This window comes from Selaginella moellendorffii, unplaced genomic scaffold (genome assembly GCF_000143415.4).
Source record: "Selaginella moellendorffii unplaced genomic scaffold, v1.0 SELMOscaffold_30, whole genome shotgun sequence".
In the NCBI taxonomy this organism is placed as follows: Eukaryota; Viridiplantae; Streptophyta; class Lycopodiopsida; order Selaginellales; family Selaginellaceae; genus Selaginella; species Selaginella moellendorffii.
Window position 1 is genome coordinate 328,350 of NW_003314291.1, and position 65,087 is coordinate 393,436.

At 40.0% G+C, this 65,087-nt stretch overlaps 3 protein-coding genes and 3 pseudogenes across 3 annotated transcripts; 4 read left to right on the forward strand and 2 right to left on the reverse strand.

The window, feature by feature from the left end:
• LOC112348510 overlaps nt 1-371 on the forward strand; it is a 999-nt pseudogene extending 628 nt beyond the window's left edge.
• Nucleotides 372-518: 147 nt separating this feature from the next.
• On the reverse strand, nt 519-1,109 carry LOC9648809 (protein D2). The gene has a single exon (XM_024681169.1). The coding sequence runs from the start codon at nt 1,107-1,109 to the stop codon at nt 519-521; it is 591 nt and encodes a 196-aa protein (XP_024536937.1).
• Nucleotides 1,110-24,218: 23,109 nt separating this feature from the next.
• Nucleotides 24,219-24,809, forward strand: LOC9646540 (protein D2). Its single transcript, XM_002976191.1, has one exon. The coding sequence runs from the start codon at nt 24,219-24,221 to the stop codon at nt 24,807-24,809; it is 591 nt and encodes a 196-aa protein (XP_002976237.1).
• Nucleotides 24,810-24,983: 174 nt separating this feature from the next.
• Nucleotides 24,984-34,250, reverse strand: LOC9646541 (annotated as a pseudogene).
• Nucleotides 34,251-46,194: 11,944 nt separating this feature from the next.
• Nucleotides 46,195-47,231, forward strand: LOC112348550. Its single transcript, XM_024681311.1, has 4 exons — nt 46,195-46,231; nt 46,324-46,562; nt 46,633-46,977; nt 47,032-47,231. The coding sequence occupies exons 2-3, from the start codon at nt 46,358-46,360 to the stop codon at nt 46,944-46,946; spliced, it is 519 nt and encodes a 172-aa protein (XP_024537079.1). The 5' UTR covers nt 46,195-46,231; nt 46,324-46,357; the 3' UTR covers nt 46,947-46,977; nt 47,032-47,231.
• LOC9646542 lies at nt 47,147-50,752 on the forward strand (annotated as a pseudogene).
• The last annotated feature ends 14,335 nt before the right edge of the window (nt 50,753-65,087 follow it).

Consider the following 65,087-nt stretch of genomic DNA (forward strand, 5'->3'; position numbering starts at 1 on the left):
GCTTTGTTGTTCTTGCGAATGACGTCTGTGACGGGATTTAAAAACACAGCTTCCAGCGTCCCATTCGTCATGGACTTTGCATGCTTAGCTATGCCGTGAGAGGTATAATTCGGTGCGGCTGCGACGGTGATCCGATGAGAATTGCAACGATCAGCTCCAGGTTCCTGCACCACATCTATCCGGGGAAATGCTCGTAACATTGAACAAGGCAAGAGCTCGCAGTAAGCACTCGCAATCGTTTCTCTTGCTAGATCATCCTTGTAACGTTTGCTTCTTCTTTCAGGATCTCCTTCAAGTGTAAAGTTAAGGAGAGAGGCGAATTCGTCCTATCTGGGACAGTGTTCTTGACCATACACCACTCTAAACTGTAATCGTATCTCTTTTCTCTATTTTCGTTTTCTTAATTCAAAGAGCATTACATCTATAATCTCGCCACCTTTATAATCTTGTTCTAACAATAGTTGAATCTCTTTTCTCTAGTTTCGAACAACACGCAATGATTCAAAGAAGCCACCTTTTTAACACTGGAACATTCTCGTTCTAAAGTTTAGGGTGAGCTGCGCGACAAAGGAAGTCGTTGCTACTGGGCTGCCAAGGTTGTAAGCGCTTGCGACCGCTTCCCAGTCCTTGACGAATCTATCCGCGAGAGGCGTATTGATCTGCCCTTGCTGCTTATACAGTATAAACTCGTACTTGTGCTGCATGAAATCGTGGGGTGCAGGCCTCATATACTCCTCCAAAATGGTGCCAGCGTCAACCTTTGATCCAGGGATGTTGGCGATCCAATAGTGGACGTACGTGAATTGATCTGCCAATGTAAACATCGACTGCGAAGCTCGCCTATCTATCATCACGATGGAGTAAAGCTGTGCAGGATCAACATCTCCGGGGACCATAACGTTGGGATGAATCGCGGTTTGCGGGCAGGTCAAAAGGGTTCCATCGGCGAAGGTATCCTTTCCTGTGTAAGAAACAGCTATAGAGATCGATTTCTCCACTGCTAGAGATCTTGGCGATGGAGATCGTGGTGGAGTAGACGCTAACAATCGCGAAGAAGTAGCTCCTGCAAAGAATATAGCCAAGAAAGCAACTACCACAAGCTTCCTCATTGATCCTTTGTTGTGTTGTGATCGCTTTGATACCTAGATTTATATAGTGATTTACCTTTTAACATAGGGTTTATGTATTCCTTTTTGGCACCTTTTCGATTTTATTTTCATTACTAGGGTTTGGGACCGCTCAGGATTTTGTTTGATTTGGATTATGTTGCATTTCTAGAGTAAGGCTGTGGTGTCATCACAGAACCTTGAAGGCAAGATTTAGTTTGATTGCTTCTTCTCAAGTGCTTGACATTGCCAAGGTTTGGGAGGCTATAGCATCATCACAGTACCACTAAGTGGAGAAAAATCTCAAAACACACTCACCGACCAGCTCTATATGGAGTGCGACATAAGTCAATTCCTTTCATGTTGATGTCTTGCTTAAGCAATCTCTCTGGGTTGAGCTTTTCAAGCTTAGACCAGATGGATAGATCTTGGGACCACATGTTTACTATGGCTATGCAGGGATGTGGTGAGCAGCCAAGCTTACATCATGAATTGCCAACCGAGGCCAGGAGAGCAACGATGCATCTGGAGAGTTTCCTTCACAACAGCTTGGAGGTACACCATTTTCAAACTTGGCAACTTTAGACTTTCCAACTATACCAGTAATCTCATTGCACAACCTTCTTTTTGATTTCAGGATGGATGGCAAGCTCCACTCCATTCAGTGAAGAGCACAACGGTGTCAGGCCTTGGAAAATCATCTCCTATGAAGTCACAGCATCAGAAACATTATGTACGTCATTAGAGCAGGAACTGCATACTACTGAGATGATGTTTATGCATTTTAAAGTGAAAATACATGTTAAGAATAACTAATTAGAATGAAAAGTGGTATAGTGAAAAGGTGGCTTCTTTTTATGTTATGTGTAAAAAAAAAATCATTAGCATTTCACCAGAAATTTTTGTCATTCTTCCTAAAATTTTGCCATAAAAGTTTTCCATAAAAGTTTTTTTTGAAAAAATCCTCTGTCCAGGCTGGCAGTGTTACTTGAGGCTGTAAATATCACCAGCAAGCCTATTATTGAAAAGAACTGTAAATGTGGGAAGAACCTATGTGATGACTTCTAGCTGTCAATAGAAGAAGAAAAACAAAACACTTAGTAGTACTTACTATGAACTTTATGTTCTTCCACAGTTTCCATGAAGGAGTTATGCATCTATTTACCTGCAAAGTGAAAGAAATCATTTCAAAGCAACTGAAAAAAAGATTAACATTGGGATCTTTGATGAAAACTATTGCAGTTGCCAACTCTAATCCAAGCCTACTCCATATGCAAAAGCATGAATCAAGTCATGTAATTATCACTGAAAATACCAGCTTTTCTAAATTGAAGCTTCCTCTTACCTCCACAAAACACATTCAAATATAAGGGGTTCCAAATGTATAGTAGGGATAGTGGTTGGAATGCATGTCCGACCACCTGAGATATTAATTTGGCTCTCACTGGGCTATGTTGCTCCTTGTTCTACGTTCGGCTTGGGTTTAAACCCAAGCTCCATGCTACTCTAGTTGATGGAGTACCCTCCTCCTTGCATTAGGCCACCAGCATGCAAAATTGTGCCAAACTCCATCTGACACTATTTTGTGTGCAAGTGTTGGATATGGGGAGTTAGTGCTTGTGGGATTGTACTTGACCCTCGTTTCGTAGCGCAACAGGCTTGGAGTTTAGCTCCAAATTCAGGTGTGCTACATTTGGTATCAGAGAAATTGTTTCAGTGATTCCTATCCAACTTTTGTCGGATTTTCTGACTCATGTTGCATATGGAGAGACTCTTCTAGGAGATCCAAAGCGACTTATGTAGGATTAATTGGATTGCACCATTTGGTAAGAACGTTATATGCATGTTCAGTTACTAATAGAGGCATGCATACAACTAGTGGGATGGTGAAAAGGAATTGTGCTGATGATGCTGAAACTTCTAAACGGGTGAATCGAGAGGAGGAAACTCTTGCTAGAGATGTTATGGAAGAGGCTGAGGTTAAGTCAGAAAAGGAAGAGCCAGATTCTGCAGCATTGCAGCATATGGCTCAGGAAATCAAGATTGAGAATTTGCAAAGGGAAGTTTGCAAATTGAAAAAGAAGAACAAGAAGAGGAAGAAAGAAGTTGAGGTAGTTAAACCAACTAAACCTAAGAAACCGGACTCCTCTTCAAGTTTTGAGGACGATGAAGTTCTACAACCGCCCCCGATTGCACGAGTTTCAAAGTTTAAGCCTCCGAAACCACCCAACTTCAGAGGCATGTGGGACTAGCAAGTTTTGGAAGATTGGGTCTACGATATAGAAAACTATTTCATAGCGGCAGACACAGATGATCATACAAAAGTTGCGTATGTGCAATCCTTCCTCACCGATCATGCCAAAACTTGGTGGCACTAGGTGTGTGTTGAAAAAGAGCAGACTAAAAGTTGGACCAAGATGTGGTCTTGTATCCGTAAAGAATACTTGCCGAATAATCTTGGTTTGAGACTTCGGCAGTTAAAGCAGCAAGGGGACCTCATGCATTACGTTAATGTGTTTTCTCAGAAGCACATTATAATTGCAAATATGAGTGATGAAGATGCTTGAAGTTATTTCCTAAAGGGTTTAAGTTCACTTTCTCACAATGAGGTTTTGAAGTTTAAGCCAAATATGTATCTAGAGTGTAAGGACGCAGCACAGTAAGTTGCATTTAGTCACTCGCTCATAGAACAATATCAACCATATGCTGGTACCTCGGATAAGAATAAAAATTCTGGGAATAAACAAAGTGATTGGAAACAGAGGGTGGAAGGCAAGTTCCACCTTGGAGGCTCACAAGCAACAGTTAACAAAGGTGGTGGTGGTTGGAGGCCACTAGCAACTTCTTCTAGTCTTATGCCCTCTGTTCCTCCTCCTGGTGGGTACAAGCAGCAACAACCTACAAAACCTGCTCCTAGCGGAACGGGTAGTGTGGGTCATTGTTTCCATTGTGGAGAGTCAGGACATACGTCCTCGGAATGTCCCAACTAGCATAAGACAGGGTCTCTTGTTAATGTCATGAGGGAAGACGGTGGTGGTGAAGTTGAAGGGGTTGACGAGTTGGTCAATGCAGATTATAAGGAAGAGGAGGTGAGTTACTTTCGTCAAGTTTTTCTTGCAGTCAATGCAAACATTGATCTGTTCATATATCTGGTAGGCTTTGTCCGCAAACACCAAATCCAAGTGATGATTGACACAGGAGCTATGCACAATGTGATATCCGAAGACTTAGTTAAGTTGTTAGGATTGAATGCTAAGTAGATGTCGCCTATGCACTTCTAGTTTGCAGAAGGTGGGCAAGTAGCCAAAAAATTTTTGAGTGATGTTCTAATAAAAATATCCAAGTGGAAAGAAAGAGTGGACTTAGTAGTGTTGAAGATATTAGATTTTTAGATGGTGTTTGGTAGGGATTTCTTCAACAAATATGTTAAAGGGATTTATAGTGCTGGACAAAGTCATATCACGTTGAAGTCAAAAGGATGTCCTAATGTGTCCTTCCAATTGCAAAAGCACTCCTCAAAGGATTGGGATGCCAAGTTCATGATTGTGAGAGCCGCTCAAAAAGCAACTAAGAAGGGATTTCGGACCTTTTGGGTTCAAGTGATGGAAGTTGAGGGAGTTGGTGACTCAATTCGAATTGGTGATGGGGTTGATCCTGTACCAAAGAAGATATTAGAGTTGTTGGCAAGAAATCAGGATATCTTTCTGAAAGATTTGCCACCAGAGCTACCTCCTAGCCATGAGGTTGATCATCGGATTGAGGTCATTCCGGGTTCTACACCACCTACAAAGGCTCCATATCGTCTGAACATCAAGGAGATGGTTGAACTCAAGAAACAACTCACAGAGATTTTTGACAAAAGTCATATCCGACCAAACAAGTCACCTTATAGAGCGTCAGTACTTTTGGTTATGAAAAAAAATGGAACTATGAAGATGTGTATCAACTATTGGGCACTCAATAAGATCACAGTTAAAAACAGTTATCCTTTACCTTGCATTGATGACATTTTTTATCAACTCTTAAAGGCCAAGTATTTTATGCGACTTGATTTGCGATCCGGGTATCATCAGATACAGGTGGCAGATCAGAATGTGGAGAAGACAGCCTTTAAGACTTGGTACGGATCTTATGAGTTCCTTGTCATGCCATTTGGGTTATGCAATGCTCAGGCAATGTTCAGCACTATGATGGATAGAATATTCAAGGATTACTTGGACACATTTGTTGTCCTATATATCGACAATGTTCTAGTCTTTAATGAAACGTTGGAGGATCATTTGAAACACTTAGAGCTGGTGTTTCAAAAGTTGCGCGAACACAAATTGTATGCTAAGGAAAGTAAATACACTTTTGGACAATTGTGCGTAAACTTTCTTGGACATATAGTTGGTGGTGGCGTAATTGAGGTGGATCCAAAGAAGGTGGAAGTGGTGAAGTCCTAGGAAGTCCCGACCACTATATTAGATGTTCGTTCCTTTCTCAGTTTGGCGGGATACTATCGCAAGTTTGTCCGCAATTTTGCAACAATAGCTCTTCTGTTGACTGAGTTAATGAAGAGTAGTATACCATTTCATTTGACACCAACTTATCAATGTGGTTTTGTACGATTGAAGGAGATCTTGACTATAGTTCCTATTCTTAGGATCCTAGATCTTGATAAACCCTTCAAAGTGCATTGTGATGCATCTGGCTATGCTATTGGTGCTGTGTTGCAACAAGATTGTGACAAAGCAGTTGGTGTTATGCTAAGGTGACATGGTTGCGTTTTATTCCAAGAAATTGGATGAAACTTAACGAAGATGGCCAACACATGAGAAAGAGATGTTTGCTATAGTGTCGGCCTTGGAACATTGGCGACACTACTTGGGTAGACATACCAAGGTTTATATAGATAGTAACACACTAAGTTACTTTGCTACACAGCCTAAGCTTACGCCGAAGCAAGCTCATTAGCAAGAGAAGTTTGCTAGATATGATATTGAAATCATATATAAACCTAGTAAAGACAATATTGTTCTTGATGCATTGAGTCATCAAACTTAGTTCTGGGCAATATCGGCAATTAGTTCGGACTGGTTGGAGGATGTTTGGGTTTTGTATGGAAGTGATCTATTGGCGAAGGCAATCTTGCACCGTACGGAGTTGTTGAAGCAGAACCCTGGTAGCGAAGTGGCAAAAGTTGCTAATCGAACCAATGTGAAACTTCACTTCTTAGTTCGGGATGGGCTTATATTCTATAAGCAAGAAAGATTGTATCTTCCCTCTAAGGATCTGCAACAGTTGTTTTTGCGGGAACATCATGATGTTCCGGCAGCGGGACATGGTGGAAAGCGAAAGACTCTAGCTTCGTTGAAAAAGGGATTTTTTTAGTCTGGTATAGAAGGTGATGTAGCGGATTATGTCCGTTCCTGCCCTATATGCCAGTAATGTAAGCACAGAACTAAGAAGTAGGCTGGAAAGTTGCAGTGCATTCTAGCATCGGCATGGCCATTTCAAAGTGGGACACTTGATTTCGTCACTTGCTTGACGAAGTTTAAGGGTTATGATACTTTGATGGTGGTTGTGGATCGGTTATCGAAAATTGCACACTTCATTCCAACTGTGGAAACAATGAATGCGAAACAAGTAGCAAAGCACTTTTTCCATGAAGTAGTGTGGGTTCATGTCTTCCCAAAGAGATAATCTCGAATAGAGATTTGAGGTTTATGGGGAAGTTTTGGGGTACACTATTCCAATTGTTTGGTACTAAATTGAAGTGTAATATGGCTTATCATCCTCAAACTAATGGGTAGACCGAATGTGTGAATGCTCAAGTTGAGGATTATCTGCGGTACTATGTTGCAGCAGACCAATGCAACTGGGTTGAGCATTTAGACACAGCGGAAATCTGCTATAACAACATGTTTCACAGCACTATTGGCTGTTCTTCATGGGAGATGCTACAAAGGAATGCTTATGGGGTGCCTCAACAGATTGTTGTACCGGAACCAATGTCCGAAGTGTTGGTCTCGGCTATTGAGACTTATGTGGAGCAACTACGCCAAGGTTGGTCTAGAGCTACTGAGGTGATGGGCAAAGCTCAGGATAGGCCATCAACCTGTATGACCTGGATCTGAAGGCTTAGAAAATGAGTAGACAAGTTCACTAGCGAGCCGTCTGTGCCTATGAATGGATGGAACATCTTGTCCATCTCATTTTGCATGGCAAACGGATTCCCTTTGGACTCAATTTGATCAGGGTCGAGGAATCGGAGGATCATGGGGTTTTTTATCAAAACCAGATCATCCATGTCTGAAGGCAAGTTACACCACAAAGGTGAACATGAGAAGCCCATGGGAATTCCTCATACTTGTCTCCATACTCTATTTCCCAACCAGACATATGTGTTCCGGATGATAAAGTTATTTAGCTCGATGACTTTTGTTGGATCCATTCTGGTTGCCTTTACTAATGAGTGGTGCAGAGGTTTCCATTCGGCCTCGAGATCATTGTTCTTCTTTTGGATTAGAAAAAAGGTCTTTTTGGAGGTGATTTTGATGCGCGAAGGGTAAGTTGACAAGATGTGTCATAGCCGTCATAAGGCTTTGTTCTCCCTCAAGGGGGATGGCCTCGTAGCACTTGGTGATATCTCCCGTATAGATCGTGGTGATCCTGTCTGGGAGATTAATTGCGAACTCCTATGTGGATCCACGTCTTTCCTCCAAAGAATTTTGCCCATGCACAGAAATGATCAGCTATATTCTATACTTGGGTCAGTTTTGGTAGGCTAACTTCGGCACTTCGGTGCAAGGGTCTAATCCATAACTATGGGGATAATTATTATAGACTGATCACATGTCCCTGCCTCTCTCTCGATGACTCATTTTTTTGAAAAGGGGCATGGTCATGTAAACAACTTAATCTGCCAGTTTATAATAGTTATCTAAATCTTCCTTTGCTCAGGGGAAGTTGGGCCTCTGGCCTTCTCCCTATGTCCCTGCGGGCAAGGATGTATCACTCCTTTGTAAGCTGAGTGGTACTTGGAGCAGTAAGGGTGGCTAACTCCATTAGTCATTTCCTTGTTAGCAACGGTCGAAGGGTGTCTAGGTCATAACATCTTTGGACGTAAAGGAGAGGTCGTTCCATAACTCATTTAAGTCGGTGTGTTTCCCATATAGTGTGCTTTTCATTAACTTTCAGAGTTGTTTCCTTAACGGTTTGCTAAACTCGGGTATGCACCGATGAGGACATCGATCTTCCGCAAATGTGACTTTGGGTATCGAAAGATATTTGTCGGCCAGTCCTTACGGATACTCTTTCCTTACTGCCATAACGGTAGGAAGTCGGTATAGTTGGATCCCTTTGGTGGCCCCTGTTGTGCTAGTGGAGTTAACTAGGCATTTTGAGTGTACTTAGAGTGGACAAGCATAAGGACGGAATTCTTATGTGTTATTAACTAAGCATACTTAGCCTGGTAAGAAGTTCCTATCTCGTTATGTCTTGCACTGACTAGTGACAAGAACCTTCGTGTGTTGAGACTAGTTTCTCAATATCGCTAGATGATAGTTTACCATGTCTACCAAACATCATACCCTTTGTATTAGTCTCATTTCAATCCTAAATGCTATTCATGGAAAGTGTCTAGATTCGCTCATTTGACATATCTACGAAATGTAGATATTGGCCCAAACACAATGGTGTTCGTCCTGTGTTCAAATTCACAATCTAAGGACATTCCATATTTAATAAGTTTCAAGTTTGTCCCAGAAACTAACTCTTGGTACTAAAGGAGGTTTAGGGTGAAGGGGGGGGGGGGTGGTTATAGGGGGTTCCAAATGTATAGTAGGAATAGTGGTTAAAATGTATATTTGATCATCTAAAACATTAGTTTGGCTCTTGCTAGGCTGTGTCACTCCTTGTTCTATGTCTGGCTTGGGTTTAAGCCCAAGCTCCATGCTACTCTAATCAGTGGGGTACCTTTTTCCTCGCGTTAAGACATTGGTATGCCAAAATTGTGCCAGACTCTATCTGACACCATTTTGCATGCAAGTGTTGGATACGGGGAGCTAGTGCTTGTGGGATTGTACTGGACTTTCGTTTTATAGCACAACAGATTTGGAGTTTGGCTCTAAATTCATATGCACTACAAATTACTAATGTTGAGTGTGTCATCCTACTATAAATACCTTTGCTTGTGAAGAAAACAACATGAATGGCTTGAAGAAACTCTATCTTTTGGATCAATCAAGGTAATGTATCATTTAAAATTTTATCCTTTATTCTAAAGGTTACTTCTCACAAAAAATAATCTTTATCACTATAGGATGATTCTACATTAGGATGACTATTAAGGTTCAAAGATCGTCCATCACCCCTATGCCATCATAAAATTTGAAATTCTTTTAAATACACTCGGTAAGTTTTGTGTCGTTTTTCTTATAAACTTTTCACTATCTCGTTTCCTTCTTTACAGCTCTTACAAAGAGCGTGGGTCTCCGGCAAGATGCTCGTGTTGATGAAAGAGCTTACTGGCTTATGGGAGCTACAAGTATCTCGGCATCCCTCGCGATACCGTTGGTGTATCCCAGACTATTTTCCATCCACAACATACCAAAGGTACTAGTTATCTCTTTGGTACTCTGATTAAAGCGCATTTTGCACAGCTGGACGAGTCGAGTCTACCACCAACGCTTCCTCTATCAAGCGAGAACCTGGACCCAGAAGGAATCTTTCTTTTGGAGACCGGTGAGGACGCTTTTCTATACGCAGGGAAGGCTGTCTCCTCTGAGCTGCTTCATCAACTCTTTGAAGTGCGGTCTGTGAACGAAGTGATTCCCGGACAGGTACTTCATTCCCTCGCTCGTATGACTCGTAATTTTCTTACTCTTGTTCTCTTTTGCAGTTTTTGTTGCAAGAGTACGATAACGAGCCATCAATTTTGCTGAACAAGATGGTGAACGATATCCGTCGCCAACACTGCTCTTACCTGCGGTATGTTTCGATAAAAGAAAACTCTCACTAGTCTTTCTAATGCGGATGCTTGCTATTCTAGGTTGCATTTGCTGAAGCGGGGAGATCCTTTAGGTGATCAAACACTCTCATTTTTTTCTTTTTCGAGGCACTCTTGCTCATTCGGTTTTGTTACAGAGATGATGTTCCACTCCTTCATGATCGAGGACAAGAGCGGGCTGGGCTCGTCTTATGTGGAGTTCCTTGTCTACGTGCACAGGCAAATCTAGGTAAAAATGCAGTCTGGGAGCTGAGGTCACTAAAAGCGGAAGAAATTCATTCAATAACATTCCTCATTAGACATGAATCTAAAAAAATTCTCAAGCATAGCATTTGCAAGAATTATGTTTTGGCAAACCCAGACGTTGTAAGACATTAATGTTTTTTACTACAATGAAAGGACAAATACCCAAAACGTCTGACTTCGTTCTTGACACGGTCGAAGATCTACATCCGTATCCGCATGGCTTCACATTTTACTTTTCAACGTCGAAAAAGTCAGCGAGTTATCCGGAACTGAACTATAACACGCTCTCCTGCACTATAAATCCTCCCACTCTATACTCAAGCACATCAAAGCTCACACTCAAGCCTCTCCAAGTTTCTCTAGCTTTCTCCAATCTCGTTCACAGGTCTGGGATCACATCAAAGCAAGAGGCGTTCTTAAAAAAGATGGCGAGCAACAAGATGCTGTTAGCGATGCTTGTGGTGGTGCTCCTGGTGGGAGTTGACATTGGAGGAATTGCAAGTGCGAGCGCCCAGGGGCAATGCAAGCCGGGGTGGCACTGGGATGGAAATCACTGCGTCCTTTGCCTGCTTGGCTGGTACTGGTACAACAATTCTTGCCAACGCTGCCCGATCAACTGGTACTGGTATGACAACTCTTGCCACCGCTGCCAGATGGGCTGGCGCTGGACTGGAAGTTTCTGCAACGAGAACTGAAGTTGCCCATCAAGATCCAAGCTCATGTAACATGTCAATGACAATAATCATTGTAGTTGTGCTGTTTCTTGTGATAACCTTTTGGTGAATAAAATGTGTGTGCTTTTCTTTCCATGACATCCCATTCTAAGGCTCGGTTTCCTCACCCAGAATCCGCTTGACGAGAGACTTGCTGCCAGTTTCACTTTTAGTTTCTAGCAACTCGAGCAGCAAGATTATCGAAATACCGAAGTCTTGCGCTGCTGAGTTTCATACTCGAGACAAGAGATGAGAGAGAAATGTGAATCATGCTTCTTAGTTTGGCCACAAGTATGAGTGGACTTTAAGAAATTACGGTTAGTAAAATTTCTTGCAGTTTCTAGCTATTTACTTTTAAAAATATTATCATACTTTTTAATGCATTGTCTTCTGATGATCTCACGGGACTTAAATAGAGACTGTTTCATCTGGATTGACCCCGTCAATCAAGCACAAACACGACATGTCATGCCGGAGACGCAGTAAAAACCGTGTGCATAGCAGTCTTATTCAGCCTCAAATCCTCCATATAAATTGGTCCCACATTGGCAACACCATAACCCAGCAAAGCATTTAATCAAGAGAAAGAAGAGATACAAGAAAAGCAATCAGTTTGCATTTCTATTGACGATACAATGGCGAGCAAGTCCCAGCTGATGCTTCTGGCCATGTTTGTGACAATCCTCCTGGTTGGAGTGGACGTTAAAGCGCAGCAGCCCAGCAGAAATGCAAATCTGGCTGGAACTGGGACGGCCACAAGTGCATCCAGTGCCCCAAAGGCTGGTACTGGTATAGCAACGATTGCCACCAATGTCTCTCCGGTTGGAAGTGGAGTGGAAGCAAATGCGTGAGTTGCCCGAGCAACTGGTACTGGTACAACAACAAGTGCCACCATGCCAATTTGGCTGGAAATGGAGCAAGGACCATTACATCCAAGTTGGAATCCAATATTTGATGGATCGTCACAAAATAATTGTCCCATGTCCATTTGGTTATGAAAGTATATGAAAGATGTGAGAGAGGCTCGAACTCCCGACCTCAGACTGCCCTGCTTTCTTTCTTTCTAACCTTTATTTATCCTGCGTGAATAATTAGCTGCATTCTACGACTAATTTTTACTTCTAGCCAAGATACTCCACGAACACAAAAGGAAGTGTCTATGTCATCTTTTCGACATTGTTTGAGGTAAACTTCAAGAAAAGTTTACGTGAATTTTCTAGTTCACTTGGTTTCCATCCTTCCCCACAGGATTGTGTTGTCTCAAACACGAGGACCAAATCTGGATCAATCAGTACCCAGTCCAAGCCAAGGCCGCATTGTATCACAGCTTCACATTTGACTTTTTAACGTAGATATTGTCAATGAGTAGCCCTGAACTAGCTTGGAGAAACTTGAAGTGTTGGATGGGAGGATTTACAGTTCTAGGCGGTGACCACGTCTTACAGGATTAGCACTCAAAGTTTCTTATCGTTTGCAAGTCGAGACAGAGGCAAGAGGAGAGTTTTAAGAAAATGGCGAGCAACAAGAAGAGCGTGAGGCGGTGCTCCTGGTGGGAGGCATTGCAAATGCAAGCGCCCTGACGTGGGAATGCAAGTCGGGGTGGCACTGGGATACGATTAGGAAGAAGTGCGTCTTTGGTACAACAATTCCTGCCACCGATGCCCGGAGTATTGGTTCTGGTATACCAGTTCTTGCCACCGCTGCTCTGTTGGCACTGGTATGACATCGGTTGCCACCGATGCGAAAATTGGCTGGCGCTGGACTGGAAGGTTCTGTAAGAACTGAATTGCCCATCATTTCCATGCTGAAACTTGTATAATAGCCAATTGTAATAACCTTTTGGTAAATAAACTGTGTCGTCCATTCTACGGTAGCGGAAGTCCCATGTCCTCGGCAGGATCGGACGAGATTTCATCCTGCCTTGCTGCTTAAGTTTCATTTTCTAATATTTCATAAAGTTTTTTCGGAATGTTTAGAAGCTTTTTCTCCACCATATCAATAAGTGCGTTCACTTTTGAAAACATTATCATATTTTTTAATGCATATGAGGCAATTCATATAAAATAGTGATTGATTGCAACGAGATAGATAGATAGATAAACATTTTTATAGTCACCGGGATATTTTTGATAATTTCACAAGGAAACTCGAGGTTGTTTCATCTGGATAAATTCGTACACTTGTTTATTGACCCCGTCAATCAAGCACAAACACGACATATCGTGCCCGAGAAGCAGTAAAAACCGTGTACATAGCAGTGTTGCTTAGACTCAGCCTCAAATCCTCCATCTAAATTGGCACCATAATACAGCAAAGCAAAGAAGGGATACAAGAAAAGAAATTAGTTTACATTTCTAGATTAACAATACAATGGTGAGCAAGTCCCAGCTGATGCTTCTGCCCATGTTTGTGACAATCCTCCTGGTTGGAGTGGACGTCAGTGGGATCACCAACGCAGCAGCCCAGCGGCAATGCAAAATCTGGATGGAACTGGGACGGCCATAAGTGCATCCAGTGTCCCAAAGGCTGGTATTGGTATAGCAGCAATTGCCACCGATGCCTCTCCAGATGGAAGTGGAGTGGAAGCAAATGCGTGAGTTGCCCGAGAAACTGGTACTGGTACAACAACAAGTGCCACCAATGCCAGTTTTGCTGGAAATGGAGCAAAGGACCACTGCATCAAGAACTGACCAAATTGGAGGCACAAAATGAATTGTGATTTTAAATCTGATTTAAATAAAATCGCAAACTTATTGGGAGAAACATGGGCTCGAACTCTCTACCTCAGGTAGAATCAAAGGGCTAATGGAGCATCGGTTAAAAAAAGAGGAAGTTATGGTGTGCAATTTATAAATTGTGTGTGGACGATCATACGCAAAAACTGACATGTTGTCTTCCAATTCGTCTATAATTTTATGGCCATAATATGCCCTTCAGATGGCCATGGCATGTTTCCATTATCACTCCATACATTCATTGGCATAACTTTGACTTGTTAACTTAGGGTTGGTAGCATCCCTGCCCAAGACGGGATTCAACTGGCATGGTAGATGCTAGGAGGCCTACATACATCAGTCTATTTCCTGTTTGTAGATCATTTGTTTTTTTCAGTTGCAATGTCGAAACTGTTTGGCCTAAAGTATTTCCCAATGGCGTGTGTGGAACCACCTGATGTATGTAGGCTTTTCCTTATCTAATTGGAGAAGTAAGTCTAGTGGAGGATGAAGAACATAGTGTTGCATATGATGGCACTGATGTTTCTGATGAATCAAGTGTTGAGAGTGAGACCATTAAGGATAGAGATGTTTTTGAGGTAAGTTAAATTATCCATTGTCATACTAATTGTGTAAGGCTTTGGAAGTCTAATTAATTTTGTTATTTGGATGCAACTTAAAATTCTCTAAACCAAAACTACTAGTTACCTTGCAACTTACTTTGGAAGATCAATGCTGTACAAGTACATGAGGCTTATTGATCCCAATTGGAGGCATGTATATAACATGATGCTATTGTTATGATCCGGCGCAAAAAGACAAAAATCTCATTGCCCTAGACTATGCTACGCCACCTCTTGAGGTTCCTCACCACCCAACCACCCCCGAGCTACCTCAAAAGCTCCACTGCGCCGCCGCTCCACTGTGAGCCCTAGGGTAGGTTAAGTCCCTTACCCTAACATGCCTTAATATACCCTTGAGCCTCCCTTTGACCGACGTTGACCACGTAGTCAAAGCTGGCGCCTAACAGCTATCAAGAGAGGTATTGAATCTTGTCCAAGCTAATATTTCTATGAATCGTGCTGGCACAAACTGAGGGATTATCAACTCTCGCTCGGGCTGTAAAACTGCAAGATATCAATTTAGTCAACGCCAAATATGGCAAACTTTAGCTATACACAAACTATCTAAACTCCAAGACTAGAATTGACTAATGAGTATATTCAAATGACATGCCTTATGCACTATGCCATATAGATTGTGTGTTCAATTTTATACTCTACAAACTATTCTTAGGAACTAATTTTAGTTTTCTTTGTTGTAGTCTATTGCAAGCGTGTGATATACAGTTTTTATGTCATGCAGTGATCTATGGTGCAACTACAAAGCAAGCACATGCCATTTTAAACACTTACACATGGGTTGTGAGGCACTTCAGTAGGCCAAAACAATTGAGAAGTAACAATGCCCTTGAACATAATGAGGTTGAGGCTGATATCATGAATTGCTGGGGGGTAGGAACCAAAAGTTTCATACATAAGACATCAACACAAAATTAAGTATATTGCTTTTGTGTCTTTTGGCTACTCAATTACTCATTACTTTGTTGTAGCATATTGAGCACTTCTAGCATGAACTTTTTGAGTGTATATATAGTTTTACAAACACTTTTTTGAGTTGATGGAGGATATCATAATTTTGGATGTCTTTAATCTATGGCATAGATAAAGTTTGCAATGTGTATTTACACCTTACCTTACAAAGGATATTTCCCACTGGGTTGTTATATAGAATCTTCAACCTTATTATTGTGGCCAATTCTTTAAGCCATCCCATGTTTCTATTGATCTAGTCCAACCAATGGAGCATGAACTTGGGTAAAAATTCCTTATGATACTTTCATTTATTCCTATTTTGCGGCATCATTCTAGCCCAAGGTAGAAAAGAGATCTAAGACATGTCAAGTTCTTTCTTTACTAACATCAACGGGGCTTTATTGTTAGAGGTATTTAAAATTGTCTTGTATATATTGATGAGGTTATTACTTCCTTTTTGCAGCACCTAGTAAAAGTGAGAAATCAAGCATTTTCAATGCATCAACATGGCCTCAATTTAGATAAGTAGTATCTTTTGTATTTAGATCTATGTGCTATGGCAAATGTAGAAGGAGTTCCCTATTGTTATTGACACTTTTTCTTAATGAGGAGAGTCATAGATGCAAAGAACCATATTAATATTGAAGAAAAGAAGAAGAAAACAAAAGTTATAATATATGTTAATAATTGATTGCAAAGTAGATTTCCAGCATAAAGAAAGCTTATAAGCATACTCCTCAACCATATCAAAGAGTTACACGAAGTGCTATTAACAAAATCTTAGTGACTGGGTATCTTGAGAGTATCAAGCACAAACTTATGATGAACTTAGAAGAGAAATGAATTTTGGTTTCTATTTTAGAACTTTGGAGGCTTTATAAAATATATGAATTTGATCTATTGCTGCTTTGAAAAATTTTACAATGTACTTTTTATAGAAATTGAGTGTTATGATATTATCATGGATAAAATTTACTGCTTGATCATAAGAGGGAAGTTGACAAATTTGTAATATATATACATCTAAAAATAGATATCTTTTGATATAGTGGGAACTGTTTAGCCTCGGAAATTTTAACAATACCAACTATTCAATGAAGAAGAAAGCAAAGCATTCATTCAACTCTTTTTGCTGTATTTGCTTTTTTAATTTCCTAATATTCTTAAAGAAATTTTAAATTGATATTATGCACTTATTCTACACACATACAGTGGCCAAAGACATTACCACTTGAGCATGTTACAAATTTGTGGTCTTCATCTTTTCCACTCTTAAAATTCATTTTTGTTATTCACAAAGTGGGGAGATGATCAATGATGTGGAGCAGCATGGGTCATATTATATAATATAGTGCTATAGGTTTGAGAGGATAGTCAAAAAGTATTCAAACATTCTGAATAATTGATATATTTCATCTTTATCTTTTGTTTATTTTCTATTTTAATAACTGATAACAAGTGATGTAAGTTCAATCTATCACTTCTCAAGGCTTTTAATAATTGAAGTTATATATAATAGATTTGACCATGAAGACAACAAATTAGCTATGAGCTTATATTAGAGTAGCTATAGAAAGAGTGTCAAATATATATGTAGTAAGTTTTTAATTTTTGCAAGTTTTGAGTTGGTATTTTGATGCACATATAAACTCAAAAGAGGATGTTTTAAAGGTTTAGAATAAACTTCTTACATATAAAAGTCAACTTATTAAATTTTTTGAGAGGTGAAAATTTGAGTCCCTTTTCTAAAATATTTTATTGAAAGGTGTTTTCTATAAAGCAAGCAAGATAGTGATGTTATCAAATGGAGAGTACATATTTTTACATGCTTAAAGGCTATAACTTATATTTTTAAGGGAGTTATTTTTATTTTATCAGAAATGAAATATGCAATTCCTTTCTTTATATTTTTTTTATGTGGCTTATTATTTTTATCTTGAAGTTATAGGAAACACTATTATATGCTTTTTCTGCCCATGAAAGTATTCTTCCTTCTAATCTCAAATATTTTACATCATTGTCTTTTACTTCACGACAACACAAATTTATCTTTTGAATACAATGAGTTAAAGCTCCATGATAAATTACTTTAACTAGGACATATCAAGAATTTCCTAATTTATCCACTAAAAAGTGATATTGTAAGTAATAGTTTAAAGCAGCTTTATCCACCATCCATTCACCATCCATCATGAAATTCAGTTTTTATAACAACACAAGAATGATGGATGGTCTTTAAGCTTTGATAATTATCCCAATGTAGAATCAATGCACATTGATAAAGTATTTATAGCAAGATGACACACTCAATCAATTGTTTAGCTAGTGAAAGATAGTGAAACATATAGTTACCTTCATTGCTATGGTATTTTCACATAGATACCATTCTAAATTATCTATATCTTGATAATAATCTCTTTAAAGGCACACATCCAAAATTTTGTAAAATGTTTTTTTGTGCAGCTAATGAAAGGTTCTATTCATCCATTATTTGTTGCAACTAGATGAAAATCCTCTCAATTTCAAACTTTCTACCTATCTCTTTTGACTCCTAGTGTGTTGCTACGGCTCCATCAAGCTCTGGAACATTATATGAAATTGAAACTCCTTCCTCTAACTCCTAATGTGTTGTTATATGGCTTTCCCAAACTCTAGATCATAATTTCTCTATGCTTAGTTGGTCTCACTCCCAATGTGCTACTACGGCTTCCTTAACTTCTAGATCATAATCTGAATTTGAGGCTTCACCTAACTCAGATTGAAGCTCTTTGCATAACTCCTCTAATTCCCTGTGTTATTCCTGCTTCACAATTTGATGTTAGATTTGCTATTGTGGTTAGCTCTTCATCATGATCTTCCACCTAGATCTCAACCACTATCTACTGCTATGGCTTCTAATTCACAATTTGCAAAACTCATTAAATCTTGACAACAATGTTGGCACCAAAATCAATTAGACAGAAAGTGTCCTCTGCTGGAGAGCCACATCAAGCACATCTACAGATCTTCTGCATTTTAGGGCAAAATACTGCATTGTAGTCAAGTTACAAAATCATAGTCAATTTATATACTGTCTGGCAATTTCAGTAGTTCCTATTTTCCTTCCAGGAAAATCACGAAGAACAATCAAGCAAAGGTAAGAAATAAACTAGACGCCAATGGGAGTTAGTGCTAGCGTTTTAGAGAAAGATCGCTTTCCAGGATTGCCTTGTGCGCACACACATCCGGCCCATCACACGCCTTGAGCGTCACATCCAACAGTGGGAAATCGAGGGTGTCCTGGTCCCAGGCCCGCAGGAATTTGACCTGGCACGCCACCGCTTGGAGGCGGAGGTGCTGCTGTGCTCCCCACCATGAGAGGAACGCGAGGCATATTCCCCCTCTCTCTTTTCTTTAACGCGCCGCCACGTGGCGTGTTTGAAACGTAACAGGACTAGATAAACAAAATGGTACCGTTAAGAAAGCAGAATTTAGGTTAGGACTTGATAAACAAAAAGGTCCCATTAAGAAAGCAGAATTAGGTTAGGACTAGATAAACAAAAGGGTACCATTAAGAAAGAAAAATTAGTCTAAAATCGAAAAGGTGCCAAAAAGGAATACATAAACCCTATGTTAAAAGGTAAATCACTATATAAATCTAGGTATCAAAGCGATCACAACACAACAAAGGATCAATGAGGAAGCTTGTGGTAGTTGCTTTCTTGGCTATATTCTTTGCAGGAGCTACTTCTTCGCGATTGTTAGCGTCTACTCCACCACGATCTCCATTGCCAGGATCTCTAGCAGTGGAGAAATCGATCTCTATAGCTGTTTCTTACACAGGAAAGGATACCTTCGCCGATGGAACCCTTTTGACGTGCCCGCAAACTGCGATTCATCCCAACGTTATGGTCCCAGGAGATGTTGATCCTGCGCAGCTTTACTCCATCGTGATGATAGATAGGCAAGCTTCGCAGTCAATGTTTACATTGGCAGATCAATTCACGTACGTCCACTATTGGATCGCCAATATCCCTGGATCAAAGGTTGACGCTGGCACCATTCTGGAGGAGTATATGAGGCCTGCACCCCACGATTTCATGCTGCACAAGTACGAGTTTATACTGTATAAGCAGCAAGGGCAGATCAATACACCTCTCGCAGATAGGTTCGTCAAGGACTGGGAAGCGGTCGCAAGCTCTTACAACCTTGGCAGCCCCGTAGCAACGACTTCCTTTGTTGCGCAGCTCACCCTAAACTTTAGAATGAGAATGTTCCAATGTTAAAAAGGTGGCTTCTTTGAATCATTGCGTGTTGTTCGAAACTAGAGAAAAGAGATTCATCTATTGTTAGAACAAGATCGTCCCAATGTTATAAGGTGGCGAGATTAAATGTTCTTTGAATTTAAAACTTTTGTTACGTAAACAGAACGAAAATAGAGAAAAAGAGATACGATTACAGTTTAGAGTGGTGTATGGTATTGTTTCTCAAGAACACTGTCCCGGATAGGACGACTTTGCCTCTCTGCACTTGAAGGAGATCCTGAAAGAAGAAGCAAGCGTTACGAGGATGGTCTAGAAACGATTGCGGGCGCTTACTGCGAGCTCTCGTCTTGTTCAATGTTGCGAGCGTTTCGCCCGGATAGATGTGGTGCAGGAACCTGGAGCTGATCGTCGCAATTCTCATCGGATCACCGTTGCAGCCGCACTGAATTATAGCTCGCCCAGCATAGCTAAGCATGCAAAGCCCATGAAGAATGGGACGCTGGAAGCTGAATTTTTAAATCCCGTCACAGACGTCATTCGCAAGAACAACAAAGCTTACCCTGAACTTTGGGTCCGAATGCAAGGGATTCACGTCTCAGAGTAACGCCTATATCACGGACGAGTAACTTATGTTCTACAAGGACTAACTCAAAATGAAAATTAATCTCTCGTTCTGGTTCGGCCTGATTTCATCAAGTATGGAGGAGTTGCGTCAAATTCTTTCTCATTGAAACTGATGGGAAACTGCGACGATGTTCGCAGCGAGAAGGAGAACGGTTTTCCAGGACCTGCTTGGAATCCTCCAGCACCGCGTAAGAATACTAAAGTCCTGCAAAATTGTTGACTTAGGCTAGGCCTACTCTCAGTTCAATTATACAAAAGCTACAGTACCTTTGCAGACATAGCAGTTCCCTGGTATCAATGCAAGAGTTCCACTTCAACCACTAGAAAAGTGGCGCATAGGCCTATCATTTTTGCGCATGAAAACGAAACATGTCGTAAAGACCTGAAATTCGTTTGCTGCTACGAACCTGAATTTACAAAGATAGAGACACTTGAAATTCAAGGAAAAAGAGAGAAGAGAAACCTTACCCGTTGGCTGTGGTTTGTAAATCTCCACATGCTATTCACCACCAGTAGCTTCGGATCAAAGCTGCAAATTATATACATTTTTTCCAGGCTAAAGTCAAGGAAAACAAGAGATGGACCTTATAACTTAGCCCAGGCAAATCATGTTAGGTTAGGAATTAGACTATGATTTTGTAACTTTGATTTAATTTATGAATGGGAGATATTGACTGAAGATATGATGTCAATCTAGAAGACACTTGCTGTCTGATCAATCTTGGTGCCAACAAAACCTGGTGAGTTTTGTAGATTGTGATCCAGAAGCTGCTGCAGCAGATAGAGGTGGAACTGTGATGGAGAGATAGCCACAGCAGCACACTGGGAGCCAGAGGAAGGAGGCTCAGATTCAAATTATGATAGCAGCACATTGGGAGCCAGAGGAGCCAGGCAGAGATCTCCAATCCAAGAGGACTTTCATTCAGATGGATGAATGTAACCTCTCATTACAAGAAGACATTCTACAGAAGTTTGGCAGTGTGTCCCTAAAGATGTAATAATGTGCATTTTATTATAGATAAGATTTACTGCTTGATCACAAGAGGGAAGTTGACAAGTTTGTTATATATATATCTGACAATAACTACCTTTTGACATATTGGGAAGCATTTAACCTCAGGAATTTGAACAATACCAACTATTCAATGTTGAAAAAAACAAAGCATTTATTCAACTTTTCTTGCCGTATTTGCTTATCTAATTTCTTAATGTTCCCAAAAATATTTTAAATTGATATTATATACTTATTCTACACACATACAGTTGCAGAAGGCTAGACAAAAAAGTGCTCTCTAAATTAAAAGACACTCTTGTGTGCTTTTGGTATTCATTGTGAAAAAATCTTATAGACTAAACACATCACCACTTGAGTATATATACAAGTTTGTGGTTTTTATCTTTTCCACTCTTAATATTCATTTTTATTATTCACAAAGTGGGGAGATGATAATGATGTGGAGTGGCATGGGTCATATTATATAATATGGTGCTATAGGTTTGAGAGGATAGTCAAGAAGTATTCAAGCATTTTAAATAACTGATATATTTCATCTATATCCTTTGTTTATTTTTTATTTTAATAATTGATGACAAGTGATATAAGGTCAATCTATCACTTCTCAAAGCTTTTAGCAACTGAAGTTATATATAATAGATTTGACAATGAAGACAGCAAATTACCTTCAGAATGGCTATAAACTCCTATTCGAGTAGTTGTATAAAAAATTATGGAAAGAGTGGTAAATAATATATGTAGCAAATTGTTGATTATTGCAAGTTTTGAGTTGGTATTTTGATGCTCAAAAGAAAAGGCTCGAAAGGTCTGGAATAAACTTCTTATATATGGAAGTCAACTTGTTAAATTTGTTGAGAGGTGAAAATTTAAGTCCCTTTTCTAAAATATTTTATTGAGAAGTGTTTTCTATGAAGTGGGCAAGAGAGTGATATTATCAAGTGGACATAAAGTAGAGAGTACATATTTTTACATGCTTAAAGGCCATAGTTTATATTTTCAAGGAAGTTATTTTAAGTTCATCAGAAATGAGGTCCTTTCTTTGTATTTTGTTTTATATGGTTTGTTATTTTTAGCTTACTTCCTTTGCCCATAGAAAAATTCTTCATTCCAATCTCAGATATTTTACATCATTGCCTTTTACTTGAGTTTCACCACAACATAAATTTAGCCTTTGAATACAAGCTCCATGACAAACTACTTCAACTAAGACACATAAGGAATTTATCAATTTATCCACCAAAAGGTGATATTATAGGTAATGGTTTAACACCATCCATCCATTATCGATCATGAAATTCAACTTTTATAATAATACAAGAGTGATGAATGGTCTTTGAGCTTTAATAACAATGTAGAATCAATACATATTGAGGATCACCCTATGTGAAAAAGAACCTTTAAAAAAGAAGATAGAAAGTTGAATGATACATTATCTTGATTGATCCAAAAGATGAATTTAGATCATAAAATCTATAACTCTGCCAAAACTTACTGTTATGTTAAAATTCCTTGATCATTGATAAAATTCCTTCAAACCATTCATTTCATTTTCTCCATAACTGAAGGTATTTATAGCAAGATGACACACTTGATATTAGTAAATTCAGCTACTTAGCTAGTGGAAGATAGTGAAACATAAATTTACCTTCATTGCAATGGTACCTTGACATGGATACTATTCTATCTCAATAATAGTCTCTTTAAAGACACATCTTCAGAATTTTGTAAAATGCCTTCTTATGTAGCTAATGAAAGGTTTTATTCATCCATTGCTTACATCTGGATGAAAGTCCTCTCAAATTTAAGTTCTTTATCTAGCTCCTTTAACTCCTAGTGTGTTGCTGTGGCTCTATCAAGGTTTGGAACATAATCTAAAATTAAGACTCCTTCCTTTAACTCCTAGTGTCTTGTTATGACTTCCCCAAACTTTGGATTATAATCTAAATCTGAGGCTCCATCTAGCTCAAATTAAAGCTTTATGCTTAGTTGGTCTCACTCCCCATGTGCTGCTACAACCTCTAGATCATAATCTGAATTTAAAACTTCACTTAGCTCAGATTCTTCACATAACTCCTCTAACTCCCTATGTGTTATTGCTACTTCACAATTTGATGTTAGATCTGCCACCTAGATCGCAACCACTATCGCTTCTAATTCACAATCTACAAAACTCACTAGATCTTTGACAATGTGACCACCAAAATCAATTAGACAGAAAGTGTCCTCCACATGTGCTGGAGAGCCACATCAAGCACATCTACAGATCTTCTGCATTTTAGGGCAAAATACTGCAGTGTAGTCAATATAATCAAAATTACAAAATCATAGTCAATTTATATACTGTCTGGCAATTTCATTAGTTCCTATTTTGCTTCCAGAAAGATCACGAAAAACAATCAAGCAAAGGAAAGAAATAAACTAGACGCAGCTAGTGCTAGGGTTTTAGAGAAAGATCGCTTACGAGGATTGCCTTGTGCGCGCACACATCTGGCCCCTCACACGCCTTGAGCGTCACATCCAACAGTGGCAAATCGAGGGTGTCCTGGTCCCAGGCACGCAGGAATTTGGCCTGGCAAGCCACCGCTTAGAGGCGGCGCTCCTTGTCCCGGAGGTGTCCCCACCAGCGACTCCAGCCTGTGGATCCGGCCCCTGTGGCATCGATCACAATACGCGAACTCCATCGCGTAGGAGCGAAACTCGTACCCTGAGAGGAGCCTCTTGCATCCACGCGAGGCATATTCCCGTGTGAGGGAATTTTTTTTCTTTAGAAGGGTGTTTGAAAGCGTAACAGCAGAATTTAGGTTAGGACTAGATAAACAAAAAGGTACCAATAAGAAAGAAAAATTAGTCAAATAAAATTGAAAATAAAATCGAAAAGGTGCCAAAAAGGAATACATAAACCCTATGTTAAAAGGTAAATCACTATATAAATCTAGGTATCAAAGTGATCACAACACAACAAAGGATCAATGAGGAAGCTTGTGCTAGCTGCTTTCTTGGCTATATTCTTTGCAGGAGCTACTTCTTCGCGATTGTTAGCGTCTACTCCACCACGATCTCCATCGCCAGGATCTCTAGCAGTGGAGAAATCGATCTCTATAGCTGTTTCTTACACAGGAAAGGATACCTTCGCCGATGGAACCCTTTTGACGTGCCCGCAAACCGCGATTCATCCCAACGTTATGGTCCCAGGAGATGTTGATCCTGCGCAGCTTTACTCCATCGTGATGATAGATAGGCGAGCTTCGCGGTCGATGTTTACATTGGCAGATCAATTCACGTACGTCCACTATTGGATCGCCAACATCCCTGGATCAAAGGTTGACGCTGGCACCATTTTGGAGGAGTATATGAGGCCTGCACCCCACGACTTCATGCAGCACAAGTACGAGTTTATACTGTATAAGCAGCAAGGGCAGATCAATACGCCTCTCGCGGATAGATTCGTCAAGGACTGGGAAGCGGTCGCAAGTGCTTACAACCTTGGCAGCCCAGTAGCAACGACTTCCTTTGTTGCGCAGCTCACCCTAAACTTTAGAACGAGAATGTTCCAATGTTAAAAAGGTGGCTTCTTTGAATCATTGCGTGTTGTTCGAAACTAGAGAAAAGAGATTCAACTATTGTTAGAACAAGATCGTCCTAATGTTATAAAGGTGGCGAGATTACAGATGTAATGTTCTTTGAATTAAGAGAACGAAAATAGAGAAAAGAGATACGATTACAGTTTAGAGTGGTGTATGGTACTGTTTCTCAAGAACACTGTCCCGGATAGGACGACTTTGCCTCTCTCTTTAACTTTGCACTTGAAGGAGATCCTGAAAGAAGAAGCAAGTGTTATGGGGATGGTCTAGAAACGATTGCGGGCGCTTACTGCGAGCTCTCACCTTGTTCTTTCTTCATCAATGTTACGAGCGTTTCGCCCGGATAGACGTGGTGCAGGAACCTGGAGCTGATCCTCGCAATTCTCGTCGTCGGATCGCCGTCACAGCAGCACCGAATTATAGCTCGCACGGCATAGCCAAGCGTGCAAAGCCCATGAAGAATGGGACGCTGGAAGCTGTGTTTTTAAATCCCGTCACAGAAGTCATTCGCAAGAACAAAGCTTACCCCGCATCTGCGGCGAACTTTGGGTCCGAATGCAAGGGATTCATGTCTCCTGAAAGACGGTAAAGTAACGCCTACATCACGGACAAGTAACTTACGCTCTAAAAGGGAAAACCAAAAAAGAAAATTAATCTCTCGTTTACCTGGTTCGGCCTGATTTGATCTTCAAACTGGAAGTCTGGAGGAGTTGCGTCGAATTCTTTCTCATTGAAACTGATGGCTGGAAACTGCGACGATGTTCGCGACGAGAAGGAGAACGGGTTTCCAGGACCTGCCGAGAATCCGCCAGCACCGCGTAAAAATGCCAAAGTCCTGCAAAATTGTTGACTTAGCGCTAGGCCTACTCTCCAATGGGACAAAAGCTACAGCACCTTTGCAGACATAGCACTTCCCCGGTATCGATGTCTCGGTGCAAGAGTTCCATTTCAATTAACGCGGCTCCTGGAAAAGTGACGCTCAGGCCTATCATTTTTGCGCATGAAAAACGAAACAGTCGTACCTTTGTCGTGAAGACCTGAAATTCGTTTGCTCCTACGAACCTGAATTTACAAAGATAAAGACACTTGAAATTCAAGGAAAAAGAGAAAAGAGAAACCTTACCCGTGCACTCGTTGGATGTGGTTTGTAAATTTCCACATACTGTTCACCACCAGTAGCTTCGGATCAAAGCTGCAAATTATATACATTTTTTTCCAGGCTAAAACAAGAGATGGCAGTTAGGTTAGGAATTAGATTTTGTAACTTTGATTATGAATGGGAAGATATGATGTCAATCTAGAAAGACGCTTGCTGTCTGATCAATCTTGGTGCCAACAAAATCTGGTGAGTTCTGTAGATTGTGATCCAAAAGCTGCAGCAGCAGATAGAGGTGGAACTGTGATGGAGAGATATCCACAGCAGCACACTGGGAGCCAGATGAAGGAGCCTCAGATTCAAATTATGATAGCGGCACATTGGGAGCCAGAGGAGCCAGGCAGAGATCTCCAATCCAAGAGGATTTTCATCCAGATGGATGAATGTAACCTCTCATTAACTACACAAGAAGACACTCTACAGAAGTTTGGTGGTGTGTCCCTAAAGAGACTATTAATGTCAAGCATGACATTCTGCCATAAATACCTTCACTTCTGGAGAACATGAAACAGATGGCTTGAAGGAACTCTATTAGTGATTAAGGAATTTTGGCATGGCAGTAAATTTTGATAGAGTCATGGATTTTCTGTCAGGATCTCATTTCTGCATCAACATCTCCACATGCAATGTGAATGGCAAAGAAAATTTACAAGAGGAGAAAGATCACAAAAGGTGATTGTTTGTTCATTCTTTTTTTCTTGCGTGTTCTTATTTTCAGGGTCCCATGCTTAGCATCACTCCAAAGAAGGCCAATTGGGACTTGTGTAAAGACCTACAAAGAAGCTGGAGAAACTGGAGAAACAAACAATGCATGCTATTCTAAGCTTCTATGTTCTTGAAACTTATCTTAGTTTTCTTTCTCTCTGGCTGCTCAAAGCAGGCTATAACAAGACTAAATTAAGTTTCTATTCTCTACGATGTCACTTTTTTGTTCTCAAGCTTTGATATTTAGAGCTGTTTCTGCTTGAGCACTTTGACCACCAGTTCCTTTGGGTGCATAATCCTGTAGTGCCACTTTTTTAAGCCTGCTTATCTGCTTGATAAAGAGAGGAAGTGGCTGCAATCTCGTTTGATTTGCTTCTTCTCATTACTAGGGTTTGGGACCACTAGGTTGTGCTCCAAAGAAGGCAGGATTTTGTTTCTCAAGATTACGTTGCATTTCTAGAGTAAGGCTGTGGTGTCGTCGCAGAACCTCGAAGAAGGCAAGATTTAGTTTGATTTCTTCTTCTCAAGTGCTTGACATTGCCAAGGTTTGGGAGGCTATAGCATCATCACAGTACCACTAAGTTGCGATCAGAGGAGAACAATCTCAAAACACACTCACCGACCAGCTCTAAATGGAGTGCGACATAAGTCAATTCCATTCATGTTGATGTCTTGCTTAAGCAATCTCTCTGGAGACCAGATGGATAGATTTTTGGACCACATGTTTACTATGGCTATGCAGGGATGTGGTGAGCAGCCAAGCTTACATCATGAATTGCCAACCAAGACCAGGAGAGCAAGGATGCATCTGAAGAGTTTCCTTCACAACAGCTTGGCTAGTGAAATTTTTGTCATTCTTCCTAAAATTTTGCCATAAAAGTTTCCATAAAAGTTTTTTTGAAAAAATCCTCTATCCAGGCTGGCAGTGTTACTTGAGGCTGTAAATATCACCAGCAAGCCTATTATTGAAAAGAACTGTAAATGTGGGAAGAACCTTCTAACTGTCAATAGAAGAAGAAAAAAAAAACACTTAGTAGTACTTACCATGAACTCTATGTTCTTCCACAGTTTCCATGAAGGAGTTATGTGTCTATTTACCTGCAAAGTGAAAGAAATCATCTCAAACCTACTGAAAAAAAAGCTTAACACTAGGATCTTTGATGAAAAACTATTGCAGTTGCCAACTATAATCCAAGCCTACTCCATATGCAAAAGCATGAATCAAGTCATGTAATTATCACTGAAAATACCAGCTTTTCCAAATCGAAGCTTCCTCTTGCTTCCACAAAACACATCTGAAAGTCATAAACTTCAAGCACTTCTTGGCTGCTTCTCTTAGAAATGGAAGTGCATGCTCTCCTATGTCAGAAAAAGAATAGCTTTTGTCTATAAAAATGTTAAAAAGAGAGATTTTGATTGGTATTATAGGATTTTGTTTATTATACTGGACTGGATAGCAACATAGCTTTTCGATCTTCCTCGCATTCATTACTATTCTTCTCAAAACTTGGTAGCCATCATTTTCACTAAAATCTAAAACAAGCACTAACTAAAGTCATGTAGATACTTAAGTTCATTAAGAAATTTAGACCACATAAAGTGCTGGTATGGTAGCAAGAATTATAGTTGAGGCCTTTGGAGTATGTACAATGTTTGTCAGGGAAAGCTAAACAAAGCTAAATATGAAAGACTTCCTGACTCTCACTAGAAAAGGTAGACAAACCAAAAAGACACAAGTGCTCACATGTGAAAAAATATGTGGGATTGAGAGCTTTTTCTTTGGCAAGGCTATTGTTAAACATGACTTTCACTCAAAAGCATTAACATAAATCTTTCAAGGAATAACAACAAAAAAAAAAGAAAGTGGAAAGAAAAATAAGATGAAAAACCTCTCATCCAAATCTCTTACTCAAAAGCTTTAGAAACAAGCTTTCATGGAAGAAGAAATCAAATAAAAAAATAACAATAAAACTTAAGGTTTTATTTAAAGTTTTTTGTTGCAAATGTGATTGTAGATATCAAAAATTATCTATTGGTAAGTCTTTTCAAATATTCTTCTCTTATTGCCATAACGGCAAAAAGTCAGTATTGTTAATTCTCTTTATTAGTCTTTGTCCAAGTTAGTTGAAAAATTGATCATTATGTATATGCTTATCCCAGATAAACATAAGGTAAGAACTTCTATGTGTTTTTGCTAAGTACATTCAACCTAAGATAAGAAACTCATATATTACTTTGCACTTATTAGTGTTGGGAATCCCTGCAATATTAACATTGGTCCCTTAATATTCATTATATAATAGCTTATTGTGTCTGCCAAAACACTCTTATTATCATTCCCCATTTGGTCCCATTAACAATTTATAAAAAGTTATAAAATCTAGATTTATTAGTGAGACATATCTATGATATGTAAAGATTATCTTGAATATGATGGTTTTGAACTTGCATTAGATTTACAATCTAGCACCATTCCACATTTAGAAAATCTTGTCCTTATATTGCATCTAGAGGCCCAAACTCCATACTATGCTAACCAATGGAGTACCTATATTTTTATGTTAAGCCACTAATATGCTGAAATAGTATTAAACTCTATTAGCTTTGTTTTGTGTGTTGGTCTTAGTGTTAGGATATTAGATCTTTTAAAACTATTCCAAAGTCATTCTATACTCCTGCCTTTTTGGTCATTAAGTTATATATTTAAAAGTTATTTTATGCCTTAGTTCCTTCACTCTAGAGCTATATACCTAAGAGTTTGGCTTCATTCTTTCATTCAGTGCCTTGAGGCCTTGAAACTTAAGTTTCACTCTACTGCTTTTGGCCTATGTATTTAAGGGTTTAGGTTTCACTTTATGGTTATTCTATAGTAAATCACTATAAGGTAAATTGTAAAAACCATGTATATTACATTTTTAAGTAGAAAGATTTTACTTCTTGGTTTTTTTTTTTTTTTTTTAATTGTTGTTTATTTGATTTTACCTTGGATTTTTTTGTTGTTATTGGATTGTAAGTGATGAAATATTTTTTTGTTATTGAATTTTATTATTATTATTAGATTTCACCTTTTGGATTTTGGGGTCCCAATTCTTTAACTCAAAAGCTTTAAAACAAAGCTAAAACTAAAGTAAAAGTAATAAGAACCAATCATCCCATTCTAATCTTAATTATTGCCAATCCAGGAAAATCATACTAGTGATCTAGTGAAATTGCTAGAAAGTATATATATTGATATAATTTTGATTATAAATGGGAGATATTGACTAACATAATGTGGCCACAATGCCCTATTAAGTATTATGCCTTAAAATGAAAAAAATTTATAGATGAGTTTGATGTGGATCTGGAAAATACTTGTTGTTCAATTGATCTTGGCATCAACATTGTTGTTGATATTTAGTGAATTATATTAGTGATCTAGAAACCACAGTAGTAGATAGTGTTTAAGATCTAGGTGGAGTTAGAGAAGATCATAATGGAGCAATAGCAGATATAGCATTAGATTGTGAAGTAATAATAGCCTTATTAAAACCTAAAGGTATGTAAAAAGCTAAGTGAAGCTTTAGATTCAGATTGTGATCTAGAGCTTGGGAAAGCTGCATTATTACACTGGGAGCCAAACGGTAAAAAGCCTCAACCTAAGCTAGCTAGAGCCTCAAATTGAGATAATGATCCAAAGCTTAAGGAAGCCATAATAGTATATTAGGAGCTAGAGGAGGAAGCCTTAAATTCAGATTATGATTTGGAGTTTAATGGAGCCATAACAGCTAGAAAAGTTAGGTAAAGAGCTTGAATTTGAGAGGATTTTCATCTAGGTGCAATAAATAATGAATGAATAGAACCTTTCTTTAGCTACACAAAAAGACATTTTACAAAATTCTGGAGGTGTGTTCACGAAGAGACTATTATAGAGATATAAATAATTTTGAACAAGGTCTTATTGTAGTGAAGGTAACTTATCCTGCTATAAATGCCTTTTCTTATGAAGAAAACAAAATGAATGGTTTAAAGAAACTCTATCGATGATCAAGGAATTTTAACATGGCAATAAGTTTTGGCAGTCATAGATTTTAGGATCCAAATTTATCTTTTGGATCAATCAAGGTAATATATCATTCAAATTTTTATCCTCTATTCTAAAGGTTCCTTTTCACAAAAAGTGATCTTTATCACTATGGGGTGATTTTACATTAGGATGGCTGTTAAGGCTCAAAGATCGTCCACCACCTTTATGCCATCATAAAATCTGAAATTCTGAATGGTGGAGAAGTTTATTTAAACCATTACCACTATTTTTTATTCCCTTTTCAAGAAGTTTAACTAAAAAGGATATCAAATAGGTGTTAAGCAACTTTCAGTAATGATCTAGAGTAACTTTTCCTCACAAGTGTAGAAGTGGATTTCAATTATCCAGAGGCAAGTGATTTATTTTGAGAGTTTTGCTTTTTGCTTTTATAGGAGATTATCCTACTTTGTGTAAGGCCAAAATATTTCTCTCTGGAGCTCTCCATTGTCATTGACACTTTTTTTTAATAAGGAGAATCACAAATGTACAGGACCACATTGATATTTAAGAAAAGAAGAAGAGGACAAAAGTTATCATATATCTCAATAATTGATTGCAAAGTAGATTTCTAACACAAAAAAGGCTTGTAAGCATACTCCTCATCCATATCAAAGAGTTACATGAAATGCTATTACCAAAGTTTTAGCAACTGGGTATTTTGAGAGTATTAGATACAAACTTATGATGAACTTTAAAGAAAAATGAACTTTTGTTTCTATTTTAAAACTTTAGAGGCTTTACAAGATATATGAATTTGATTTGTTGCTGCTTTGAAATTTTTTATAATGTACTTTTTATAGAAATTGAGTGTTATGATGTGTATTTTATCATGAATAAGATTTACTGCTTAATCATAAAAGCAAAGTTGACAAGATTGTTATATATATCTGACAATAACTACCTTTTAACATAGTAGGAAGCATTTAGCCTCAGGAATTTGAACAATACCAACTATTCAATGTTGAAGAAAACAAAGCATTCATTCAACTTTTCTTGATCTAATTTTTTAATGTTCCCAAAGATATTTTAAATTGATATTATACACTTTTTTTACACACATACAGTTGCAGAAGGTTAGACAAAAAGTGCTCTTTAAGTTAAAAGGACACTCTTGTGTGCTTTTGGTATTTATTGTGAAAAAATCTTATAAACTAAACATATCACCACTTGAGTATGGTTTTTATCTTTTCCACTCTTAATATTCATTTTTATTATTCATAAAGTGGGGAGATGATCAATAATATGGAGTGGCATGTGTCACATTACATAATATGGTGCTATAGGTTTGAGAGGATAGTCAAGAAGTATTCAAGCATTATGAATAACTAACATATTTCATTTATATCGTTTACTTATTTTCTATTTTAATAATTGATGACAAGTGATGTAAGTTCAATCTATTACTTCTCAAAACTTTTAACAACTGAAGTTATATATGATAGATTTGACAATGAAGACAGCAAATTACCTTTAGAATGGCTATAAACTCTTATTAGAATAGCTGTACAAAAAATTATGGAAAGAGTGTTAAATATATATATAGTAAATTGTTGATTATTACAAGTTTTGAGTTGGTATTTTGATGCACATATAAGCTCAAAAGAGGAGGCTTAAAAAGTCGGAAGTCAACTTATTAAATTTGTTGAGAAGTGAAAATTTAAGTCCATTTTCTAAACTACTTTATTAAGAGGTGTTTTCTATGAAACAGGAAAGAGAGTGATATTATCAAATGGACATTAAGTAGAGAGTAAATATTTTTACATGCTTAAAGGCCATAATTTATATTTTCAAGGGAGTTATTTGAAATGAGGCATGCAATTCCTTTCTTTGTATTTTGTTTTGAATGGTCTGTTATTTTTAGCTCAAAGTTATAGGAAACACCATCTACTTCCTTTGCCTATAGAAAAATTCTTCCTTTCAATCTCAGATATTTTACATCATTGTCTTTTACTTGAGTTTCACCACAACACAAATTTAGCCTTTGAATACAAGCTCCATGACAAACTACTTCAACTAAGACATATAAGGAATTTACCAATTTATCCAAGAAAAGGCAATATTATAGGTAATGGTTTAACACCATCCATCCATCATCCATCATGAAATTCAACTTTTATAACAATACAAGAATGATGAATGGTCTTTGAGCTTTGATAATCATCCCAATATAGAATCGATACATATTGACAAGGATCACCCTATATGAAAAAGAACCTTTATAAAAGACGATAGAAAGTTGAATGATACATTATCTTGATTGATCCAAAAGATGAATTTAAATCTTAAAATCTATAACTCTGCCAAAACTTACTATTGTGCTAGAATTCCTTGATCATTAATAAAATTCCTTCAAACCATTCATTTCATTTTCTCCACAAGTGAAGGTATTTATAGCAAGATGACACACTTGATATTAGTAAATTCAGCTGCTTAGCTAGTGGAAGATAGTGAAACATAAAATTACCTTCATTGCAATGGTACTTTGATATGGATACCATTCTATCTCAATAATAGTCTCTTTAGAGACACACCTTCAGAATTTTGTAGAATGCCTAATGAAAGGTTTTATTCATCCATTGCTTGCATCTGGATGAAAGTCCTCTCAAATTTAAGTTCTCTACCTAGCTCCTTTAACTCCTAGTGTGTTGCTGTGGCTCTATCAAGCTTTGGAACATAGTCTAAAATTAAGGCTCCTTCCTTTAACTCTTAGTGTCCTATTATGACTTCCCCAAACTTTGGATAATTTGAGGCTCCATCTAGCTCAAATTAAAGCTTTATGCATGTGCTGCTACAGCTTCCCTAACCTCTAGATCATAATCTGAATTTAAGGCTTCACTTAGCTCAGATTGAAACTCTTCACATAACTCCTCTAACTCCTTATATGTTATTGCTACTTCATAATTTGATGTTAGATCTGTTATTGTGATTAGTTCTCCATCATGATCTTCCACCTAGATCGCAACCACTATTGCTTCTAATTCACAATCTACAAAACTCATTAAATCTTGAGTGAGTTTTGTCGGCACCAAAATCAATTAGACATATGTCCTCCAGATGTGCTCCAAAGCCACATACAGATCTTCTGCATTTTAGGGCAAAATACTGCAGTGTAATCAATATAATCAAAGTTACAAAATCATAGTCGATTTATATACTGTCTGGCAATTTCACTAGTTCCTATTTTGCTTCCAGAAAGATCACGAAAAACAATCAAGCAAAGGAAAGAAATGCCAATGGATGGAGCTAGTGCTAGCGTTTTAGAGAAAGATCGCTTACCAGGATTGCCTTGTGCGCGCACACATCCGGCCCATCACACGCCTTGAGCGTCACATCCAACAGTGGCAAATCGAGGGTGTCCTGGTCCCAGGCACGCAGGAATTTGGCCTGGCACGCCACCGCTTGGAGGCGGCGCTCCTTGTCCCGGAGGTGCTGCTGCGCTCCCCACCAGCGACTCCAGCCTGAGAGGAGCCTCTTGCAAAGCAACGCGAGGCATATTCCCCCTCTCTCTTTTCTTTAACGCGGCATGTTTGAAACGTAACAGCAGAATTTAGGCTAGGACTAGATAAACAAAAGGGTACCATTAAGAAAGCAGAATTTAGGTTAGGACTAGATAAACAAAAGGGTACCATTAATAGTCTAGGTGCCAGAAAGGAATGCATAAACCCTATGTTAAAAGGTAAATCACTATATAAATCTAGGTATCAAAGTGATCACAACACAACAAAGGATCAATGAGGAAGCTTCTGGTAGTTGCTTTCTTGGCTATATTCTTTGCAGGAGCTACTTCTTCGCGATTGTTAGCGTCTACTCCACCACGATCTCCATCGCCAGGATCTCTAGCAGTGGAGAAATCGATCTCTATAGCTGTTTCCTACACAGGAAAGGATAACTTCACCGATGGAACCCTTTTGACGTGCCCACAAACCGCGATTCATCCTAACGTTATGGTCCCAGGACATGTTGATCCTGCGCAGCTTTACTCCATCGTGATGATAGATAGGCGAGCTTCGCGGTCGATGTTTACATTGGCAGATCAATTCACGTACGTCCACTATTGGATCGCCAACATCCCTGGATCAAAGGTTGACGCTGGCACAATTTTGGAGGAGTATATGAGGCCTGCACCCCACGATTTCATGCAGCACAAGTACGAGTTTATACTGTATAAGCAGCAAGGGCAGATCAATACGCCTCTCGCGGATAGATTCGTCAAGGACTGGGAAGCGGTCGCAAGCGCTTACAACCTTGGCAGCCCAGTAGCAACGACTTCCTTTGTTGCGCAGCTCACCCTAAACTTTAGAACGAGAATGTTCCAATGTTAAAAAGGTGGCTTCTTTGAATCATTGCGTGTTGTTCAAAACTAGAGAAAAGAGATTCAACAATTGTTAGAACAAGATCGTCGCAATGTTATAAAGGTGGCGAGATTATAGATGTAATGTTCTTTGAATTAAGAGAACGAAAATAGAGAAAAGAGATACAATTACAGTTTAGAGTGGTGTATGGTGTTGTTGCTCAAGAACACTGTCCCAGATAGGACGACTTCGCCTCTCTCCTTAACTTTACACTTGAAGGAGATCCTGAAAGAAGAAGCAAGCGTTACAGGGATGATCTAGCAAGAGAAACGATTGCGAGTGCTTACTGCAAGCTCTTGCCTTGTTCAATGTTACGAGGACGTGGTGCAGGAACCTGGAGCTGATCGTTGCAATTCTCATCGGATCACCGTCGCAGCCGCACCGAATTATAGCTCTCACGGCATAGCTAAGCATGCAAAGCCCATGAAGAATGGGACGCTGGAAGCTGTGTTTTTAAATCCCGTCACAGACGTCATTCGCAAGAATAACAAAGCTTACCCTGCATCTGCGGCGAGCTTTGGGTCCGAATGCAAGGGATTCATGTCTCAGAGTAACGCCTACATCACGGACGAGTAACTTATGTTCTACAAGGAAAAACTAAAAATGAAAGTTAATCTTTCGTTGCCTGGTTCGGCCTGATTTGATCTTCAAACTCGAAGTCTGGAGGAGTTGCGTCAAATTCTTTCTCATTGAAACTGATGGGAAACTGTGACGATGTTCGCAACGAGAAGGAGAACATCGTCTCCTACTCTAGAAATGCAAACATAATCTTGAGAAGAAGCAAATCAAACAAAATCCTGCCTTCTTTTGAGCACAACCTAGTGGTCCCAAACCCTCGCAATGAGAAGAAGCAAATCAAACGAGATTGCAGCCACTTCCTCTCTTTATCAAGCAGATAAGCCAGGCTTTAAAAAGTGGTACTACAGGATTATGCACCCTAAGGAACTGGTGTCAAAGCTCAAGCAAAAACAGCTCTAAATATCAAAGCTTGAGAACAAAAAAGTGACATTGTAGAGAATAGAAACTTAAGTTAGTCTTGTTATAGCCTGCTTTGAGCAGCCAGCGAGAAAGAAAACTAAGATAAGTTTCAAGAACATAGAAGCTTAGAATAGCATGCATTGTTTGTTTCTCCCAGTTTCTCCAGCTTCTTTGTAGGTCTTTACACAAGTCCCAATTGGCCTTCTTTGGAGTGATGCTAAGCATGGGACCCTGAAAATAAGAACACGCAAGAAAAAAAGAATGAACAAACAATCACCTTTTGTGATCTTTCTCCTCTTGTAAATTTTCTTTGCCATTCACATTGCATGTGGAGATGTTGATGCAGAAATGAGATCCTGACAGAAAATCCATGACTCTATCAAAATTACTGCCATGCCAAAATTCCTTAATCATCCGTGTTTCATGTTCTCCAGAAGTGAAGGTATTTATAGCAGAATGTCATTCTCTTTAGGGACACACCGCCAAACTTCTGTAGAGTGTCTTCTTGTGTAGTTAATGAGAGGTTACATTCATCCATCTGGATGAAAGTCCTCTTGGATTGGAGATCTCTGTCTGGCTCCTTTGGCTCCCAATGTGCCACTATCATAATTTGAATCTGAGGCTCCTTCCTCTGGCTCCCAGTGTGCTGCTGTGGCTATCTCTCCATTACAATTCCACCTCTATCTGCTGCTGCAGCTGCTGGATCACAATCTACAGAACTCACCAGACTTTGTCACGAAGATTGATCAGACAGCAAGTGTCTTCTAGGTCGACATCATATCTTCAGTTAATATCTCCCATTCATAATCAAAGTTCCAAAATCATAGTCAATTTATATACTTTTGGGCAATTTCACTAATTCCCCATCTCTTGTTTTAAATGTATATAATGTGCAGCTTTGATCCGAAGCTACTGGTGGAGATTCACAAACCACATCCAGCGAGTGCACGGGTAAGGTTTCTCTTTTCTCTTTTTCCTTGAATTTCAAGTGTCTCTATCTTTGTAAATTCAGGTTCGTAGCAGCAAACGAATTTCAGGTCTTCGTGACAAAGGTACGACTGTTTCGTTTTTCATGCGCAAATATCTATGCGCCACTTTTCTAGTGGTTGAAATGAAACTCTTGCATCGATACCGGGGAACTGCTATGTCTGCAAAGGTGCTGTAGCTTTTGTATAATTGAACAGAGAGTAGGCCTAGCCTAATTCAACAATTTTGCAGGACTTTGGTATTCTTACGCAGTGCTGGAGGATTCTAGGCAGGTCCTGGAAAGCCGTTCTCCTTCTCGTTTGTCATCGGAGAACCTCGAAGAAGGCAAGATTTAGTTTGATTGCTTCTTCTCAAGTGCTTGACATTGCCAAGGTTTGGGAGGCTATAGCATCATCGCAGTACCATTAAGTTGCGATCAGAGGAGAACAATCTCAAAACACACTCACCGACCAGCTCTAAATGGAGTGCGACATAAGTCAATTCCTTTCATGTTGATGTCTTGCTTAAGCAATCTCTCTGGGTTGAGCTTCTCAAGCTTAGACCAGATGGATAGATCTTTAGACCACATGTTTCCTATGGCTATGGTGCCTGCAGGGATGTGGTGAGCAGCCAAGCATACATCGTGAATTGCCAACCGAGACCAGGAGAGCAAGGACGCATCCTAAGAGTCTCCTTCACAACGGTTTGGAGGTACACCATTTTCATACTTGGCAACTTTAGACTTTCCAACCATACCAGTAATCTCATTGCACAACCTTCTTTTTTATTTCAGGATGGATGGCAAGCTCCACTAGAATCCATTCAGTGAAGAGAGCAACGGTGTCAAACTTTGGAAATCATCTCCTATGAAGTCACAGCATAAGAAACATTATGTAAGTCATTAGAGCAGGAACTGCATACTTCTGAGATGATGTTTATGCATTTTAAAGTGAAAATACATGTTAAAAATAATTAATTAGAATGAAAAGTGGTATAGTGAAAAGGTGGCTGCTTTTTAGGTTATGTGTAAGAAAAAATCATTAGCATTTCACCATATCACAATTCCATCTAGTGAAATTTATGTCATTCTTCCTAAAATTTTGCCATAAAAGTTTTCCATAAATTTTTTTTTGAAAAAATACTCTGTCCAGGCTGGCAGTGTTACTTGAGGCTGCAAATATCACCAGCAAGCCTATTATTAAAAAGAACTGTAAATGTGGGAAGAACCTATGTGATGACTTCTAACTGTCAATAGAAGAAGAAAAAAAGCACCTAGTAGTACTTACCATGAACTTTATGTTCTTCCACAATAAGAAGTTATGCATCTATTTACCTACAAAGTGAAAGAAATCATCTCAAAGCTACTGAAAAAAAGTTTAACACTGGGATCTTTAATGAAAACTATTGCAATTGTCAACTCTAATCCAAGCCTACTCCATATATAAAAGCATGAATCAAGTCATGTAATTATCACTGAAAGTACCAGCTTTTCTAAATTGAAGCTTCCTCTTGCCTCCACAAAACACATCCAAAAGACATAAACTTGGAGTACTTCTTGGCTGCTTCTCTTACAAATGGAAGTACATGCTCTCCTATATCAGAAAAAAAAAAACTTTTACCTATAAAGAAGTGAAAAAGAGAGAGATTTTGATTGGTATTATAGGATTTTGTTTATTACATTGGACTGGATAGCAACATAGCTTTTCAATCTTCCTTACATTCATTACCATTCTTCTCAAAACTTGGTAGCCATCATTTTCACTAAAATCTAAAACAAGCACTAGCTAAAGTCATGTAGATACTTGAGTTCATTAAAAAATTTGGACCACATAAGGTGCTAGTATGGTAGCAAGAATTGTAGTTGAGGCCTTTGGAGTATGTACAGTGTTTGTCAAGGAAAGCAGAACAAGGCTAAATATGAAAGACTTCCCTCATTAGAAATAGGTAGACAAACCAAAAACACACAAATGCTCACATATGACAAAACATGTAGGATTGAGAGCTTTTTGTTTGGCAGGGCTACTGTTGAGCATGACTCACTCAAAAGCATTAGAACAAATCTTTCAAGGAAGGAACAACACAAAAAAAAAATAAAAAATAAAAAATAAAGTGCAAAGAAAAATAAGATGAAAAGCCTCTCATCCAAATTCTCTTACTCAAAAGCTTTAGAAACAAGCTTTCATGGTAGAAGAAATCAAGCAAAAAAAAAAAAAAAAAAAAAACTTAAGGTTTTATTTAATGTTTTTTGTTGCAAATGTGATTGTAAATATCAAAAATTATCTATTGGTAAGTATTTTCAGATATTCTTCATTTTACTGCCATGATAGCAAAAAGTTAGTACTGTTAGTTCCTTTTATTAGTCTTTGTCTAAGCTAATTGAGAAATTGGTCATCATGTATATGTTTATCCCAGAACATAAGGTAAGAACTTCAATGTGTTTTTGCTAAGTATATTCAGCCTAAGATGAGAAATTCATATATTGTTTTACATTTACTAGTGTTAAAAATCTTTATGATATTGAGGTTGGTCCCTCAATATTCACTATATGGTAACTTATCGTGTTTGCCAAGATACTGTTATTATCATTCTTCATCCATTCCATTTCATTAGCTATTTATAAAAAGTATCTAGATTTACTAGTGAAGTATATCTATGGAAATGGTTTTGAACTTGCATCTAAATTTACAATCTAACACCATTTCATATTTAATAAATCTTGTTCTGGTTTTATGTTTGGAAGCCCAAACTCCATACTCTGCTAACTGGTAGAATACCTATATCTTTGCATTATGCCACTAATATGTTGAAATAATATTAAACTCCGTTGGCTTTGTTTTATATATTGGTTTTAGTATTAGGATATTAGATATTTTAAAACTATTCCAAAGTCACTCTATGCTCTTGTCCTTTTGATCATTGAGATATATGCTTGAAAGTCATTTCATGCTTTAGTTCCTTCACTCTGTTGCTATATACTTAAGAATTTAGTTTCACTATTTCATTCAGTGCTTCAAAGCCCTGAAACTCAAGTTTTACTTTATTGCCCTTGGCCCACATGTCTAAAGCTTTAGATTCTAATTTATGGTTATTCTATAGTAAATCACTATAGAGTAAATTATAAAAACCATGTACACTACATTTTTAAGTAGATAAGTTTTATTTCTTGATTTTGTTTTTTGTTTTTGTTTTTGTTGTTTTTTATTTGATTTTACCTTGTATTTTGTTGTTATTAGATTTCATATTTTGGATTTTGGGATCCTAAATCTTTAACTCAAAAGCTTTAAAACAAAGCTAAAACTAAAATAGACAAACAACTAAAGAAAAATAGGAAACAAAAGTAATAAGAACTAGTTATCCCATTCTATTCTTAATTACTATTAACCCAGGAAAATCATACTAACAAACTAGTGAAATTGCTAGAAAGTATATATATTGATATAACTTTGATTTAAATAGGAGATATTGACTAAAATAATGCCACAATGCCCTACTAAGTATTTTGCCTTAAAATGAAGAATATCTATAAATGTATTTGGAAAATACTTATTGTTCAATTGGTCTTGGCACCAACATTGCCATTGATATTTAGTCAATTATGTACATCGTGATCTAGAAGCCATAACAGCAAATAATGTTTGAGATCTAAGTGGAGCTAGAGAAGATCATGATAGAGAGCTAGCCACAATAGCAAATATAGCATTAGATTGTGAAGCAACAATAACCTCACTAAGACTTAAAGGAGCTATGCAAAGAGTTAAATGAAGCCTTAGATTCAGATTATGATCTAGAGCTTGGGGATGTTATAGTAGCACATTAAGAACCAAACCAACTAGGTAAAGAACTTCAACCTAAGCTAGGTAAAGCCTCAAATTCAGATAATGATCCAAAGTTTGGGGAAGCCACAATAGCATATTAGGAGCTACAGGAGGAAACATTACATTTAAATTATGATTTGGAGTTTAATAGAGCCACAACAGCACACTAGAAGCCAAAGGAGCTAAGTAAAGAATTTGAATTTGAGAGGATTTTTATCTAAGTAATGAATAAATAGAATTTCTCCTTAGCTGCACAAAAAGGCATTTTACAAAATTCTGAAAGTGTGTCAATGAAGAGACTATTATAAAAATATAAATCATTTGGAGCAAAGTCCCATTGCAGTGAAACTTTATGTTTCACTATTTCCATTAGCCAAGTAGTTGAAGTTACTAATGTTGAGTGTGTTATTCTGCTATAAATACCTTTGCTTGTGGAGAAAACAACATGAATGGCTTGAAGAAACTCTATCAATGTGGGGAAAAATACACGACAACAAGAAAGACGGGAAAGACTCCCCTAGGGCTTGTATTCAGCAGTAACTACAAATCACTCATACTGAGTGTGCTGGGCCTGCAGTAACTCCTCTATGATCACACGTAGGTAACGGTACCACACTTGACCACAGGTTGGACAAGTAGTTGGAATTTGCTGCTCCTCTTGAATTCTCAACTCCTCGATCGCACGCTTTATCCGCATGTTGTTGGTGACGCGATCGGCAACGGGATCTCGACGGCCTATAGGAGGTCTCACCATCTTCGAGCAAAGAGAACTCCAGAACCCGAGAGAAAACAAGAACTGTAAAATAACTGAATGGCCGTACTTAAATTCAAACTCCCAAAAACTTAAACACCAACCAATGGCTGAAACTTTCCCAGCTAATAACTCTTCATCCACAACTCCGATCGACTTGATTTTACCACCAAAGAACTGCCCTTGATCAGATCTTCAACTTTCTAGAAAACAACTTCTTCAAATTCTCACTTCTGAAATCCATCACTTTTTCTCTCTCTAAACGAAATATTCATAGAAAGCTTCTTCAGCGAGCTTCTTCAATTTTCACCTTTTTCTAGCTTAGAAATACGTCAGTACTCACAAAAACAACCTCAAGTATGAAAATACGACCGTATATACGGTTGACACCATACCACCCTGATACTCGCGCCGCCCTCGGCACGCTGACTACCATTAACCACTGACTTCTTGACTGGTTCAAACCCAACTCTGCTACACTTTCCTCTGACACCGCTCAACTCGGCTCCATTTGACTTCTCACACGGCGACACTTCGCCTCTTTCAACTCTCTTCTCCTACACTATTGCTGAGCTCGCCTCCACCGACGTCTACAGCCTCCAAAAATAAATCCTCCTGGCGCTCCACACCTGAACTCATAAAATCTCCCCCTTCAGCTGCTCCTCTCAAAGATGTGCAGCCAACTCTACCTGCGTCTTCTACGCTTGTTCTTAAATGAAAACACCAACATACCTCCATTCGATTCTGAAACTTCCCATTCAGCTACAACCACAGCTCTCAGCTGGCCTCAGCTCTGGTCATCCTCGACTCTGATTCGGATGGCTCCGACACATTGGACTCTCGCTCAGCTCCGGCTGTTTCATCATTTGAACGTGTATGGTACTTTTTCAATCAGAAACCATTGATCCGCGTTGGCAGCAGGTTCCCACTCAAATCTGCCACCTGCACTGAGCCATTGTCGTTGACATTCACCACCACGTAAGGGCCCAGCCACCGTATCTTGAGTTTTCCTGGCCGTTTCCAAAACTTGCTGTCATACAGCAACACCAAATCCCCTATTGCAAACTTCCGCTCTCGAATATGATCATCATGCCATTTCTTTCTCCGCTTCTGCAATGCCTCTCTAGCTTGAAATGCCAACAGCCTCGTCTCATCCAATCGTTCTAGCTCGTTCAACCTCTGCTGTATGGCACCGTCCCAGTCCATAGCATGCTCTACAGCCGTCCTCAAGGCTGGAACTTCAAGCTCCACCGGCAATAGTGCTTCCTGCCCATAAACCAACTGAAAAGGTGAGAACCGAGTGGTCACCTTAAAAGCAACTCGATATGCCCAGACTGCATCCAAAAGGCGCTTATCCCAATCTGTCCGAGAAGCTGAGCAGGTCTTAGTAACAATCCGGCAAAGAGTTCCATTTGTACGCTCCACTTGACCATTGCAACGCGGGTAGTAAGGAGTAGACTTCGAGTGATAAACTCCATAAGTTTCTGTCAGTGCTGCCACTGCCTCGTTCAAGAAGTGTGTTCCCCGATCACTCACCAGTTCGAGGGGAACTCCAAACCGTGTAATTATCTGCTCATAAAGAAACTCCGCAACCTTCTTACCAGTATCCTCCCGTAGAGCCTTCACCTCAGACCATTTTGTAACGTAATCAATGCAGACCAGTACATACTTATAACCTGTCCGTCGAGCTGGAGGAAACAGTCCGCAAAAATCAATCCCCCATTTTTCAAACGGCATCACTGGCAACAGTGGATGAAGAGGCTGGTAGTCACGCTTATCTGGCTTCCCTGCTCGCTGACAAGGGTCACAGGTTTTGACATAGTACGTAACCTCCTTCCTCAATGTCGGCCACCAATATCCAGCTCTGCAAATAATCTCCACCGTCGCTTCTGTTCCAAAGTGGCCTCCATATGACGAGTCATGGCATGCCGCTATCACCTTAGTCGTCTCATGTGGTAGCAAACACCGCCTCAGTACGCTATCTCGTCCAATCCGGTATAATACACCGCCAACCATCGTATAGAGTCGGCTCTGCAACAAAAGCCGTCGCTTCTGCCGGTTATTCAACCCTGCCGGATACTCGCCATTGCCAAGGAACTTAACCATCTCCACATACCAGTCCGGCACTGTTTCAAATTGGAAGATAGGTGCATCTGGCAAATCATCCTCTACGCCTACTTCCTCATCACTGTCCTGTGGTGGCAGCCTCGATAAGTGATCTGGCATCTGATGGCTGCTTCCAGGTTTCAACACAATGCGGAACTGAAATTCCTGGAGCAGCAACAGCCAACGTGTGATTCTTCCTGTCTTGCATGGCTTCCCTATTAAATACTTCAGTGCCTGATGATCAAGGAAAAACACGAACTCCTTGCCAAGTAGATAATGCCGATATTGCTGGATCGCATAGATCATGCCGAGTCCTTCCCTCTCAGTTGCTGAATAGCTCTTCTCAGCCGTTGAAAGTTGACGGCTGCTGTAACATATTGGATGATCTGCTCGTCCATCTGAGCATTGACACAGCACCACACCAATGGCCACTGCTGATGCATCCACGTGAACGTGAAACTCCAAGTTCCAATCTGGCATCTTCAAAATCGGCGCGTTTACCAGTGCCAGTTTCAAGCGTTGGAAGGCCGCCTCACATACAGTTGTCCACTCATATTTAGCCCCCTTCTTCAGTAGGCTAGTCAAGGGTAGAGCTTTCTCGGCAAAGTTCCTCACGAAACGGCGGTGATATCCCACATGCCCAAGAAATGCCTGCAATTGCTTCACAGTCTCTGGTGACACCAGCTGCATGATCACCTGCGTCTTGGCCGGATCGACAGCTAAACCTTCTCTTGACACTATCCGACCCAGCAGCACTCCATGCGTTACCCAGAACTGACACTTGAACGGGTTGAGAGAAATCCCATAGTGCCGACAGCATTCAAAACACTTCTCGAGCAAGCCTTCATGCGCCAACTCGCTCCCATAGACACTGAAGTCGTCAAGGAATACTTCCATAAACTCTCGCATGTACGGCTGGAAAGCTGCTGTGACGACCCGCTGAAAGGTGGCAGGTGCATTACACAGGCCGAAGGGCATAACTTTGTAGGCATAGCAACCCCACTCAGTCACAAACGTGGTTTTGAGCTGATCCTCTTCTGCTATCTGCACCAGTCGTGGTATCACTGCTGTCATCGATCCCATCCACTATCGGCTCACACGCTACTGGAGTCCAGGCCGGCCTCTTCCTTGTCCGAACTTGGATAGTGCGCGACTTGTTTCCATCTCCAATCGTAATAGTCCCCTTCGGCCAACTCTGATCTGCCCAGGCCTGTAACAGCCACGGTCTTCCCAAAAGAATTGGATAATCCAGCTCGTGTCCAACCATCCTCAGCACCACGTAATCAACATAAAAGATAAAACCGGCAATCTCCGTCTTCACCCCAGTAAGTACACCAACCGGTCTCGAGCGAGAATGGTTCGCCATGCGGACACGAAAATAAACTGGAGATGGCTGCTCCAACCCAAGTTTTGACACCATTTGCTCAGGCATTACGTTGATGGCAGCACCTCCGTCAATCACGCACCCCTTCAAGTGCTGACCTGAAATCTCTGCATCTATAATTGGATTCTCTGCTTCGATCATTGGCCATGCTGCATTCACTACCACCTCTCGATGGGCCTTGACTGCTGTGGCCACCACTTTCCTCAGACTTGGTGCCAGCTGTAGTAATTGCGCAAATGTGATACTCGGCTTTTGATTCTCTAAGTCCTTGAGCACGTCGTAGGGCTGAGTTTCTAGATTTAGCACCTGCTTATACCGGCGAGATCTCCGCTGGCCCATCTTCAACGGCTCACCCCCAAAATGTTCCTTGAATACCTCTGCCAGCCGCTGCGGCGTCGAGATGCCCACCTTCCTCATAACCTCTTGCGGATCCATTCCACCACTCACTTGGTTCGCGTCCGTTTCCTTGCCGTCATTAGGGCACTGAATAGTCCCCGTGATATTCTTGGCGAGATCTCCGCCATCGGCTATCGGCGCATCCTGAATGCCGCCTCCTTCCAGACCTAAGTCGATCCCCATTTTTTCCTTGTGGCGCTGCTCCTTCCTGTTTTGGCGAGCTATCATCTCCGGATCCTCCTGAGTATGCGTCCGCTCAATTCCCTGTTCAGCCCTTGTTCTCGGCTCATCTCGGATGTACAACCTGCGGTCCCTCCGCTGCAACTGTGCTCGTGTGTTGACATTCCACACAGGTGTGTCCGCTCGTAACTCTTCAGAATTCACGAAAATGGCTTTAGTATCCACCACCTCTTTTCCCTTGTCCTGATTTTGACGCTGATTTGGCACTTGCAAGCGGTAGGGGCAATCCTCCTGTCGATGAAGTCCCTGTGTCTGGCATATCCCACAGATTGGCTGATACTCTTCAGACTTCTGTGCATTCGGACAGTTTGGCGCGATATGTCCAAGTTCCCCACACCGGTAGCACACTATCGGGCCTCGGCCTCGGCCTCCGCCTCTGCCTCCGAACATTCCCATCCGGCCGCCACCTCGGCCTCCACCAGCAGTCTGCTGCAGCATTGGCCCCGAGTTCTGCACAGCCCCTGGAGCTCCTACGTTAAAAACCGGGTACGTCTCATACTGCTGGTGCTGAACCTGTTGCTGTGGAAATTGTTGTTGATGGTGAAATTGTGGTTGAACGTAATAGCTTGCGACTACAGGTTGCTGCTGGAACTTGGGTGTCACACGAGCTGGATGAATAAAGCACTTCTCAGGCTTGTGGCCGAACTTCCCACAATACAGACAAGGAGCTTTTGCCGGAACCAGATTCGGACACTCACTAGGATAGTGGCCATATCCTTGACACTTAATGCACCAGATCTCAGCTCTCTCATGCACTGGCCGAGTTGGAACTCCCAAACCTTGAACCAGACTCACTTGGAGTTCTGCCATCTTCTTGGTAAGTGTCTCCACCACATCTTCTTTCACTTTCGTGAGTTGGCTCTCAAATCCGGTCGTGTTTACTGCAGGTAACTGGAGAACTGACGGCTGGACCGGAATCAAAGGTGGAGCTGCTACGGCTCCAAGCACACCAGTCTGGTACTGTGCAATATTCGGTGAGAACAAGTTACCATATGTTGCTGGTGGAGCTGCAGCTGCAATATTCCGCGATGACATCCGGGCCTGTTCCCATGTTGCTGCGTGCTCAACTGCTGCGTTCAAATCTGCCGGTCTTTGCACCTTCACGTGGAACCCGATTTCAAATGGCAACCCATTCAAGAACCAGCGGACTTGGTCGTCAGCGGCAGGCTGTGGATCTTTCCTCGCGAGCAGCCTCTTGTAGCGAAGAACATAATTTTGCAATGTCTCTCCAGGTAACAATTGAATTGAATTTAGCTCGTCACTGATACGCTGCTTGAATCCCATAGGACGGAAAGCATTGAGAAATGCTGTTTTGAGGTCTGCCCAGGCTGCAAAGGCTGCTGCTGCATTTGCCTGACCATACCATTCTGCTGCTGCTCCCAGCAATGTCGCCGGAAACAGATGGACTCTCACAGCATCTGCCTGCTCCTGATAGAAAAATCTAGAAAATTATCCCAGTCCGGGGATCTACCCGCCAGACCGAGAACCAACTGCGGCAAAGGGTGCTTACTGCAGATGCCCACAGATGACCGGCCTTTTCCTCAGGCCCGGTTTACTGCGCAGTTACTGCGACTAAGCCCTCCCGGCTAACGCACCAAAAAATGTGGGGAAAAATACACGACAACAAGAAAGACGGGAAAGACTCCTCTAGGGCTTGTATTCAGCAGTAACTACAAATCACTCATACTGAGTGCGCTGGGCCTGCAGTAACTCCTCTATGATCACATGTAGGTAACGGTACCACACTTGACCACAGGTTGGACAAGTAGTTGGAATTTGCTGCTCCTCTTGAATTCTCAACTCCTCGATCGCACGCCTTATCCGCATGTTGTTGGTGACGCGATCGGCGACGGGATCTCGACGGCCTATAGGAGGTCTCACCATCTTCGAGCAAAGAGAACTCCAGAACCCGAGAGAAAACAAGAACTGTAAAATAACTGAATGGCCGTACCTAAATTCAAACTCCCAAAAGCTTAAACACCAACCAATGGCTGAAACTTTCCCAGCTAATAACTCTTCATCCACAACTCCGATCAACTTGATTTTACCACCAAAGAACTGCCCTTGATCAGATCTTCAACTTTCTAGAAAACAACTTCTTCAAATTCTCACTTCTGAAATCCATCACTTTTTCTCTCTCTAAACGAAATATTCATAGAAAGCTTCTTCAGCGAGCTTCTTCAATTTTCACCTTTTTCTAGCTTAGAAATACGTCAGTACTCACAAAAACAACCTCAAGTATGAAAATACGACCGTATATACGGTTGACAATCAATGATCATAAAATTCTAGCATGGCAATAAGTTTTGGTAGTTGTAGATTTTAGGATCCAAATTCATCTTTTGGATCAATCAAGATAATGTATCATTTAAATTTTTATCCTTTATTCTAAAGGTTCCTTTTCACAAAAAATAATCTTTATCACTATAGGGTGATTTTACATTGGGATGACTATTAAAGTTCAAAGATTGTCCATCACCCTTATGCCATCATAAAATTTGAAATTCTAAATGATGAATGAAGTTGCTTCAAACCATTATAATTAATTTTTATACCCTTTTTGAGGAGCTTAACTACATTAAACATATGTCAAATAACTTTCAACAATGATTTGGAATCTCTTTTTCTCACAAGAGTAAAAAAAGATTTCAACTATCCAAATACAAGTGAATTATTTTGAGAGCTTTGCTTTTTTGTTTTTATAAGAGATTATCCTAGTTTGTGTAAGGCCAAAGGCTAAGTTGTATAATGATTTACCATGGAACTTAACCAGACCTCAAGGACTTGAAGCCATGATGCGTGTGCAATGTAGTCAGGTAGAAAAAATGAACTGGTTAGAACCTGTCTGAATCTCTCTTGTAGGGAATTAAAGTCCAGGACTACTTTGGCAGCTGTAAACGGGTTACCACTGATGTCTGATCTTCCTGCGGTAATTTATCTATATGGAACTAAGCTCCTGTAATGCAGTGCGTTTTTCTAAATTGATTGTGATAAATCCATTCTGGTCACGTTCAAGCACGAAGACAAATTTCAAGAAGGAGCAGACTGTTGTTTTCAGGTGCGTTGCTATTACATAATGCTATTGCCTGTTCTGACTATTGTCAAACTTGTCAATGCTTTTGTAGTCGGCGTTACTCTACACCACGGTCGATGGGCATAGACGTATCAGAGTTAGTACATTATCACTTACCTTCACAAACGTTCTGAGCAACCTTTTCAAAGGCGCGGATCTAGGCACAGTTCACTTATCTTTTGAAAACTGGTAAGTATTATGTGTGATTTTCGTTCAAGGTTCTGAAATTGCCTTTGATACAGCTGCCCAAGGCATGCCTGTCTCCCCTCTTTCGCAAGTTAGGGAGCAAACCATTAGACAGTGCGTTCAGAGCTTGTTTTCGTATAGAAAGTTTTGCGCAACTGCATCTTCTTCGGGCCAGCTTATCTTGCCCGAATGCCTTAAGCTGCTACCGCTATATACACTCGGTAAGTTTCGTGTCGTTTTTCTTATAAACTTTTCACTATCTCGTTTCCTTCTTTACAGCTCTTACAAAGAGCGTGGGTCTCCGGCAAGATGCTCGTGTTGATGAAAGAGCTTACTGGCTTATGCGAGCTACAAGTATCTCGGCATCCCTCGCGATACCGTTGGTGTATCCCAGACTATTTTCCGTCCACAACATACCAAAGGTACTAGTTATCTCTTTGGTACTCTGATTAAAGCGCGTTTTGCATAGCTGGACGAGTCGAGTCTACCACCGACGCTTCCTCTATCAAGCGAGAACCTGGACCCAGAAGGAATCTTTCTTTTGGAGACCGGTGAGGACGCTTTTCTATACGCAGGGAAGGCTGTCTCCTCTGAACTGCTTCATCAACTCTTTGAAGTGCGGTCTGTGAACGAAGTGATTCCCGGACAGGTACTTAATTCCCTCGCTCGTATGACTCGTAATTTTCTTACTCTTGTTCCCTTTTGCAGTTTTTGTTGCAAGAGTACGATAACGAGCCATCAATTTTGCTGAACAAGATGGTGAACGAGATCCGTCGCCAACGCTGCTCTTACCTGCGGTATGTTTCGATAAAAGAAAACTCGGATGCTTGCTATTCTAGGTTGCATTTGCTGAAGCAGGGAGATCCTTTAGGTGATCAAACACTCTCATTTTTTTCCTTGTCGAAGCACTCTTGCTCATTCGGTTTTGTTACAGAGATGATGTTCCACTCCTTCATGATCGAGGACAAGAGCGGGCTGGGCTCGTCTTATGTGGAGTTCCTTGTCTACGTGCACAGGCAAATCCAGGTAAAAATGCAGTATGGGAGCTGAGGTCACTAAAAGCGGAAGAAATTCATTCAATAACATTCCTCATTAGACATGAATCTAAATGATTCTCAAGCATAGCATTTGCAAGAATTATGTTTTGGCAAACCCATTTTACTCCAGACGTTGTAAAACATTAATGTTTTTTACTACAATGAAACCACAAATACCCAAAACGTCTGACTTCCCGCTTGACATGGTCGAAGATCTACATCCGTATCCGCATGGCTTCACATTTTACTTTTCAATGTCGAAAAAGTCAGCCGAGTTATCCGGAACTGAACTATAACACGCTCTCCTGCACTATAAATCCTCCCACTCCATACTCAAGCACATCAAAGCTCATACTCAAGCTTCTCCAAGTTTCTCTAGCTTTCTCCGATCTCGTTCACAGGTCTGGGATCACATCAAAGCAAGAGGCGTTCTTAAAAAAGATGGCGAGCAACAAGATGCTGCTGGCGATGCTTGTGGTGGTGCTCCTGGTGGGAGTTGACATTGGAGGAATTGCAAGTGCGAGCGCCCAGGGGCAATGCAAGCCGGGGTGGCACTGGGATGGAAATTACTGTGTCCGTTGCCAGCCAAGCTGGTACTGGTACAACAATTCTTGCCAACGCTGCCCGATCAACTGGTACTGGTATGACAACTCTTGCCACCGCTGCCAGATGGGCTGGCGCTGGACTGGAAGTTTCTGCAACGAGAACTGAAGTTGCCCATCAAGATCCAAGCTCATGTACCATGTCAATGACAATAATCATTGTAGTTGTGCTGTTTCTTGTGATAACCTTTTGGTGAATAAAATGTGTGTGCTTTTCTTTCCATGACATCCCATTCTAAGGCTCGGTTTCCTCACCCAGAATCCGCTTGACGAGAGACTTGCTGCCAGTTTCACTTTTAGTTTCTAGCAACTCGAGCAGCAAGATTATCGAAATACCGAAGTCTTGCGCTGCTGAGTTTCATACTCAAGACAAGAGATGAGAGAGAAATGTGAATCATGCTTCTTAGTTTGGCCACAAGTATGAGTGGACTTTAAGAAATTACGGTTAGTAAATTTCTTGCAGTTTCTAGCTATTTACTTTTAAAAATATTATCATACTTTTTAATGCATTGTCTTCTGATGATTTCACGGGACTTAAATAGAGACTTTTTCATCTGGATTGACCCCGTCAATCAAGCACAAACACGACATGTCATGCAGGAGACTCAGTAAAAACCGTGTGCATAGCTGTCTTATTCATCCTCAAATCCTCCATATAAATTGGTCCCACATTGGCAACACCATAACCCAGCAAAGCATTTAATCAAGAGAAAGAAGAGATACAAGAAAAGCAATCAGTTTGCATTTCTATTGACGATACAATGGCGAGCGAGTCCCAGCTGATGCTTCTGGCCATGTTTGTGACAATCCTCCTGGTTGGAGTGGACGTTGGTGGAATCGAAAGTGCAGCAGCCCAGCAGAAATGCAAATCTGGCTGGAACTGGGACGGCCACAAGTGCATCCAGTGCCCCAAAGGCTGGTACTGGTATAGCAACGATTGCACCTGAAAGAAAAGCGGAGCAAGAACAACAGATTTCTCTTCAACACATACATTGATTCATGTATGGCTGTATATATATACAACTTCAATCAAATCGGAAATCACTAGAGATTTGATTGCGATTCGGACTGTTTCTGTTCATCATTATTCCTACACTCCCCCTTCAAGCTGAGGGCACTTGACACTCCAAGTTGATTCCTCAGCTTGATGAATGTGAGCTCCGAAAGTGGCTTGGTTAGAAGGTCTACCAACTGATACTGTGAAGGAACGTATTCCAGGTGAAGATCTCTGGCTGCTACATGTTCACGAATGAAGTGATGCTGCACATCTATATGTTTCGTACGAGCATGAAACACAGGATTCTTTGACATGGTGATTGCACTTCTGCTGTCACAATGCAGAATGGTCGCATCTGATTGCTGTTGATTGAGTTCTCCAAGTAATCGACAAAGCCAGATGATCTCCCTTGCTGCTGTACTGACAGCTATGTATTCTTCTTTTGCACTAGAAAGAGCAATTGTCATTTGTTTCTTGCTTCCCCATGAAACCAGAGCATCATCAATTATGCAGCAAATTCCGGAGGTTGAATGTCGTGTATCCAAGTTGCCAGCCCAATCTACATTGCAGTAAGCTTGAAGAACAAGTTTGGACTGACCTGAGCATTTGTAAAGCAATCCATGAGCAACTATTCCTTTCAAATACCTCAAAGCTCTCTTTGCCATTTACCAATGATAACAACTTGAAGACTGCATGTATCGGTGTAATTTGCAAGTTTACTTTTCCTTTCCAATTTGCAAGCTTACTTTATTTATCTATCCAACACTGCCTTGGCTTTTGTTAAGTTCCCTCGCCAAGGTTCCCGCTTATGGTATTAGCTCCTACTTGGTCCTACTTGGTTTCAGCTACTCATTGCACGAGCAATGGAGTGTTAGCTATCCATCCACGGATTCCCAAATCCCTCCCAATCCCCCTCCCCGGGTTAGACTAGACTTAAGGTTCGGCTACACTCCCTGCAGGCACAAGCAGCCAAGCACACCAAGCCATCAAGTTCTTAACATCCCTTAGTACCACAAGACTTGATCATGGGACCTTTAAATCCCAAATCTTGGGTGCAACACTTGCTTCAGGACGCTGGGGCGAAACACCGTGGCCTAACGGCCTGGTATGGGTACCTCTACCCCCCCACTTCCATCCCGAAGGGAAGGCCTAAGCCCCTTGGAAAGGCGAGGACCAATGAGCCACAAGGTACTCAAGTGGGGCACCACTCCACATGAGCCGGAAGCACTGCAATCGGTTTCCCTTTCGAGAGTGGGAGCTACTCTTGAGCATTTCCTGGGGTGGCCCCTCCGACACCACCCAAGTCCATGCTCACTCCCACCCAATCTCAACCTTAAGTCAGTTTGGAAGCACCATTGGAGAGTTCCTTCAAGATTGGTTTCTAAACCTCACTATCCCTACTATACTTTTGGAACCCCTTGCAGCCCCCCCCCCCTCTGGGAGGCTCACACTTTGGGCTTTCACCCCTTGACCTGTATTAGTACTTGGACTCGGTCTCGAACTTGATCTTGGATTTGATCTCGGACCCAACTTCGGATTCGGTCTCGGACTCGATCTCGGACTCGATCTCGGACCCGATCTCGGACTTGACTTCGGACTCGACTTCGGACTCGATCTTGGACCCGATCTTGGATCTCGGACTCCGTCTCGAACTCGGCATCAAACTCAGTCTCGAACTCGGTCTTTGAGTCGGCCTCGGACTCGATTCCGGACTCTATCTCGAACTCAGTATCAGATTCGGTATTGGACTCGATCTCAGACTCGGTCCCATCCGATGAACTCTTTGTCATTTCGGTCATGCTTTTGGGGATCCTTTAGCCTACGACACCTCAAGGAATTGGTTCCTTACAACTCTACCACCCATAGAAGAAGTTCAATGCCCATATCGAACGTCTCTTTTTATTCTACGACTTGTTGACCATGTCTCCGAGGGCATCCCCCCATATAGCGGTGTGCCTAAGTTAGCCTCCCTGGCCAAGAGCTCATAATAACGGGATATAGGTATCCCTATACCCCTCACCTCACCACACCCTAGTATGGGGTCGGGACTTGAACCCAGCCTTGCTTTACTAGGGGGTTGGGACTCGAACCCAACCTCCGTAGAATACGTCTACGGATTCGACATCCCCATAGAGAGTTGGGCGTAGTTCCCTACGCCTGGTCGACCTAGCTAACCCATGCTAATTAGCTTACCTTTAGCGCGCCTTCAGGTCCCAATATATACCATTGCTCAACTTCACAAATTGATACCTTTTAATTGAACTTTGCATAAGTATATAGAGTAATTTCTGCTAGAGAATTTCTGCTATGCAAAAATTCCTCCACTAAATCTCGCGCGTTCGCTAGGTTCTCCTTTGGTTCCCATGTTGCTTCGCAGTGTGGAAATCCTTTCCACTTCACATGGAACTCTCTCACCTCGCGTCCTTATCGTTTGCTCTTGCGCGCATTGAGGATGGCCTCGACTTCGTATTCCTCTTCCCCTTGGATAACCTTAAGTAAGGGTCTTACTTGGTCCTTGCGAAGCGGATCCTCAAAGTACGGCTTGAGTAAGTTCACGTGGAACACTGGGTGCATCTTCCCCATCTCTCGAGGAAGTTGGAGACGGTAAGCCACTTTACCGATTCGTGCCTCAATCTTGTAAGGCCCCGCGAACCTGCTTAAGGAACTCAAGATCAATTCATTTATAGGAATACATGCATTTTACCTTTAGGTCAACTTCCGACTGATCCCACTTGGTAGCCTGAGGTTCTTGGTGTTCAGCCACACCTTCTCCCCAGCTTGGAACTTCATATCCCGGCGCTTTTGGTTTGCGTACTTGGTTTGCCTTTGTTGAGCTCGTTCTAAGGAATCCCTCACTAGATTCCAAATGTTGAGTCTTTCCGCTGTGAATGCCTCCACTACGGGTAACTCTCCATGATACTCGGCCACGCCGAGTTCCATAGGACTTTCGATAGCTTGCCCACTGATGACTTCCCATGGACTCACCTCAATACTTGAGTGTGGTGAGTTGTTATAGCACATTTCTGCAAGCCCCAAATGACTTACCCAATCGGTCTGGTTTTCCGAGACATAGCATCGCAAATAATCCTCCAGCTGCCTATTCACCTTTTCCGTTTGTCCATTTGTTTGTGGGTGATAGGCTGTGCTGAATTTTAACTTGGTGCAATACTGTTCTAGGAGAGTTCTCTAGAACCTACTGGTGAAGATTTTATCTCGATATGAGATAATCTCTTTTGGCTTTCCCCACACTCGAACCACTTGTTCAAAGAACAACTTCGCCACACCTTCCATATCCACTTTCGTTGTGGTGGGTATGAAATGTGCTATCTTCAAAAATCGGTCCACCACCACGAATATCGCATTGAACCCCTTGCTTGGGGGAGTCCTGTGATGAAGTCCATCGTAAGACATTTCCACAGACAATCTGGAATTGGGATGTTTTGCAACAAGCCCCCACTAGCCTTAGTCACGGCTTTGACCTACTAACATGTTGGACATATCTTTACATAGTCTTGGATGTCCTTAGCCATATCTGGCTAATGATACTTCCTCTTGAGTAAGCCCATCGTTTTGGGCATTCCGCCGTGTCTTGCAAGAGGTCCGTCATGACACTCTTCTAAGGCTACCTTCCTTAGTTCCCCTTTTGGGACATACACCCTTGTTTGCTTGTAATAGATGAGTCCATTGCATTCTACATAGCCCATTTTCTCTTCCGTTGGCAACTCACCTCTTTAGTGAGCTTCCTGTGCCTCCAGATTCCATAGCAACACTTCTTGTGCTAGACCATCGTTCTCATATACTGTCCGCACATCATCCCAAAAGGTTGCTGTTGCACTAGATATCGCCAACTTCAAGCTCGCTTTTCAACTTAGCGCATCTGCCACGATGTTGCTCTTCCCAGACTTGTACAGAATCTCACAATCAAACTTGGCCAAAGCATTAGCCCACCGACCTTGTTTCCCCCTTAGGTCGGGCTGTGACAAGAAGTGTTTCATTGCCACATTGTCCGTGTAAACCTTGAAGTGTCTCTCAAGGTAGTGTTGCCACTCTTTGAGCGCCTTGACCACCGCAAACAATTCCTTCTCGTGGGCAGGCCACTTTCGTTGAGCCTTATCCAACTTCTTCAAGAAGAACGCTACTAGATGGTTATCTTGCTTCAAAATTGTGCCCAACACAAAGTCTGAAGCATCTGTTTCTACCTCAAAGTCCTTACCAAAATCCGGTAACACCAATACGGGAGCCTTACTCAACTTCCCTTTGAGGTGGACAAATGCCGCTTTGCATTCCACTGTCCATACCATCTTCCCTTTTCCCGTTTGGTCCGTTAAGGGCAGGGCTACTCTCGAATAGTGTCTAATAAACTTTTGGTAATAGTTGCATAGCCCCAAGAATGCCCTTAACTCATGTACATTCGATGGTCGCTCCCAATTTTGGATCGTTTGGACCTTCTTAGGGTCCATTTTGAGCCCATCCTTGCCCACCACATGCCTGAGAAACTTTACCTCTTGCTGAGCAAAGTCACATTTGCTCTCTTTAGCATACAGTTGGTGTTCCCTTAGTTTCTCAAACACCTTTGTCAAGTGTTCGGCATGATCCTCTAGCGTTTCGCTATAGATCAAGATGTTGTCAATATAGACGACCACAAAGTGATCTAGATAGGGTACAAAGACGTGGTTCATCAATGCTGAAAACGTTGCCGGCGCATTGCATAGCCCAAAGGGCATCACCAAAAACTCAAAGCTCCCATACCTTGTTCGACAAGTTGTCTTCTCGACATCTTCCTCTGCTACCCTGATTTGGTAGTATCCTAACCTTAGATCAATCCTCGAGAAGTATTTTTCCTTTCCCAACCTATCGAACAGGTCCTCAATCCTTAGCAAAAGGTACTTGTTCTTCTTTGTATACTTGTTGAGCAATCAATAGTCTATACACATGCACATAGATCCATCTTTCTTTTTCACAAATAACACTGGCGCCCCATATGGCGACTTGCTCAACCTAACATACCCTTTGTCCACCAACTCCTCTAGTTGGCACTTGAGCTCTTCGAGTTTTTTTTCGTTCAAACGATAGGGGGGACGAACCACCGTCTCAGCACCCTCAACCAGCTCAATCTTATGTTCTATCGGTCGTGCGGGGGGCAACCCTACCGGGAGCTCCTCCGGCATGGTATCCTGGAATTAGTCCAACACCCGCTAGATCACTAAAGGTACTTCTTCCATTCCCATCTTTTTGTCACTCTTCACCGAGAGTAAGCACAAAAATGCTACCTTGGTTCCTTTAGTGAGTTGTCCTCTCGTGGACACCAGGTTTAGGCAGGAATCTTTGGCCTTGTATTGCCCTACCTTTAGATCCTAGGCCTCCACCTTAGATCTTCTTCCTTGGGCATTCATTAGCACCACAAGGTTCCTACCTTGTCCATGTAGGGCTACCATGAACCGATTGAACCAATCCATCCCAAAGATTATGTCAAATCCCACTATGTCCAACACGTGAAATCCATATCTACTTTCCATGTCCCTACTTCGACCTTCACTTGTCGAAGTACCTCATCGGTGCTTTGGCTGCCTTAAACAAATTCTATAGTCCTTGGTTCACCCAGCCGCTGCACCGTTAGTCTGGCTTGGTGGACTATGTCTGCAGCCACAAAATTATCCGAAGCACCCGTGTCAATAGAGATCTTAACAAAGCTCTTGGAGGGCTAGTAGATGTCGCGAACGACTCTCTACCAAAGTTGCTCATGTAATGAGTAATTTTGAGTTAGGGACTAAATCATGTACCTCAGTTTGGATTTCACCTGACTTAATGGCTATATTGGCTCTGGCCTTTTTCGGGTAGGGACATTCCCTTGAGAAGTGTTCCGCTTCACTACAGTTGTAGCATACGTTGTTTCCCACGTTGCTAACCGACTTACCCTTCTTATCCATGGGTTTGTCTCTTTTTACTTGATTCCCCCACGTATTCGCTCGCTGGCCACCGGATCTGCCTTTCCAGAACCCCAAGGACTCATTCTTAGAGAAACTCTTCTTGAATTTCCCTATGTTATATGTTCCCCTTGGTTTGGCCCCTTTGCTAAACGTGGACCTCGACCCTGTCATGTTCCCCTTTCGCAGGTTATCATTGAAATGCACTTTGATAGCCGCATCCAACGCTTCTTTGTAATTGGTCGGGTTCCAACGCATCACCTCGCTGTGAGCCCAGGTTTGCAAGCCTGATATGAAGGCATGGAATGCAACCATATCACCCATATCTGTGACCAGTATCCTCTTTGCCATAAATCCATTCACATACTCTTGAATGGTTCCGGTTTGTTTCAGCCTACTCAGCTTATCCCTTAGGTGCAAAGTAACATTCGGAGGAATGTATGTCGTGCGGATCCTCGCCTTCATCATTTCCCAAGTGGCCACTGGTCCTTCGTTGACCTCCGTCGTTCTCCACCAAGACTTGGCATTATCTGCCAAGTATGGTTTTGCACATGGGACCTTCTCTGAGCTTGGTAACCGCAACGCTCGGAAGTAGTCCTTCATATCGTAAAACCAATCCTCCACCACCTTATAGTCGTTCACTCCCTTGAAGACTGGTGGGGGCTTTGGTTTGTACTTGGGAACTGCTTGAGGGACTGATTCCACTTCGGTTTGTTCAACCTTGTTTGGTTCTGCCTCAGTCCCTACCGAAGGGTCCATACCTTCTGTGCTGCCAGCATCCGTGGTCTTTTGCTTTTTCTTTTGCTTCTCGTCACGCTTTAGCTTGCGTACGAGAGTCTCCAGCAGGGCATTGGTTTGTGCCAATTGTCCTTCTAAAACGTCCAATTGAGCCTTGGACGACCGAACCTCACCACAGGACTCCTGTTTGGAAGTTTCTTCACTAGAGTCCTCCTCATGCAAAGATTCCTCATCCATAGCCTCTTGTTCAATCGGAGGCTCCAGCTCTGGTGGAGGTTCTATCTCCGCCTTGGTTCGTTTACACTCTGCCTTTGCCATCTCCCAGCAATCTGCCTCTATCCTTCGGTAGAACTGAGGAAAAAGCTCCAATACCAAATTGTAAGCTACAAATTTTTCCTTTCCAATTTGCCAGCTTACCTCATCTATCCGTCCAACACTGCCTTGGCTTTTACTAAGTTCCCTCGCCAAGGTTCCCGTCTATGGTACTAGCTCCTACTTGGTTCTACTTGGTTTCAACTACTCACTACATGAGCAACAGAGTGTTAGCTAGCCATCCATGGATTCCCAAATCCCTCCCAATCCCCCTTCCCGGGTTAGACTAGACTTAAGGTTCGGCTACACTCCCCACAAGCACAAGCAGCCAAGCACACCAAACCACCAGATTCCTAACATCCCTTGGTATCACAAGACTTTATCATGGGACCTTCTAAATCCCAAGTCTTGGGTGCAACACTTACTTCGGGATGCCAGGGCGAAACACCATGGCCTAACGGCCCGGTATGGGTACCTCTACCCCCCCACTTCCATCCCGAAGGGAAGGCCCAAGCCCTTGGAAGGGCAAGGACCAATGAGCCACAAGGTACTCAAGTGGGGCACCACTCCACATGAGCCGGGAGCACCGCAATCAGTTTCCCTTTCAGGAGTGGGAGCTGCTCTTGAGCACTTTCTGGGGTGGCCCCTCCGACACCACCCAAGTCCATGCTCACTCCCACCCAAGGCCCCTCGGCCCTCGTCTCAACCTCAAGTCAGTTGGGAACCCCCTTGGGAAAGTTTTTTAAAGGGGGGTTCGGGGCCCCCCCAATCCCTATAATATTTTTGGAACCCAAAAAACCCCCCCCCCCCCCCCCCCCCCCGGCCCTAGGAGACGCACGCTTTGGGCTTTCACCCCTTGACCTATATTAGTATTTGGACTCGGTCTCGGACTTGATTTTGGACCCGACTTGGGAGTCGGTCTCGGACTCGATCTCGAACTCGATCTCAGACCCGATCTCAGACCCGATCTCATACTCGACTTTGGACTCGACCTCGGACTCGATCTCGGATCTCGGACTCTATCTCAAACTCTGTCTCGAACTTGGTCTCGAACTCAGTCTCGAACTTAGTCTCGAACTCAGTCTCCGAGTCGGCCTCGGACTCGATTCCGGACTCTATCTCGAACTCGGTCTTAGAGTCGGTCTTGGACTTGATCTCAGACTCGGTCCCATCCGATGAACTCTTTGTCATTTCAGTCATGCTTTCGGGGATCCTTTAGCCTACGACATCTTGGGGAGTTGGTTCCTTACAATCGGCTGAAGAGACCAATGGCAAAGGAGATGTCAGGGTGAGTCATATTGGCAAGGTAGAGTAGTCCTCCAACAAGCGATCGGTAGACCGAGGGCTGATCAAATAAATCATCCATCTTACTTGTGAACTTGATGCTGGTGATGACTGGTGTAGCCACAGATTTGCAACTTGTCATGTTGAACTGGTTGAGAAGCTTCTTCACATATTGGTGCTATGTGAGGGTGATTGCCCTGTCTACTTCATCCCTGTCAACTTCCATCCCTAACAGCTGACACACAGCTCTTAAGTCCTTCATCACAAACCTGTCCATGAGCTTGATCTTCCCATCCTTCAAAATAGTGTCATTGTTGCTAACAATCAAATAGTTGTCCATATAAACTTCCATCACAACAAAGTGATCACCCTGCTGAAGAAGATATAGATTTCCATCGCTATTCAACCTTTGCATATCGAGACCCGTAAGAAAAGAATTTAAACATTCATACCACTAATGGGAAGCCTGCTTAAGGCTATAAAGAGCCTTGCGAAGCTGTAGACAAGTTCGGAGCGCCATGATCTAATAAATTGGTGCGCGTTGCATTGCAGCAACGCTTGGTTTGCTTTTGTTTTTAAATATTTTTTATTATGATATATAATTTGTTATGATCTGTCCAATATGCAGGTGCTATTCTTGCTTTTGTATATATTATATCTTTTATCCATATATGATCTATTAACTTATTATTACGTGTATTGTGTTTTATTATTTGTATATATCCTTTTTTCTCCATTGTTGTTTGAAGTGGTTTTACTTCTTCTATTTGGTAGTATCTCCTATAATTATTACTGGTTTTTATTATCTATTTTCTGTATATATTTTTGTAGTTGTTTTATGAATATATATATATATGTTCCAGGTTTTCTATGTAAATTTATTATCTGTAATTGTTTTTTATTTTTTTCTAGTGATACATATGACATTGCCATTGTTTCTGTTTTTAAATGTTCTACTATTTCTGATTTGTAGTCAATTGTATGCAATATTGCTATATGTGGGGGTTGTTCATGTATATATGATTTATATTTATTAAAATATAAATCCTCATATTTTTGTATTCTTACTTCTTGCATACATATTATATCTGATGTTAATAATTGTGAATCACTCTTTATATCTTCTTGATGTGCAGTAATAGTCTTGTATTTAGAACTTGTATAATTGTTTGGTTAGCTTTTTTTTCTTCTTGTAAATCTATTAAATCAATTTGCCATGGTGCTTCTATTGTCATTCTTATTATTTCTTTAGCTGCATCTTTATTGATTTTAATATGTTTATGTTCAATTGGTCTATATAAATGTATCCCTTTTAGTGTTTGTGCTCTTGATAATGCAGTATATGTTTATCCTGGATATTTTGTTTTATATAGGTCATATCCTACTTGCATAACTGTTGATCCTATGTATTGTTCTTCCTGTGCATGGTTGTACTGGAAATTGGGTTCTACTTATAACATAGTTTTTATTTTTAGTAATATTTATTGTTCTTGTTTTTTTTTATTGGTGTCCAGTTTTTTTTTTATTATTTTGCTTTATTGTTATGTTTTCTTTAGCTCTTGTTTTTTCACCTGTTTTTATATTTGGGAATTCTATCCACATTATTTGTTCTTCTTCAATCTGGGTTACATCTTGTAATACTCCATCTGCTCCATTTACTAATCCATCTTTTGTTGCTATATTTTGTGTTATTTCAATTGCCATTTTCTTTTTCAAATGTAATATTTTATGTAGAGTCTTTGTGTTTTTCTTGTGTCATATGGCAGTGTGAAATATTTAGAATAGGAATTTCCATGTTTGTCTTGTGCTTCTATAATTATATCTTTACCTTGTATGTGTTGTATTATTTTTTCATTATGTTCTCTTACTTGTTTATTAGTTGCAAATATAGAATAGTATTCTGTGTTATATGTATCTGTGGTGACTTGTTTATTTATATATTCTAGCTCTTTATCTGTTTGTTCTCCTATTTTTTATTTTATTTAAAGCTTTTATAAAGATTATATCATCTTTTTGCCTCATTATTTCAGTAAGTTCATAGATTTTAAAATTATTTTTCCATGGGTGGTGTATGGAGACATCATTTTCAGATCTATATGTTTTTTTTGAATAAATTGGTGTTTCAAATGTAGGATTTAATTGATAGAAATCACCTGTAAATATACAATCCATCCCACCAAAGTCTATTCCATTTGTTGTTTTGAAGCTTTCACATCTTCTATTTATATCTTGTAGCATTTCTATACTTACCATTGATATTTCATCTATTACTAAACATTTTATTGTTGAAAACTTTCTTTTATACTTATCTAATGTGTCATTTGTTAATATTATTTGACGTTGTTTTGATGCTTCTAGTCGAAATGCAAAAACTGAATGTATTGTTGAACCATTTATATTACAAGCTGCTTTTTCTGTAGGTGCTGTTATTAATATTGTTTGTCCTGGTTCATTATTTATATCTTGGTTTGTTTTATAATATCATTTGAGTGTTTCTATAAGTGTATTTAAAAGCATTGATTTTCCAGTTCCTGTTCCTCCTGTTAAAAATAAACACAATTGTTTGTTAGGTTGTTTTATTTTTTTTCAATATGAAGTCATCATGTATTATTCTTTGCTTTTTATTAAGAGTTCTTAATAATTGGTGATATTTACTAGTTTCCATAAGGTATTCATCTTGTATTATAATTGTTGTATTTGTTAATATTTTATCTTTTATTTTTCATTTTGAATAAATCTTTCTCTATATCAAATTCATCTTTTTGGTTTGTGTTTATTTCTTGTATATACTGTGCTTGTTATTTTAATATTTTATTTTCTTCTTGTTCTGGATTCTCCCAATCAAATTCACTCTCATTTGTTACTTTTTTATATATGTATTGATGTTGTTTTTCATTTATTTGTTCCATATTTGCTTCATATGCATTCATATATGTTGTGTACATTTTTTTAAGATCTTCTTCTTTTCTAAATTTTTTATGTAAGATTAATCTTTCAAAAGCCCACTTTTCTGGATCTTTTTCTTTACTAAAGTTTATATATCTAATTATATATATATTTTAATTTTTTCGTGTTGTTATTTCTTTTTCAATTATATATTCAGTTGTTATCTCTGCTAATGTTAAATCTTCTAATTCTTCTGGTCTTTGCATGTATTTTTCAATTAGTCCAGGTACTGCTATGTTTGTTTCATCTTTTTGCATTTTTGCAAGGTCTTGTTTCATTTTTAAACGTTTTGTTCGTTATTCTTATGGTTTAGTATCAATGAACTTTACAGTTCTAGACATATGATGAAATGGGATTAACAATATTAAAAAAGGTGTTTGTTGAATTTGTATTTCCTTACCATGTATGAAGCTATTTCCTAATAACAGAACTCTATTAAATGCATCAGCTCCTTCTTCTTGGCATTTTTTAAAATAGTTGATAATATCTTTGTTATTTCTGTTTCAATACATGCAATGTATGATAAATAATATGATGCTGCTGCATATGGATCAAGAATAATTTTTATATCTACATTTGATTGCCAAAAATTTGATAATTTGTTATTAAAAGTATTTGTGTTTATGTCTTTTGGTTTTTTGTTTATAAATTTTTTTTGTATTTGTTATTTTAGATCTTATTGTAGCTTTATATTGCTCATATGTTATTTTTATTATTTTTAAATATTCATCAAACTCTAAATTTTTTAGATCTATAGTTTTATCTTCTAGTATTGTTTTTAATTTTTTTGTAATTATTGTATATGAATCCTTTTCATGTTTTGTAATGTCTTTTATAGGCTCTAAGATTTCTGTTTATGGCATTGGAGTAATTGGGTAATTAAATCTACAATTTATATTTTATATTTCTTACATGTTTTTCTCTATTTATGAGTTTGAACATCTTTTATATTCTATAGTACTTTCTCTGAATCAGTACATATATTTTCATTAGCATATTCTTATTTGTTCTAATATTTGTGGTGGATTTTCTAACCATATTCGTGCATGTTCATGTGGTGTACCACATTGTTGACATTGTGTTACAAATACATAGTCTTTTACTTTCCTTCCAAATATGTGATAATTGGACATTAATAATTTTCTAAATACTGATGTTTTATGTGCATAATATCGTATTGTGGTGATTGGATCAGCTCTTAGTATTTTATATATTTTCTCTTTTTCATTTAAATTTTTTATCTCTTCTTTTTGTAATATATCTGTATTTAAATGTTTTAAAGCATTTATTAATGGTTCCCAATGTCTTTCTAAACAACAAAGAGTTAAGAATAGTGTTGGTGGTCCTAATTGTCTTATCATGGCAAATGCATCTTTTTTTAGTGCTTCTAAATTATCTGGTGATGTTCTTAGACTTTTAAAATATCTAAAACCTATGTTTGACTTTAATATTTTATCCATATTTTCATTTACAAATACATCTTTTGATGTGATTTTTCTTCCTTCATAAGTAACTTTTCTTAATCTAAAACCTGCATTTTGATTGAAAAATTTGATTTTAGATGTTACTGCTGTTGTAAATATATGTTCAATATGTCATGCAAATTTTCTATCCTCATTCATTAATTCCCATTGGATTATTTCTTGATATGTAAATTTAATTTTTATGTCTAATGGTCTTGGTTTTTCACCAAATAGTTTTGGATATGCCATTTCTTTAGCATTTTCATCTACAAATAATCCTAATGTGTTGTCCTTGACTAGGTGCTATAACTAAAACTTTATTTGTAAAATTATCTATTTGATTTGCATCTAAGAAGCTAATTACCATAGTATTTATTGGTAATATCTTATTATCAGGGTTGTCTATAAGATTTACACTTTCATCATCTTCATTTAATTCTTGTTGTAATTGGTTTTCTAATATTATTTGTGTGTTATTATCTATATTGTCTAAATTTTGTGCTTGTTGAAACCAGTTTTCATCTATATTAATTTTATTTTTCTTATATAGTTCTGTTTCTTGTAATTGTTTTATACTATTATAAATATAATGTGGTCTGGTTATTCCATATTTATAATAATATTTATCAGTTAATCTTCGTTTCAGCTGAATTGTTATTGTTTATGTTTCTTCAAATGTTCTTGGTAGTTTATTAATTATTGGTTTAATATTAGTTGGGACATTTATTATTCCTCCTTTTATGCACTGCTGATATTGAGGTTGATTTGGTATTGTTATAT

Excerpts from the sequence above, each read along its gene's own strand:
- LOC9648809 (XM_024681169.1), bottom strand. The coding sequence starts at position 1,109 with ATGAGGAAGCTTGTGGTAGTTGCTTTCTTGGCTATATTCTTTGCAGGA.
- LOC9646540 (XM_002976191.1), top strand. The coding sequence starts at position 24,219 with ATGAGGAAGCTTGTGCTAGCTGCTTTCTTGGCTATATTCTTTGCAGGA.
- LOC112348550 (XM_024681311.1), top strand. The coding sequence starts at position 46,358 with ATGAATAAAGCACTTCTCAGGCTTGTGGCCGAACTTCCCACAATACAG. Across the intron at positions 46,563-46,632 it reads GGAGTTCTGCCATCTTCTTG|GTAACTGGAGAACTGACGGC; the intron begins GTAAGTGTCTCC and ends TGTTTACTGCAG.